Below are 72089 nucleotides of genomic sequence, written 5' to 3' on the forward strand. Positions count from 1 at the left end.
ATTGGGTGATCAATGGTGATTCTGAAACCAAAGATATTGCCTAATGTGTTGCAATAGCATGAACCCGACTTAGTTGTATGTTAGGTGGACACTAATAAATTGAACTGGATCATCTCGGATCATGGTTTATGTATGTTTGTTTGCATGAATCCCATCCATCACTGAGATAGTTAAAGCTCACACTATGTACATATTGGTTTTAGATGATGATGTAAGTACGGTTGTACCGATGGATGGCATTACATCCTCTTCCATGGCTGAGTACGGTGGGGAATAGTGGACACCAAAACCCGAGAAGCATAACAAGGATTGTGCCTGTGACAGTTATATTTACAGTGTACCGTGATTGAGGATCTTACTGTCGTCATTATTTTTATATATTTTTTTGGATGTTATTTATGTGGACATTATATATATATATATATATATGTCTTGATAGTACATTTTGTTGGAAATAAAATACAACTATTGTAATACAATTATCATTATAGATTCTCCCCAATAATTAAGATTGGTATCTTCTTACATTATTTCCACTACATCTAATTATAGATTTGGTTTTGATTATGAATTGTGATGGTTAAGGTACTACTTCAGAGATCCTAACAGTGATGTCAAACGGTGGTAAGCATCCTAGTTACATCACAAGCATCCAATTGGAAGTGGGGTGTGACATTCATGGCGGGAGACAGTGTGTTTCTCAAGATTGCATCGATAAAGGAAGTTGTAAGATATGGAAAAAAGGGGAAGCTCAACCCCAATTTTTATCATTCCATTCGAAATTTTGTAGAGGGTTGGACCAATGGCTTATCTACTTACAGTACCTCCAACGTTAGCCGGTGTTCATGATGTTTTTCATATCTCTTTTATTTTATTTATTTATTTTTGTTCAAAGCTTTTTATATCTCATTACTTTGGAAGTATGTCACGGACCCATCGCATATCCCGAGTTACGAACCACTGCAACTAAAAGAAGACCTCTCTTATGAAGAAAGCCCTATTCAAATTTTGGATAGTAAAGAGCATGTCCTATGGAGCGGCATCATTTCATTTGTGAAGGTTCTATGGAATAATCATGGTATTCAAGAAGCTTCATGGGAGAATAAGGATGACATGTGGTTTAAGTATTTGCAATTGTTTAGCAATCAAGGTATGTAAATTTTGAAGACGAAATTTTTATGAGGGAGGTTGTACCCAAAATGCAAGGGTAAATCAGAATTTTCACCTTATATGTAGATTCTGCACCAGTGAATAACTAAGGAATGAAAGTTCGGTGCTAGCATGTCCACATGAGATAAAATATAGCTATTTATTTTGATTAAGTTTACAAATCTAGGTGTTGTGGTTTTATATTTTAGGGTATATGTAAATAAAGGAGTGATCAAGTATCCCAATGGTTGCATGATAGCTTTGCAAACATATGGTCATGGGTTCATGTCTCCACACAAGTAACGGGAGGAATTTCTTGAGTTTTGATCCACAATCATGTGATGGGCCCCATATTGAAATACTTTGTTTATTGTAGGGGTAAATTGGGTAGTTTATAAATATTGACAAAGTAGGGGTTTCTAGTCAAAGAAAATGCATGAAAAATGATTGGGTGAGAAATGCAATGGTTAAGGGCGAGAAAGGAATTCCACCTCCACCCAGGGAAGAGGGAGAAATAAATGCAACGAAGACAACGTGGAGGAACCACTCTTTCCCCATCATTGCCTTTGCTTTTGAAGTACAGACAAAAGGAGAGGAAGAACAGAAGAAGAAAGAAAGAAAGAAGTGGACGAAGAGGAGGGGAGAAGAAGAATAGGTGAGCCTCCTTTTCTGCAAAACCCTTCAACCTTTGTTAAATCATTTAGGTTTTCCTTCTTCCCATTTAGACTATTGAGTATGTACTAATTTGTCCTCCTTTGGTAATATTTTGGTGTTTCTACCTTGGATTGGAAGAGTGTGTATTGTGTAGGAAAGTGTGGGTCTAAGAGCTTGAAGAAGAGAGTAGTAGTTGAGTTTTAGACTGGGGTAAGAGGTGTTTATTTTTATTTCTGTTCATATCTTTATAACAAGTATATTTTTTTTATGTGGTTGAAGTTGGGTGAAGAGCCACTCTCTCCACCCCATTCAATTCTAGGTTGGGTTAGTCTTAACCCAATTTAACTAAACATTGTTTGGATGCACAATGAAAATGTCATTAAAATGAACTGTACAAAATAGTACCCCAAACAAGCCCTTAAATGCCATTTTAAGTAAAGGGCCTAAGGCCTGTTTGGCAAGCCATGGCAAAGCCAGTGTAATCTAGACTCGAGGACGATCATTATCATTTTCAGACCAACACCTGATTTGGAACTTATATGTTAGATCTTTTTAGGGTTTGACATCAGACCTTAATTGATTATCATATAAACAATTAGAACACGATATCAAATTAAAACAAATGTTTGAATCAAAATATAGATGATTTGTATCTTTCACCTAGTATGCTGAAAATTATTGATGTTGGTCACTCTCACTTCCGCTCTCTTGGCTTGGCTATAGATCTTCTACAGTCCTTTAGACCTCCTTGGTTCTCTCACTTTAGTGGTAAAGTGGAGAAGAGTGAATAATGGATATAGGGCCTCAAAACCCAGTATTTATAATAATGTCCTACACCCAAAACCCTAATCCACAATGGGCTGGACCAACATATCCCTAACTGATTCATATAATTTGACTCTCACCCATTTAATCAACCTAAATAATTAATTTAGCTCATAAATCCGACAATTTTCCACTTGATCTACATTAATTATAAGGATATTTTTTAAACTGATGTGGTCAGAGAATCTCATTATACTAACCACTCTTACTATGATTCAGTTGAAAAATCACTCATATTAAACAACAGTAGAAGTTACATATCATTACACAAACCTAAGTGAATTTCTCAACACAAATCTATGTGGGATATTAACATGAAAATATTGACATATCCTCAAATAACACTATTGTCATTTCATATAGGTCCTTAACTGTAATATTAACATTTGCTGTGGCAAATCGCCTTTAATATGTGGTTTATAAATAACTGTGACTTTTTACCTATAAACTGTGGTTAACATTGCTTTTGAACTATGACAATTACTGCCTATAATTGTGGCGAACATTACCTTTGAACTATGGCAAGTACTGCCTTTTAAACCATGGTAAAAATATTACCTATAACTGAGGCAACTACTGCCTATAAAATATATTCAAATGAAATGATAAAGCAATTAATAAATAGAATAACTATGCATAATATAAATGTTAAAATATAATTATAATCGATCAAACTGTTCCCTAAAATATACTGGCTAAAGTTTCAAAACATAAACAAGTAATAAATAAGAAGCAAAGCTCCCACTAACCAAGCATTTCAAAACTCAATAATACTTATGTTAGAAACATAATCTTTGAACACTCCCACTGGAAAAGCCTTTGTAATAGACATGTCAACATCCTATCAATGACTAAGAGTTGTAACTGAAACTGTATCCATATCCTAACTGATCCTCTTATTTTTTGTATTAACTGTGAAAAATATGTCAACTTTTAAAAATTTAATCACCTTTGGATAAAAAAAACTCCTAAATCAATGTTCTTTTCAACATGTGGTGACATCACCTTTGGGAAAAATGCCATCTTTACTGTCAAGAAATACACAATTAAATTGAATGTACTCAAATTTTGATGACATCACCTTTGAAAAATGCTACCTTTATTGTTGAGAAAAACACAATCAAATTGAATGAACCACTTTGGTGGATTTACTCAATCCTATCATGTTTTTCTCATTGGAGATATATCTGTGTATATGAATATACATTTAAATGTATCACTAGGACATAAAAACCATACAAAAGTCACAACCGTAACTACATTCTTATCCTTTGGGCTAAGAATGCATTGGTTCTCTTGTAAATCTACATTTACTGTGAAAAAAACAATTACTTTCGAGATCCCTTTATCTTTGAGCTTGAAAACCTCTAGGTTACTATATTTTTCTTTAACTTGGGTGACACCACCATTGGGAAAATGTTACCAACTTTGCTGTCCTAAGAAAAAACATGAAAGAATAAGATATGCTACTTTGGTGGATTTCACCCCATCCTTTTATGATTTTCTAAAATTTACTATGCAGTTAAAAGCATGTGTGGAAGCTTACACCCAATTTAATTCTAACATCATCCATTCATCATAAGGTGTTCCAAATATAACATGCAAGCATAAAATATCATTAATTTTCTACTTGCATCATTCATAAATGATTTTTTAATATCATGGTAATGATAAACCAGTGCATACATAAACATAAATATATATATGGAAACACACACTTGAAGTGTTATTTATACAACCATTGACAGAAATATGATATAAAGTTGTTATAGAATAGAATATTAGAAGAAAAAATCTACCCAAAACTAAAACAAAAAATAACTGAATGTTGGGCTTGAGCCCAAAGGTTCATAATTTAAATCTTCAATGGCTTTAAAACCCATTAACCTTAATCGTTGGGTTTCAGCCCAAAACTTTATTACTTAAAAAGAAAAAAAGCCTTAACATTATAATAACCAAAGTAGGGGTAGGGAGGTAAAATCACTCCCAAGATAGCAAACCTATCTTACATCTTCTTCTTTTTCTTTTCCTCCTGCCGCCATTCTTACACCTAATTTGCAGGAATTTTTTTTTTTAAAACAAAAACCAAAACCGAATCCACGTAACCTACCCCTCTTCTCTGGTTTTCTTTAATAAGGTAAAAGAGCCGCCAACCTGCAAATCTATTTTCCAGATTTTTTTTTTTTTTAACAATTTAAGAATGGAATCTCATAATAAGGACTCGTAAGGACGTTGACGCCCTTTTTAAAAGCAATGACTCATTTTAAAAGCAAAGCAGAAACAGTAATATTTTTTATTGCTTTTATAAAACAACTATAGGATTCTTTCTCTCTTCAACCACTCTTCTTTGAGGAAAATAACAGGGATGCTATGCGGCTCTGCTACTTAACAGCCATAGTGAACCTGCACCTTGCCACGGGTGCAAGACGCACCTTCTACCATTCCCTTTTCTTCTACAAACCACATAGCAGCCGACTTTTAACAACTTTATAAGTTTTTCCTTTTCTTTTTTTTAACACTATATTGGTAAAAATTAAAGTATGAAAAAAAATAAATAAAGTTTTAAGGTCTTTTCAATAGAGAAATTCCATAAATCCACTGATTCTTAAAATCATAAATCAAGATATTCATACTCTACCAATCAATTCTAGCTTTGTATGGGTCACTCTGATACCACTTATTAGATCTTTTTTAGTGTTTCATATCAAACCCTAATTGATTCCCATATAAACAACTAGAACACGAAATCAAATTAAAACAAATGTTTGAATCAAAACATAGATGATTTATACCTTTCACCTAATATGCTGAAGACGATTGATGTTGGTCACTCTCACTTTCGCGCTCTTGGCTTAGCTATGGATCTTCTACAGTCCCTTAGACATCTTTGGTTCTCTCACTTCAATGGTAAAGTAGGAAAAAGTGAATAATGGATATAGGGACCTAAAACCCAGTATTTATAATACCGCACCCAAAACCCTAATCCACAATGGGTTGGGCTAGCATATCCCTAAACTTGAGAGTGAACTGAACAAGTTCATGCAATTTGACTCCTTCCCATTTAATCAACCCAAATAATTAATGTATCCCATAAATCCAACAGAGAAAAGACCTAATCTGCAAAATCAGAAATTCTGGACAAAGCTGATGAAAAGGGTAATAACTCGTAAACCGTATAATGGAATTGTGCCAAATTAGCCCCAAAATTTATTTATCAGGAAACACTTCTAAACTGTGTTTAGGTGAAAACCCAATTCCAGATAGGAAAAAAAAAAAACCTCAAAACTTACCTTCCAAGTAGAAACCTAGACAAAAATACAGATATTGGACAAAAGGAAAGTGTTAATCAATATAGGACCATGTTGGATAAAGAATTGAGATCTTTTATGTGTTTATTGTAATAGATAGCTGAGATTTTACTTAAATGGAAATGATAAATTTTCACTTTGAATCGACCTCACCTATGAGTGAGACAAACATAATATCTATGTATTATTTTATATAAATTAATCTTTTGTTTACTGTATTTATGAAATGACATGATCTGAAATAGCATGAATATTTTCACTTATAATTTGTTTTACATACTATGAATGAAATGCATAGATTTTAGTTCACAAAGGATTTAGTATGAACTGTGTTTCTATTAGACTGCAACCCTTACAACATGAGGTTATGTTGGGGTGGATTGTTGAGCATAGTTGTGAGGAAAGAGCGTGACATTTAAGGACTTGATCCGGTTCTATTAGCCAAGAGCTCGACACTCACAATTCCATTATGTTGGGTATGAGGACCGAGGGATGAGGCAAGAGTGTGACATTTAAGGAACATTGTTTTCTCTCCATAGGAAACCGATACTAGTTCTGTGAACTAAGAGCCTGAGTCTCATCCCAATGATTATACTTTGAGATATATTATGTTGACCTTTAGAAGTGCCACGACATGGACTTTATTGTGATAGTTGAATTGAACTTGATTTTATAAACTCTTGAATTTAAAGGCATGATTTAATTGGACTTTAGTTATTTTAATTATATAAATTCATTAAGTGTTCATAGCATGTGATATGATATTTGAGATATTATGAGATTTAAAAATGCATTGTTTATCAATAATTATGGGTTTTGTTTCCTCTCACTTACTAAGCTTTCCCCCATTTAATAACCTCACAGATGTAGTTGATCACGAACCTTCTTCATGTGATGAGTGCACTGGAGATATTAGAAGAGATGATTCACAGTTTGGGAATATTTGATGTTTCACTGGATGCTAGTTATTCAATTACTTGGAACAAATATATTTACTTTGGATTTGGATTCTGATAGTTGGGTTTATTTTAAGGTTTAATTGGATGACTGTAACAGAGATTTATTTTAACCATTACATGTGTTGTCACCATTACTTTACACATTTAGGAAATTTGAATTTATGGATTATGATGATGGTTATCATTTTAAATCAATTCTTCCACTGTATAAGTTATGATGATGGTAAGGATTATGTCAAGGTTTATTTGAAATATATAGATTATGGTTCAGTTTTAGTTCATTCCTCTAAAATCGAGCGATCCTATGATTGAGTGACGATCCTCACGCCTAGGGTGGGTATGGGGGCATTAAATCTTGGATTAAACTGAATGTGGATGGAAGCTCTTTTGGGGAATCTAGGCAAGACAGGTGCTAGCGGTGTTCTCAGAGACCATTTGCAAAAAGTAGTGGTGTCATTCCAGATGTTCTTGGTGTCAAAGCTATTTTTGAAATTGAATTTGATAGTCTTCTGGAGGGTCTAATGAAAGCTAGAGAGATAGGGGTCACTGGCCTATGGATAGAATCTGACTCCACCTCTGTGGTGTTATCAATGCAATTGACTAACATTCCATGGTTTGCATTATAGAGTTAGATCTACATCCAGCCATTTCTTTTTCTAATTCAATGGAAGAACGTGCATTGCTTTAAAGAGGCCAACCCGATTGCAGATTATCTGGCCAAGGATGCAGTGAAGAATGGTGTCTCAGCCACGGTAATGGATTTCCCATCACATATTAAAGAGGAGTTAGTGAAGTACATAATGTCCTGTGGTCCAAGCTCCCTGTTGATCGCAATGCCGAAGGTGGGGCTGCTCTCTCTGCAAGGATGTGTTGGTAATATTTTTTCCTCATTTTGGGGTTTCTGTTCTTCGTTTTTCCTTTCTTAATAACATGTTCTAAAAAAACAAATTCAACTGCAAGGAAACCCCAACCGTTGCTTCCCTCTCACACATCCTTTTTCTTCAAGATATAGATCTATATTAACTCTTTAACAGTTTTACCCTTAAAAAAAATATTAATAATAATAACAAAAAATAAAAAAATAAAAAAAAACTTTATAGACATAAAAATTGCAAAAAGACTTTCTGCTCCTTGGTAACAAGGTATACCCAAAACTCGATGGTCAATATTATTAACCAACATACCTCTTACCTTTTGATACCCATCCCAGTGCAATGATTGGTACGGGTGTAGAGATCCCTTCACCAACCTAGGTGCAAAGATTGGGTCCTATAAAGAAAGTGCAAGACAAAATGAATAAAATGAAATAATTGTTGGTAGATGGGCTTAAAAGAGTTTCAAAATTGCTAAAACTCAATATTGATAATGAATTGTCCTATGTATTTCATTGATAATATAGTATTTATACAAGAGGTAATAGCCCTAATCAGCTAAGATCTTTGGCTAAGAATAGCTCACATGCAATATAAAATTTCCAAGAATAATACATGCAATACAGACTTTCCAAAGGAGAGAAATTGGAATATTAAGTTACCCAGAATAGGAGAACTCAATATTCCCTAATACACCCCCTCAAGTTGGAGAGTCGGATGGATGAATCTTCAACTTGTCCCACATGAATTGAAAAAGGGTTGTAGGCAGCCCTTGGTGAAAATATCAGCCACTTGTTCATTTGTAGAGATGAACTGAACTGAGAGTAGATGATTTACAACCCGTTCTCGTACAAAGTGAAAATCAATTTCCACATGTTTGGTACATGCATAAAAGATAGGGTTCACAAAGAGATAGGTAGTTCCTATGTTTTCACACCATAGAAATGGCGGGCCACATAATGGGAAGCGAAGTTCCTTGAACAATGCTTCAAGACAAATAAGCTCCATAGAGGCATCAGCTAAGGTCTCATATTCAGCCTCAGTTGAAGATCGAGCCATGATCTTCTGCTTTTTGGAGTTCCGGGAAATCAAGTTGGGGCTTAGATAAATCGCATACTCACCAGTAGAGCATCTATCAGCACGGTTACTAGCCCAGTCTACATCAGAGCAAGCCTGTAGAGTCACATCAAAGGAGAGCTCCAGGAGGAGACCGTGCTTGCAAGTAAGTTTGAGATACCACAAGATGCGCTTAACAAGTGTCCAATTGTCCTCAATTGGTGAATGCATAGATTGACAAGCTTTGTTCCCAACAGATGACACATCTGGATGAGTCAATATGACATACTGAAGTGCACCAAGAAGAGAACAGTATGTAGTTGCATCAGTCATCGGAGAACCCCCTTGTGCAGATAGTTTGTATGTGGTGGAAATAGGTGTCTGAATTGTATTGCAATTAACCATGGCTGCTCAAGAAAGAAGATCAGAAATATAATGGGACTGGGAAAGAATCATTCACTTCGTATGAAGCTGAGCCTCAATTCCAAAGAAAAAGTGAAGAGATCCCAAATCCTTGATGGAGAATTCATTGGCAAGCCTACCCAATAGTTAAGAGATAAAAGATGCACTACTCCCTGGGACAAGGATATCATCAACATAAACCAGCATATAAGCAGTTAGTGTACCCATCTTATAAATAAATAGGGAGGGATCCGTTTGAGAAGTGGTGAACCCAATCCGTGTGAGGAATTGAGACATTCTATGAAACTATGCCCGTGGGGCTTGCTTGAGGCCATACAAGGAACGATGGAGCCTACAAACATGATTAGGATGTGTAAGATCTTTGAGACCAAGGGGCTGAACCATAAATACCTCCTCAGAGACAACAGGTGTAGGAATGCATTGTGCACATCCAATTGGCGGACAGGCCACCCTTGAGAGATGGAAATGGTGAGAACTAACCTCACTATGGTGGGTTTCACAACAGAGCTGAAGGCCTCTGTGACATCAATTCCTTGTTGCTGATGAAACCCCTTGGCAACCAAATGCGCTTTGTAGTGCTCAAGAGAACCATCTAATTTTCTCTTAATTCTATACACCCATTTGGAGCCAACTAAGTTCATATCAATGGTGCGTGGAACAAGTGACCAGGTCTAATTCCATATTAGTGCATTAAACTCTTCCGCCATGGTAGTACACCACTCAAGGAATTTCTTTGCCTGGGAGAAGCAAATAGGTTCTATAAGGGAGATGAGGTGAGGGTGTAAGGTAGATGTGGGCGAGGACACAGCTGCAGCCATGGAAGTGGGGTTATCGGTGTGGATGGTGAGGAGACTAGTTGAAGGCCCATTGGGGCAGGTGAGAGAAGTGAAGGTGGAGAGGGAGAGTTATATAGCTCATTCAAGGTTCTAGTGTGCAAAGGAGGTGATGTTACACCCCTACCCTAACCCGGCCTAATTTGAACTATTGTAATAGGTCTCAGACCGAAAATAAAAAGTACCATCAGGTTTTGGCTCGTAACTGCCCATTGTAAAAGGGGGAGAGATGACCCCACTTGGTCGTGTGTTGCTTACAAATCCTACTAGAGCAGATTCAAGCCTTTTGATCACAAACGGTAAGTGACTTGACACCCTACCCTCGAATCCCAACATGCACCAAAACTGTCGAAAGACCATGTGCATAGCCTAGGGTAATTATCCATGCAAGACTAACTTGTGGACAGCAAGCAGTCAAGGCAATAAACTATCTTGACCACCAGAAATAGACCACTGGTAGCACCTGGGCCTGATCCGATGACCACTTGTGCTGTTGAACTGGTTTCAATGCCTATGGGCCCCACCTCCTGCATTGGGAGCAGCCTCGAATAACCACACACACTCTCTCGCACCTTACCCATGAATTGTGTTTCATATGAGTCCAAGGAGACAAGTCCATATGTCCCGAATGCTAGATTAACCCATTTGGACAAGAAAGGACCTAACCAAACAACCCCTATTCAGATCTTACTATATAAGTGGAAATGAGGACTTATTTCCCCATTTCTCACTTGTATAAATGTGGGAGAGGGAAGGAAGAGAAGATAAAAGAAGAAGAAGAAGAGGAAGGAGGAGGAAGGAAGCTCACCTTGCTCCCAGCTATGCGCACCCTTGCCAGAATCCTTGCCGGAGGTAGGTTCTACATCTCCTACCGCTCTTTTCTCTTCATTTTGACTTAGAATAGTTGGACACAAGGTGAACTAGGAAATCTACACCTCCTGGAGCTCGAGAAACAATCATTTCACCCCCCAGTGTGATTGCCGAGCTCAAACCAAGTCCGGTGAAGTCCGACAACACTTATGACCAAATGACCATCTAAGGCTTCGATCATTCGATTAATGTATCTCCCAAATGGCTTAATGGAATCAGGATTTCTTTAGCTTAAAATGATGCTAGGAACACCCCCTACAAACTCCATGGAATAAACCCCGACGATCAAACCTGAGTCGAAAAGCCCCAAAGGGCACGGGCACTTTCTGTGTTTCCACTGAAAACAGCCACCGGAAACACCTGGGGCTGAATCCGGTGGGTTGTTTCCAGTGAATAGGAAGCTCTTATGAGCTCTCTATTTCCACTACTAGATTCACATCTGATGAATCCAGTGGGTTCCAACCATGTTTCCGGTGACTGAATCCGATGACCTAGACTATGCAAGTTAGACAGTGTCAGACTCCTTCGGGGGTAAACCCTATGGTTTCTCCCTAATATTCCCAACACGTAATAACTCCCATTTGCCTTTGTGTCTAGGACAGAGATGAGCACGTACCCCGAGGCCAAAATTGAATTGAACACTCGGTGGCTATACTTGAAACCCGATCCATTCAAACTTAATCAAGGTGAGGGATGGTTGACTTTTATTTTGGGATTGTTTAATTATTATAGAACTACTCACATGTGTAGGATTTCATATGATTATTTAATTGTTTAAATGATGATGATGTTTTATAACATGTTTTATTTTGATAAAATGATATCAAATGTATATTATGAGACAGAATCCGGTGTGGCCGAGGTGGTTCCGTTACCGTGATTTTTGTATGTTTATTGCATTTATGCATTGATTATGTACATTAGATTAGATATAGTTGCAGAATACACTTTGTGGCCAATGTTTTCTTGGTATCGTGTACTCTGGGACTGAATTTGGAAATGGATACGCTTCGTGGCTGATGGGAATGAAGGTGTTGCGTAGTCCATACTCAACTGCTTTGTATGTTAGAATAGGTATATAGTCGTGGGTTACACCTTGTGGCCAATGGTATTCCGATATCGTGTACCCTGGGACTATACTTGAAAATGGACTAGCTTCGTAGTCGATGGTGATCCCGGTGTCATGTGGTCCATACTAACTATATCATTATGAAAGGCATGCAAGATATTGTGGTTAGGTGACATTCCCCATACTATGTCCCCTTGCCAACAGGGGTAAGGTATTGGATAACCCAATGGTGGTATGTTCGATTAACCTTCTCGGAATGCCACACCGTGGTATGATGTGATTGTTACCGGAGGCGGGAACTAGTCTAGCATGGCTGATAGTGATCCTGGTGCCGTGAGTGCCAGGAGGGGGTTATCAAAGGTTTGTTGGGTGACCGATGATGCATCCTGGGACGGTAGGCTCCTAATCACAGCTAAAGCTTGTATTACCGTATAGTCAATGGCGGTTTCAAGACTAGGGATATATCCTAATGTGTCGTAGTAGCATTACCAGACTTAGTTGTATTCTTAAGTGGTTTAATAGTCAACCGGATTGCATCATTCGCATCATAGACTATGTGTTTAATTTCTATATTCATGTCATAATGGAATATTATATATATGAATACTTGTGCTTGGTTGTGCATGAACCCCACCTCTCACAGAGCAAGTTGGAAGCTCACCCTATGTATATGCCCCTTTTTAGATGATGATGTAGGTACAGTAGTGCCGCTTGGTGGTGACTCAACCTCGACGGGACCTGACTATGGCGTAAGGTGACTGGTGGATGCCAAAAGCTGAAGAGCATGATTAGGATTGTGCCTGTGCCTACTGTGCATATGCGGCACCATGAGATGCACAGCGTATTTTTGATATTCTGACACTGACCTGGTGATCTTATTTTTTGGGCTTATTATGTATAAGTCTTGAATTATGTAATGGAATAACTTGGTTATGTGTATATGATATCACTAGATGTTCTCCATTTTAATTATTCTGCTATTATACTCTGATTTTGCTGCAATTGGTTTGGTTCTTGTTGTGTGAGATTGTTTATGTTAAGGTACTGCTATCAGAGATCCTGGTAGGTTTGTAAGACAGGTATGCATCTTCTCACACCACCGGTATTCCTAATGATAAGTTAGGTTTACTGGAATTGGGGTGTGACAGCTTGGTATTAGAGAGCGATGCTCTGCCTTAACTCGTAATCTCAATCGAACCATGATTTGGGGATTTAGATTTAAATACAAATCTCAAAGACAACAATTAGTAGAAATTGTACAACTAGGAGATAAGTATAGGTGTCAAAGCCATTTCATTATAATAAAAGAACTGAGTACATAAGCTTACACCAAAATTTTCGTGAAATAAAAGACAGAAAGCAGAAAATCCTAACTAGCCTAAAAATCTAAGAATTCAAATAACAAAAGTAAATGATAGGAAATAAATTTCAACTAACAACTAGAACATAAGAATTGTAAAGAAAGCACAAAAAGGGAAATCCTAGACTACGTGGCAACATAAGCCATTACTATTGTTTGTCCTGCTGCTAATTCTGCCCACAGCCTTGTGCTTCTGGCTCTAGCACTGGTATGGCAAGGTGGAAGACCATTGCCTACATCTGTGCCTCAAGGGAGGCCACTTGGGTGTCCAAAAGGCAGTAGCTCCTGTCCACACTCTCTAGTCGAGTATGCATCCTCCTCAGTATATTGGTGGTGGTGTCTAGACGAGCCATCATGTCATTGAGTCTATAGGGCCTTGAACCCCTAGTACCACGAGAAGAGGAGGCAACTGAAGTCCCCATAGTCTGAGGGCTAGGTGGTGGAACCACCCAGCAGGAGGCACACGTGGAGGGACAATAGGATCAGCATCACTATCACCCTCCTGATCACCATCATGACCACCTCCGTTACCACCTCTCGGTTGGTTCTCTATATCCATTGGCTGTTCATCCTCAACCCCATCCTCAGTGACCTCATCCATGTTCAGTGTCATCTTTTTCAGAGAGTCTGGGTTGAAATCCAAGACACCAGTCCCCAGACTTTCCTCATCCTACAAGTCCACGCCAAAGCATTGGAAGACCTTAGTCAAGATCCATCCGTAGCAAATGTTTCCAGCCTTACATGTCCCTCCCTTAGCCCTTGTCACCATGGTCCACATCAACAGATAAGGAAGGATAACCTATAGCCCCATGTAAACACAGTAAGTGACATAGGCCTGTAGAATGGACACCTCATCAAAGTGGCCGATGGTAGGGAGGACATTTAGCTGAATGGCTCTGCATACGACCTTTGGCTTAGCCTGATAATTAGTAGTCAAGTGCCACCCAAAAGCCTCCTTTGTGAGCATGTTGTCCTTCTCCGCCTAAACATCAAAATTTTGAAACTCATAAGATGGAGTCCTAGGCAAGCAGTAGGCCAGCTCTCCCTCATTGGAGATCATCAGTATGTTGGCCAACCCAACCATGCCAAAAGAGATATCAACCCCCTCCACTCTCGAGGTGGTCCTCATCTCCTCAGTGCCATGATTCTCACATCACAAGTTACAGTAGAAGAGCCTCATGAGCCTTGGTAGTACTTCACGTTCGGCTTTTGGATGTGGTACCACCCTAGGGTTTCGAAGCATTGACGAAGGTGAAATTGATGGAAGTCCCTTGTCTTCACATACTTCCCAGGGTCGACATTCCTATACTCAAACTTCTCCTAACGATCTTGCTCCTTCACAGAGCGAAACAATTGGTGATCATACTATTCTTCCTTAGGAATAACCAGTTGTGTGGCACCACGGCGGGGATGAATACGGCGACCAGACATGGTTGCAATACAAAGTTCCTAATGTTTAAGAGGAATAAAACCTAAGTTAGGAAGAATGTCAAAAACCAAAGAGAAAATCTCAAAACCTAGGTCAGAGAAGAAGAACTCAACTTAAATACATGTACGGCATCAATATGGCACAAAATCATGAGAAAAAGGTAGGGAATGGATGGGGAGACCTTCCTTGGACGTTTCCTCTCCTTGTCCAGCTGATAGAATAGGGTTTTGTGAGAAGAGAATGAAACCCGAGCCTATTTGTAGCATTTTTTGGTCCACTGGAAACAGTGGACCTGAACCAACCCATATTTCCAGTGAAAAGCCCCTGTTTCTAGTGAACTATCTTGGGAATGAATTTTTATTTTATTTTATTTTATATTATAATATTTACTTCCTTAATTAGGGATTTCCCTCTAATAAGCATGTGATCGGATTTCTATACTTGGTGGACCCCACCTATGCATGCTCTAACCCAAAATTTCCCTTTGTGTAAGCATGCGGGACCCACTATGCATGTTGACCTTTACATGCTTGCTATCAATGTATGTGTGACTAATTAAGATTCCTCAATAGGAATCATGTCGTGCAGGAATACCCGATCCCGATCTAATGCATCACCTCCCGCTTGCCCTACACAGAACTGGGGTAGACCACGTAATGTGCCACCGGCCCCACCTGTCCTCATGGCACAGGATGTTGCCAACATAATGGGCAACATGATGCGTGAGCTGGAAGAGAGGCAAAGCCAGTTCATGGCCAGGATTGATACTTTCCAGGCTGCTATTGAAGCTCGGAATACACCTCCCGCACCCCCTACTCCATCGGCACTAGCCCAAGTGCCAGCTGGCTCAGCCACCCTTCAGTCATCTAATGGGACGCAAGGGCAAGTGCATGGACATGTACAAAGTCATGTGCAAGGGCAGTTTCAAGGATAAGTACTCGGGCAAGTGCAAGGGTAAGCCCAAGTACACGTAGAGGGTTGGACTGACCTAACTAAATTGATGGAGAAGTTCCAAAGGTTGAGGCCTCCATACTTTTTCATTATGAGCCATGATCAGCTGCTCCCCTCAAGATGGATTGAGGGTATAGAGAAAGTATTTAAGTTTATGGGCTACAATAATGAGCAGAAAATACTATGTGCTGACTACCAATTACAAAATGAAGCCGATGCTTGGTGGAGGGCTACTGAGCCCATTATGAGAGCAATCAAACCCACCCCCACTTGGGAAGACTTCAAAGAGACCTTTGGGAATTACTTCCCTAAGAGTTTTCTGGATATGAGAAAGAGTGAGTTCTCCAATTTGGTGCAAGGATCCCAATCAATGCTAGAGTAGCAACAGAGGTACGAGGAGTTGTACTACTTTGCTCCATAGCATATTCAAAATGATACGTCCAAGGCCAGGAAGTTTAAAAAGGGGTTGAGGCCAAGCATAAGTTTGAAAAGGGGTTGAGGACAAGAATCAATTCTACTATGGTTGGGTTGAAGCTGCAAACATATGCTGAAGTGCTCCAAGTGCCCAAGTCCGTTGAGGACCGATATAGGGATAATTTCTTGGCTCAACAAGGAATGGGGAAGAGGCCCATGGTGTCCTCTTATTCCAAGAGAGCTAGCAAGCACTCAAGAGGCCCTTATATCAACCCAACTCCAGTCCAGTCAAGAAGTCCAGAAGCAAGTCAAGCCTCCCAATCCTCCCGCTCCAGTGGTATGTCTTAATCCATGAGTTCAAACCCTAGGTGCTTCCATTGTGACCAGCCAGGTCACCTAGTCCGAACATGCCCCCACCGGAGGCCGGGTGATTCACCTTATATCCTGCCACCTAGGCCCTAATAGACTTATACATCCAACTGGCCAACTCAATCATCATAGGGCCAAAGACCACAAGGACGGGTATTTACTATAACCACAGAGGATGTAGAAGCAACACCAGGAGTGGTGATAGGTACATTATTAATATCATTTTTACCTGCACATGTGTTATTTGACTCATGAGCATCCCATTCATTTGTGTCAATGACATTTATGAAGAAGATGGAAATTCCACCCAAGAGCTTGACCTAATGTTTGGTAGTGAATACACCCACAGGGAGTGTGGTGGGTTTGAACTACATGTATGAACCGTGTCCGGTGACCATCAATGAACATGACTTGAATGCACACTTGATCGAGTTGGATATGATTGATTTTACGATGATTTTAGGAATAGACTAGTTGTTCGCTTACAGAGCCAGTGTGCTATGTGCAAAAAAGGTGATAACTTTCAGACTCTGTGATGAAGGAGAATTTACTTTTGTGGGGGATAAGCCAAAGAAATAGAAAAAGATTATTGTGTCGACACTTCAGATGAAGAAGCTATTAGATCAAGGGTGTCAAGGCTACTTGGCATCTGTGACAGATACTGAGATAGAGGTCAGACCATTGACTGAACTAGATGTGGTAAGGGAATTTCCCAATGTATTTTTAGATGACTTGACAAGATTGCCCCCGGACCGAGAGATAGAGTTTGTTATAAACCTACTACCCAGCTTGGCACCAGTGTCAAAAGCTCCCTATATCATGGCCTCACAAAACTGAAGGAATTATAGGTGCAGTTTTAGGACCTTCTGAAGAAGGGATTCATTAGACCTAGTGTGTCTCCTTGGGGAGCATTGGTACTGTTCATCAAGAAGAAGGACAGAAGTATGAGGTTATGTATTGATTATCGGGAGCTTAATAAACTAACAATCAAGAACCGGTATCTTTTGCCAAGGATTGATGATATGTTTAATCAATTACAAGGTGCTAAGGTATTCTCTAATATTGAACTTAGATTGGGCTACCACCACCTCAGAATCAAAGATAGTGATGTCAGCAAAACAGCTTTCAGATCTCGATATGGACATTACGAGTTTTTAGTGATGTCATTTGGACTAACCAATGCACCAACTGCTTTTATGGACCTGATGAATTGGGTATTCCAGGATGTCTTAGACAAGTTTGTGATTGTGGCCATTGATGACATCTTGGTGTACTTCAAGAGTGCAGAAGAACATGTTGTTTACCTGAGGTTAGTATTGCATTGTCTAAGAGAAATGCAACTCTACGTAAAATTCAGCAAGTGTGAGTTCTGGCTTTCATAAGTGACATTTCTAGGTCACATTGTCTTAGATAAGAGGATAGAGGTTAACCCAGGCAAGGTTACGGTAGGTCTAGAGTGGGATACCCCCAAGAATGTGGTAAACATTCGTAGTTTTCTAGGATTGGCCAAATAATATAGGAGGTTTATTGAGAACTTCTCCCGTATATCTGTATCAATGACCCGACTCACATGTAAGGGTGTGAAATTTGAGTGGTCCGATGCTTGTGAGAAGAGCTTCAAGGAGCTAAGGCAAAGGTTGGTATCAGCTACAGTTTTGACTATTCCAACTGGTACCAGTGGTATGGTTGTGTATAGTGATGCTTCCAAGCTAGGATTGGGTTGTATGTTGATACAGCATGGGAAGGTCATTACATCCCTCTAGTTGAAGGACTATGAGAAGAACTACCTCACACATGACTTGGAATTGGCAGTGGTAAGTTTTGCCTTGACAATCTAAAGGCATTACTTTTATAGTGAGAAGAGTGAGATATACAGTGACCACAAGAGTCTCAAGTACTTCTTCACCCAAAATGAGCTCAACATGAGGCAGAGATGTTGGCTGGAATTGATGAAAGATTATGACTGTACTATCCACTATCACCCAAGGAAGGCCAATATGGCAGCCGATGCACTTAGTCAAAAATCTCAATCACTAACTCTTGCATCCTTAACTACAACGAGCATCTCCTAGAAGAGGCTAGGAAACTAGATTTGGAGCTATTGATAGAATATGTCATTTGTCACTATTGGCATTGGTGGTACAACCTAGTCTATTGGACAGAATTGTTGTAACTCAGGGTACTGATGCAGAGGTCCAAAAAGTGATAGTTGATTTCAAAGAAAGGAATTAGAAGGACCTGGATTTCTCAATAACTGAAGGGGGGATTCTTAGATTCAAAGGAAGATTATGCATGCCTAGTGATGGTGACTTGAGAGATACTATTTTAAGAGAAGCACACAACTCTACATACTCCATTCACCCAGGCAGCACCAAGATGTACAAGGATCTGAAGGGTTCCTACTGGTGGAATGGAATGAAGAATGATGTGGCCATACATGTTGCAAGGTGCCTCACATGCCAGCAAGTCAAAGATGAAAGACAAAGGCCCCATGGTTTACTACAGTCATTACCTATTTCGGAGTGGAAATGGAAGAATGTCAGCAAGGACTTCGTCACGTGCTTACCACGCACCAGTAAGGGTATGGATGCTATTTGGGTAGTTGTGAACTACTTGACTAAGGTAGCTCATTTCATCCCAATTAAGTTCACGTTCTCCATGGACAAGTTGGCCAAGTTGTATATTGATAACATCATCCGACTACATGGTGTACCTCTTAGCATCATCTCCGATTGAGATCCCAGATTCACTTTCAAGTTTTGGACATGTGTGCAGGAGGCTATGGGCACACAATTGAATTTTAGCACGTCATTTCACTCATAGACAGATGAACAGTCGAAAAGGATTATCCAGACCTTGGAGGACCTATTGTGATCTTGTGCCTTGGATATGAGTTACAATTGGGATGAGCACATCTCTCTTAAATAGTTCTCCTACAACAACAATTACCAGGACACCATCAGTATGTCTCCGTTCGAGGCACAGTATGGTAGGAAATTCCAGACCCCTTTGTATTGGGACGAACTTAGTGAACGACATATTCTAGGCCCAAACTTAATACAGGCCACCAGTGAGAAGGTGAATGTGATCAGAGAAAGAATCAAGTTAGCTTAGTTCAGACAAAAGAGTTATGTAGATGTCAGGAGGAAGCATCTGGAGTTTGGGGTTGGAGAGAAGGTATTTTTGTGGATCTCCCCAATCAAAGAAGTGATGTTGTTCGTCAAGAAGGGAAAGCTAAGTCCTAGATTTATGGGACCGTTTGATGTACTAGAAATGATTGGACTGGTAGCTTATAGGATAGCTTTACCACCAGAGTTGGAGGCTACACATGATGTCTTCCATGTATCCATGCTAAGTACATTCCCGACCCCACTCACGTCTTGACTTACATACCACCTGAGTTGGACGAGGATTTTGCCTATGTGTAATATCCGGAGAAGATTGTTGACTGGAAAGACCACATCCTCTGCAATCACACCGTCTCTTTCGTCAAGGTGAAATGGATGAATCACCCAGAACAAGAAGATCCTGGGAGTGGGAGGATGAAATGAAGAAGCAGTACCCCAGGTTGTTTGACTTACCAGGTATGTTCAATTTTGAGGACGAAATTCTTATAAGGTGGGGGGGAATGTTACACTCGTGCCCTAACCCAGTCTAATTTGAACTGCTGTAATAGGTCTCGGATCAGAAATAGAAAGTACCACCGGGTTTTGGCTCCCAGTTACCCATTGCAAAAGGGAGAGAGATGACCCCACTTACTCGTGTGTTGCTTACAAATTCAACTGGAGGGGATTAAAGCCTTCCGATCACAAACGGTTAGTGACCCGACACCCTACCCTTGAATCCTGACACGCACCAAAACTGCAAGAAGGCCATGTGCATAGCCTAGGGTAACTACACATGCAAGACTAACTTGTGGACAGTAAGCAGTCAAGGCAACAAACTATCTTGACCACCGAAAATAGACCACTGGAAGCACCAGGGCCTGAATCCAGTGGCCACCTGTGCTGTTGAACTGGTTTCGATACCCATGGGCCCCACCTCTCACATCAGGAATAGCCCCGAATAACCACACACACTCTCCCACACCTTCCCCATGAATTATGTTTCATATGAGTCCAAGGAAACGGGCCCTCATGTCCCGAATGCCGGATTAACCCAACCCAGCCAAACAAGCCCTATTGAGAACTTACTATATAAGTGGAAATTTGGACTCATTTCCTCATTTCTCACTTGTACAAACATAGGAGAGGGATGGAAGAGAAGAGAAGGGAAGAAGAAGAAGAGGAAGAAGGAGGAAGGAAGCTCACCTTGCTCTCAGCAACGCACACCCTTGCCGAAGGTAGGTTCTACATCTCTTACCACTCTCTTCTCTTCATTTTGACATAGAATAGTTGGACACAAGGTGAACTAGGAACAAGGAACTTCTTGAAGCTCAGGGAACGATCATTTCACATCCCCGGTGTGATTGCCAAGCTCAAACCAAGTATGGTGAGCTCTGACAACACTTAAAACCAAATGAACATCTGGGGTTTCGATCATTCGATTGATGTATCTCTCAAATGGCCCAATGGAATCAGGATTTTTTTAGCTTAAAATGATGCAAGGAACACCTCTTACAAATTCCATGGAATAAACCCCAAAGATCGGACCCGAGCCTAAAAGCCCCAAATGGCACGGGAACTTTCTGTGTTTCCACCAAAAACATCTGGGGCTGAATCCAATGGGTTGTTTCTAGTGAACAGGAAGCTCTTATGAGCTCTCTGTTTCCACCATTGGATTCACATCTGATGAATCCAGTGGGTTCTAACCCTTTTTCTGGTGACTGAATGTGGTGACCTATACTATCCAAGTTGGACAATGTCTGACTCCTTCAGGGGTAAACCCTATGGTTTCTCCCTAGTTTTTTTGACATGTAATAACACCTGATTGCCTTTGTGTCTAGGACAAAGATGCACATGTACCTCAAGGTTGAAATTAAATTAAACACTCGACAGCCGTACTTGGAACCCAATCCATTCAAACTTAATCACGGTGAGGGATGGCTGACTTTTATTTTGGGATTGTTTAATTATTATAGAATTGCTCGCATGTGTAGGATTAACATGATTATTTAATTGCTTAAATGATGATGATGTTCTATAACATTTTATATTTTGATGGAAATGATATGAAATGTATGTTGTGAGACAGAATCCGGTGTGGCCGAGGTGGTTTTCATACCATGATTGCTTTATGTTTGTTGCATTTATGCATTGATTATGTGCATTAGATTAGATATAGTCACGAAATAGTTGCAGGCAACTTTTAGGTTCACCACGAACTGACATAGCTCAAAACTCAAATACGAATCAGCCTCAAGCAGGCATGCACCAGGGAAGACGAAAGAAAGGTCTACTAGCTTCCTCATCAAGGACAATGAATTCTCTCAACAACAGCTCCATGGCGACCATCTTAGTCACTCTTTCCGACCGGCTCAGCCACCTTTCTGACTTGATTAGTTCGTTATTCAAAGTAAGATTCCTATACTTCTATAATGCCATTCTTTGATGAGAATGAGGCATTCAAGCATCTCAACTCGTACAAATCAATGAAAATAGTAACTACTTGGTTGGTCCAAAGCCCAAATCTGAATAAGATCTCTGGCTTTAATGCTACTATGGCTCTAAGGAGCGTCTATGAGTGCAATTTGGTTGATGCTCTTTTTTACGTTGTTTCATCAGTTACGCTCTGGTGGTCGGTAATCAAGCGAGCATCATGGCTCTTGCTCTACCTGCTCCTAGGCAAAGGGACTGGTTGTGTCTTATTCGGACCCTGTGAACCTCAAGCTCAGCTATTTTATTTCATCAAGCTAGTGATGAAAATTGAAAAGGAACTACGGGACTGACCTTGGTACTATCAATAGCCAATTCCCATTCATTCGTCGGTCAGCGATATCAATCATCAGAATCGGAATTTGTCTCCATTGACAATGCAGGTCATGTTAAAGGTGTAGCCTAGGTATTCTATTAATAACTTGATCCAAATAGTAGGACGCTGGGAGGTGCTTGAAGCAGTAAGACACTCTCGCCTCACTGACACCAAAACGTTTGACTGACTAAAAGAAATAGGAGTTCGTCTCGTCCATCAGGTACTGGGGTACTTTTTTTGCATTTTTTCATTAAAAGGACCAGCAGATAGGCTTTGTGGTCACTAATATTAACTTACTTCCCGGTCTTAGTGGGTGGAATGCCCTAAATCTAGTCATGAATTGGGGCTAAACGGGCTCCTCAAGCAGGTCGTAGGTTCGACTCTTTTTAACAGGCGTACTCACAGGAGCTACTCCTTATTCATCAGTTGAAAGAAAAGGGAAGCTTTCTCTCGAGTGGACAAACAAGCATACTTGCAAGACTCAGTCCTACGGTAAGACATGAGATAGGATCGACCCAGTTACTATTTCTATAAAGGCTGGATTGATGGGAGAAAGGTCCCTATTCGAAGGCTCAGCATCTTCATTCACTACGAGGCCATTGTTAATACGTAGATAATAGAAGTGGTGGCAGCTTTCCCTCGATTCAATGGATAATCGCTAATCATGCTCTTCCCTTTTGGCTATCCACAACTCTATTCTCATTTGATAGGGTGGGGTTTCCACGTTAGCCTTGTCGCTTGAATCTGTTATGCTCTCATCCCAAACATAATTTTCCAACAGCCCGAAAGGTTGGTCCTCTCTATCGGAGGGGAATAACCTCTTTCAAGCTTTCTCAGGTTGCTTCTCTCAGGTTGGGGGAAGAGAGAGTGGTCGAGCTGATCGTAGAGCACTGTTATGCGTTAGCATTCTTTGATGCAGGAGCACGTAACCTAGAAATGGATACACTTTGTGGCCAATGGGAATCTCAGTGTTACGTAGTCCACACTCAACTGCTTTGTTTATTAGAATATGCATATAGTCATGGGTTACACCTTGTAGCCGATGGTATCCCAGTATCGTGTACCCCGGGACTATACATGGAAATGGACCCGCTTCGTGGCTGATGGTGATCCTGGTGTCATGTGGTCCATACTAACTATATCATTATGAAAGGCATGTAGGATATTACGGTCAAGTGACATTTCCTACGCTACGTCCCCTTGCCAACAGGGGTTAAGGTGTTGGATAACTCAATGGTGGTGTATTCGATGAACCTTCCTAGAATGCCACACCCGTGGTACGATGTGATTGTTACCGAATACGAAAACTAGTCCAGCATGGCCAATGGTGATCCTGGTGTCGTGACTACCAGGAGGGGGTTATTTTATGGGTTGGCTAGGTGATTGATGGATGCATCCCGAGACCGGTAGGCTCCTAATCATGACTAGAGTTTGTATCACTGTGTAGTCAATGGCGCTTTAGAGACCAGGGATATAGCTTAATGTGCCATAGTAGCATTACCAAACTTAGTTGTATTGTTAGGTGGTTTAATAATCAATCGGATTGCATAATTCGCATCATGGACTATATGTTTAATTTCTGTATTCATGTCATCATGGAATATTATATATGTGAATGTTTGTGCTTGGTTCTGTGATGAGCACATTTATCTGTGAAATCTAGGGTAGTAAAGCATGCATTTTACATATTTAGAATGGAGATACCTTGGGTTTTTACTCTCTTTTTATAGGTTTTGTATTTTAAGGGCTTTAAGCATTATCGGGCGTCATATTTCTCCAACAACAACTACCTAGTGTAATTGGTGAGCTATGGTGTGTAAAATTCCCTTACTCAACAGAAGGTCTCAAGTTCGAATCTCATGGTTGTCTTCTTTTGGAGAAATTTGTTGAAGATTTCCTGCTTTTCATCACTTAAAGAACTAAGGGCATGGAGGGGATTTTCACATCAAATTAGAAGCAAGGAAAACCGTGGGAGGGGGAAAAAAGGAAAGAAAAAAAATGAGACATAAATCTTGTCCAAATCTTCTATCTCCTCCACATCATCACCAGAAGATTGTCCAAACCATACAAAGTAAGAAAGAAAATCGACCAAGGGAAAGAAAAAAAATCGGCCAACAAAGGTTGTACACAAGATTTGAAGAGAGGGAGAAAAAGAAGAGAAAAATAAATAAATAAATAAAATAAGTAAAAAAATTATAGGAAATTTTTCCAAGTTTATTTCTCTCTTCTCTCTCCTCCACCTTAACACTTTTGGTCTCAAAAGATCTCACCTACCAATTGTGATTTTTTTCCTTTTGGGAAAGAGAAATTTGTTACCCTATCTCCCCATTCCCTATAAATACAACTCATATAAGAGGAGGAGAGACACTTCATTCTTCTTCTAGGATTTTTTTAGTTGTTCTTTCTCTCCCTCTATCACTCTCTTTAGTTTTAGTTCTTCTTTATTTTTTCTTTAGTCACTTTTGTAATAGTTTTTAATTTCAATTAATGCAAGCACTCTTTTATTTTTATTCAGCTTTTTATGTTTATGATTTATGCAATTGAGTTCTAATTTTTAAAGTTATAGTTCTAGGCTTAGATCTAGGTGACAAGATCACGAGCCATGGAGCATCTCTTTTTTTTCAAGTTCAGTTTTTTTTTTCAAAATTTGTTTTCTCCAGGCCTAGAAATTTCAGATTTGGTTCATTTTAGATCTCGTTTTAGGGTTGGTAGTATCTCAAATCACCCAAGCTTTCAAGTTCAAGCATTGATTCAGGTAGGTAGGCTTCTTTAATAGTCTTCTCTCCCCCCTCTCATTCCCTCTTCTGACTACCCTTTCTTTCTTAATTTAGGAATTTAATTTCAGTCATTACATTATTGCTTTTCCTTTCCCCCAAAGTTCATGGTTAGTGTATGTGTTGGCTTTGCCCCTCCTAACCATAGAATCATCATTTTATTTTTTTTATTTTAATTGCTTCCCTTTCCCTAAAGCTAAGTAGAGTAACCCTTGTAAGAGTGACTCTCTGGTCAAGTAGGGAAGCTCATATTATGAAGCATCCCTCGGGCTAAGTAGAGAAACCTACTTGTGAGCCTCTCTATAGCTTTATCCCCTTTTTTTACTTTATTTTTATTTTAGTATTTTTTTCCTTCATTATTTTTTTTAATTACATGGGTTGTTTATTTTCAGTTATTTATTTGTTTAATTTTAATTGCATGGCTTGCATATTTAAATTCTTAGATGATGAATGGTTATGATGTTATTTTAGATACATATGTTTAGAATGGTAGTTAGAATTAGATCACAACCATTATTAATCAGTTCACTTTCGTAATACTAAAAGAAGCAAAAAAATAAAGTGGCTAGTCTCCTTGTGTTCGACCTATAGCTACATTGATCTGTACGTTTGTGGTTACATTTTAAATCCTAACAAGTTTTTGGCACCGTTCCCGGGGAGACAGTTCCATGTAATTTTTTACTTTCTTTTGGTAAATCGGAGTGCTTTGTTTGCTCTGTTTTATTTTTCCTTTTCTTTTATTGAATTCCTGAGAAGAACAGCTTGTAATAATAGTTGTATCGATGGAGGTCACCATGCCTCACAGTATGATAAAGACAGGTTTCACCCTGTAGCAGTACCTCAGGAATTGACCTGAGCAACCCCGGATCCCTGCCAGTAAGCTCCCAAAAAGCAAAAATAAAATCAAAAAATCATTAAAAAAAATTTTTGCTATCCATTCTTTTGTGCTTGTCTTACTCTAGTTGTGGGTAGTTTTCTGTTGCATGAGTGTTAGGTGGGTACGTAATATTAAGAATCGGTTAGAAAGAAGAGATCCAACAAGTAGTGACCCTATATGTTTGCTCTCTTTAAAACCCTTCAATATGGGAGACCAACAGTAAAACCCTCCACCTAAATCTCTGAAAGATAAGTTCAACCTGCTAGAACAGCCTAATCTTCCTACATAGTTCTACCACAAGCTCAGGGCAATAATTTTGAGCTCAAATCTCAGTACATCACTATGTTGCCCCACTTTTATGGGTTGACCTTTGAGGATGCATACCTATTTATAAGGAAATTTGAAGAGGTATATGTTCTAATCAAGATCCAACAACTTTCTAATGATGCTGTTAAGCTTAGGTTTATCACTTTTGCATTGAAATACCAAGCTAAGAAGTAGTTTTATGGGTTACCCACAAATTCCATAACCTCATGGGAACAGTTCACAGTTGTCTTCCTTAAGAAGTTTTTCCTAACTCACAAGACCAATAAGCTTAGAAGTGATATCCTTCAGTTTAGGCAAAAGCCTAGTGAGTCCTTTTCCAAACTTATGGAGAGATTCAAGGATCTACTCCAAGAATACCCTCACCATGGCCTAGACTTATGGCATTTATATCAAATAATTTATGAGGGTATTGATTATCCAACTAAACAAATAATAGAGTCTATGTGCCCTGATGGATTTACATCCTTTACAGATAAAGGAAAGGCATAGAAATTCTTACTTGACTTAACTGACAAAACCCGTGAGTGGGAATTAACCCAAGAGGTGAAAGAATCATAGGAGGAAAAGGATATTTTGTGGATGAGATAGTAGCTAAGGAAGCCCATTTGGACAGCCTAATCAAGAGGATTGAGGCTATTGTTCCTAGAGAGCCATCATCAGTCAATTTAGTTAAGATTTGTGCTTGGTGTCAGTCCCCTAGACATGTCATAGAAGAATGCCCCAATATCTCTGGGGAAGCTTTTAATGATAGTGTTAATGCCTTATACCAGAATAATCCATCTAGTAACACCTACAATTCAGGATGGAGAAATCACCCAAATTTCTCCTGGAATTAGGGCAATCAAGCAGGACCTTCCAATTTTCATAATCAATGTCAACTTGGACCCCAAAGGCCTCCCTTTGCACAATAATATTTTTTCCAAAATACTTTTCTTAGGCCAAATGTAGGTCCTCAGGTTAGTTTTCCTATGGCCCCTCCCCTATCATCTTATCAGCAATCCCTTGGGTTTACCAATACTGGAGAGGTAAGTAGAATAAGTGACTTAAAAAAAAATATGGCCCTCCTCATGACAAGCCATCAAAATCTTACGAGAGAACTCACCCAAATTGTCTCAATTATGCGTGAGAGGGAGAAGGGAACTTTACCCAATCAACCAGAGCCTAACCCCAGGCATCATCAGGATATTAGCTCACAAGCACCAACTAATGCACTACTAAATGTAGTACAAGGTTAGACCCAACAAGGGCTCTCCAACCAATGTAATGTTATTTATGCTCTTAGGAGTGGTAGAGAGTACCAACAGTGTGATACCCTACTTTTAAAACCCGGTCTAATTACACGGTTAACCCGGTTTAACCATACAGGACCCAAACCAGAGAGGGCTAAGGCGGGTTCCTTATGGACTATGATGGCAAGGGTGACTTTGAACACGGGTTAGCCAGACAAGTCCGAGTCAGTGCCAGAGGAGACGGGTGTACCCAAGCCGTGCACGTGCACGTATCATAAGGCCATATACGGGTAATGCTGGTAAGTAGCCGTATCCTAAAGCACATACGTATAATATACCTTATGCCGAGAGTCAAATTCCATCAAAAGCCTACTTGTTGGCCCAATTTCGGCCCTCAGGTGGGCGGTCACAGGTGGGCGCATCCGCCCACCTGAGTGACCCACCCATGTAGTTACTAGTTGTTTTAGAAAATATAAATAGCATTATTGTGTTTTTAATTTTCTCATTTATTACATTAGGGAGTTTGGTGAGAAGAGTAAAGAGGAGAGAGAAAAGAAGGGAAAAAGAGAACAGAGAAGAGGAAAAGGGAAGGAAGAGGAAGAAGAAAGGGATTTGAGCGGCACCAAGGTTCGATCTTCCCATTCCGATGCCGGAAAAGTGATCCCCAGCACGAGATCTACAATTAGAGGTGAGCAAAGACTATGTTTCTTAAACTTTCACCAAACCCAAGTAAAATCCTTGATTTGGGTAGAGTTCCTTGAGATCTTGTAAATCCCCCTTGAAATGACGAATCTAAGGTTTGATAGATGGTCTATGTGTTGATTTGAACGATTTGAAGAAGTGTTTACTAGGTTAGAGAAGCATTGGTGATTTCTTGAGCTAAGAAGTGATTTTTGGGGTTTTGAAAGAGTTCTTGAGCAAAGAAGGTAAGATGGCTTTCCAATCGTTAAATCTAACTTAGATCTAGGTTAGAATCATCTTATGAGACCTTGAATGTGTGGAAAATGGATTTGGAAAAGCCCCATTTATTTTCCCAAAGACTGGAGAAAGTTTCAAGAAAAATGGCATTTTTCTACCCTCTCAGGTGGGCTAAGACTGGTGGGCCAAACGGCCCTCCTGAGAGGGCAGGCCCTCGGGGCCGACCGGTGGGCCCTGACCGGTAGGCCGATCGGAGGGCCGACCTACCCGCCAGTCATGATCGATGGGTCGATCAGTGGGCTAACCTGCCTGCCAGTCAGGACCAGTGGGTCAAGACTAGTGGGCCGACCGCCCACCTGTGAAGATCGGTGGGCCGTGACGGGTGGGCTGTCCGACCCACCCGAGAGGCCCCTAGTGTGATTTTTGTGTCCGAATGGACCCAAAACGGACGTACGACCTTCTTTTATGATTCTAAATATGATTTAACCATCAAATCTTGTTAGTTTTGACTCCAAAGTGGTGAAATGCTAATCTCATTCACTTATGATAGGTTCACCGAAATTTACGTTTCTCGCGGTGGATCTCACCCGTACCGGGCGTGAGTCTTTGTACACAACAAGTAAGTGGGGAGAGGACGTTTGGCTTTATTTTAAGGCTTGTTATGCATCATTTTATTGTATCTAGATTAGCCATGTCATCATGCAAACTATGTGTAGCTTAGTCATCCTCATATGATTATGACATGCGTGAGGTGTTTTACTTTCTCAATGCTAAATGATTGATGTGCTTATGTGATGGATGATAGAATCATTGTGCATGATGCATTATTAGACTAGATGTCGTAGTTGACTTGAAAACGAGTACATTGGTGGCCCGTGGAATGGGACGCGGTGGCACTATGCAATCGTACTATGTCATATAGGAGCATGTGGTTTAGGATTATCATCTTCCCGTGCTACAACCCTTCCCAACAGGGCTAGAGGTGCTGGGTTACCATTTGGGGGAAAGCAATGGTCGTGGTTGTCGGGTCACTGTGGCGGTTAGACGTACGTCCGGTTAGTCATTAGGACAGTCGGCAACCTCGGTGGTATATTCAAGAGGGCCAATTGTACTGCTTTTAAATTGCTGGAGTCAGCACCTTTACTTTCTGTCATTTACTTTTATGTTGAGAGCCGGTAGTCGGCATGCTTTACTTTTTTGAGTACTCACAGTGGGCCTTCTCCGATAGCCCTATGAGCGTATCGCGGGATGGAGTTCGCGGCTCATACCCAGAGTATACGCGCACTGTGATTATAGTAGCACTAAACTCAAGACTTAGTAATGTTGTTTAGGTGGATGTGATTTAAAATGAATTGCATAGCATATAGTGCATGTGGTTGTGATTGTTGTGTGGATTGTTGTGTGGTCCTTCTTTTCACTTACTGAGCTAGTGAGCTCATCCCACGTGTACACCTCTTTTAGATGATTCCGTAGGTTACCCACATGAAGGTCAATGGTCTGACCCCACAGTTGAGTTCCCCGACAAGGATTGGTGGGTCCCCAAGGAGTGTGGGCACGACACGGATTGCATGTGCGAGGACTGTGCTGCGGGACCGTAGTATTGACGTCGTGCAGGGTTATACTTTTTTATTCTTTTGTTGACCCCTTTTTGTGTACTTGATACGTGAATTATTATTCTTTTGTGTAAATATCATGCCTACGGGCCCACATGTAATTATCTATATACTACAATTTGGGTATCAAGTATATTGGGGGTATTTACAAGTAAATTAAGTCTTCCACTGAACTTTTGAACATATATCTTAGATGTGTGTATGTTGTGGTTGGGTACTGTATCAGATGATCCTGGCAGATTTGGGTTAACCGGAGTTAACCAAATCACCGGTCTGATTCTGTGTGAACGGGCTGTGACAAACAGAGTGTTCCTAACTCTTCCCCATCCTTTATTCCTGTTAACTCTGCTTCAGTTGAGAACACAAGTGTGCCTCTTGTTCCAGGTTCATCTGATGAGCCTAAAGATTCTTCTGAAACTAAAGATAATTTGATTGAGGAAATCAAAAATGATTCTTCTGAAAAAGGGCAAATCCCTAACAGTCCTTATGTTCCTCCTGTCCCATTTCCTAATCGCTTGGCAAACAAAAAAAAACTACTTCTATGGATAAAATTTTAGAAGTCTTCAAAAAGGTAGAAGTGAACATCCCTCTTTTGGATGCCATATCCCAGATCCCCACCTATGCAAAGGTACTGAAAGATTTGTGTACTCACAAACGTATCACTGGTTTGCCCAAAAAGGCATTCTTGGCAGGTGACATTAGTTCCATAATTACTAAGCCTATAGCAGCCAAGTACAAAGATCCAGGGAGCCCTACCATAGCTTGTGTCATAGGTAACACCTACATTGAGCATGTGTTAGAGCTTGGTGCAAGTGTGAATCTTTTACCTTACCATGTGTACAAGCAACTAGGATTGGGAGAATTGAAAGCCACTGGAACTACTCTTTAGTTGACAGATAGGTCTGTTAAGATTCCTAAAGGGATGGTTGAGGATGTCTTACTAAAGGTGAGGGAATTTATTTTCCCTGTTGATTTCATTGTGTTAGATACCAAGCCCTTCTCAATCAAGGATGAGATCCCAATAATTCTAGGAAGACCATTCTTGGCTACTATTAATGCATAAATCAATTGTCGGAATGGTTTCCTAAGGTTATCTTTTGGTAACCAAACTGTTGAGTTTAACATGTTTAGGATAGGCAAGCAACCACATATGGAAGAAGAGATCAATATGCTTTAGGATTTTCTGAATTTTTTTGATGATATAATTACCAACTTTGATATTAATTTTAATTTAGAATTCCAAGAGTATATGGATGAGTTGGATGATGATAGTAAAACTTTATTTTTTGAAGTCCTAAGTCTTCACACACCTGTGGATCCCTTAGGACCCATTTCCAATTCCATTCCTAAATCTTCCATAGTTGAGCCCCCTAAGCTAGATCTTAAGGAGTTGCCATTTAATTTGAGGTATACTTTCCTAGGGCTTGACTTGACTCTTCCTGTAATAATTTCTTCAAATTTAACTTCTAGCTAGGAAGAGGAGTTACTTAAAGTGTTAAAAGATAATAAGAAAGCCCTAGGTTGGACCATGGCTGATATCAAGGGTATAAGCCCTTCTATTATGAAACATCATATACATCTTATGGAGGATTCCAAATCATCCATGGAACCCCAAAGAAGAGCTAACCAAGTGATGATGAAAGCCATTAAGAAAGAGATCCTAAAGTGCTTGGATCATAGAATAATTTGTCCTATTTTTGACAACCAATGGGTAAGCCCAGTTCACATAGTGCCTAAGAAGTCTGGTGTGACTGTAGTTCCCAATGTCAATAATGAATTAATTTCAACCCGTGTCCAATCAGCGTGGAGGGTGTGTATAGACTACAGGAAACTTAATGTTGCAACCTGGAAGGACCACTTCCCATTGCCATTCATTGACCAGATGTTAGAGAGGTTAGCTGGACATGAATACTATTGTTTTCTTGATGGATATTCTGGCTATAACCAAATCCCAATTGCTTTAGAGGACCAAAATAAGACCACTTTTATATGCCCATATGGAACATTTGCTTACAGGCATATGCCTTTTGGGCTTTGTAATGCCCCTGCTACGTTCCAACAATGCATGATGAGCATATTTTATGACATGGGCGAAAAATTCTTAGAATTATTTATGGATGACTTTTCAATTCATGGGAATTCCTATTCTGAATGCCTTCATCATCTTTCTCTAGTTTTGAAAAGGTGCATATCTAAAAATTTGATTTTGAATTGGGAGAAATGTCATTTTATGGTTAAATCTGGTATTGTTTTAGGTCATGTAATATCTAAGGAGGGAATTAAAGTAGATAGAGCCAAAGTAGATTTAATTGATAATTTACCACCTCCTCAATCTGTTAAGGATGTCCAGTCTTTTTTAAGGGCATGCGAGCTTCTACAGAAGGTTTATTAAGAACTTTAGTCAGTTAGCCCAACCTCCCACTTCATTACTTGCCAAAGATCAAACTTTTGAGTTTTCTAAAGAGTGCTTAGAATCTTTCAAGCAATTTAAGAAGGAGTTGACCAATGCACCCATTGTTCAACCACCTGTTTGGACTGAACCTTTTGAATTGATGTGTGATGCTTTGGATTTTGCCATAGGAGCGGTTTTGGGTCAAAGGATTAATAACTTGCCCACTGCCATTTTGTCACACCCCACTCCTGACAGACCCAACTTACCATTAGGAATATTGGTGGTGTGAGTAAGACACGTACCTATCTTACAAACCTACTAGGATCTCTGATAACAGTACCTTAACATTTTCACAATCTCACATTACAAACCAATAGAAGCAGTGGAATCGGAGTATAGTAACGAAATTTATAAATAAATGGGGAAACATCTAATGGTAATATAATATCAATAACCGAGTTATTCTGTTACCTTCATCCATGACATATACTATAATATTAAGAAAATATACGATCCACAACTATATCCAAAAGTATCAAAAGAGGATGTACAATCTCACGGTGCGGCTTAAGCACAATGATCGCAAGCATAGTCCTAATCGTGTTCCTCCGCTTATGGCATCCACCAGTCACTCACACCATACTCTGACCTAGAAGATACTGGGTCACCTGCCATTGGCACCACAGTACCTGCATCATCATCTAAAAAGGGGTGTATACGTGGGGTGAGCTTTCCAACGTGCTCAGTGAGGGGTGGGGCAAGCACATCAAGCAAGATAATAGTATTAATAATTTATGATGCATGATTGTAGAAATTAAGCACATAGTCCATGATGCTCGTGATGCAGTTCATTTTTTTATTATCCACCTAACAATACAAACTAAGTCTGGCAAATGCTACTACGGCGCATTAGGCTATATCCCTTGTCTCGGAAACGACATCAACTACGCAGCGATACAACCCCTAGCTGTGATTAGAAGTCTGTCGGTCCCCGTATGCGTCCATGGGTTACCCAGCAAACCCCTAATATCCCCCTCCTGGCAGTCAAGACACCAGTAACACATCGGCCACGCCAAACAGGTTCCTACCTCCGGTAACAATCACATCGTACCGCAGGAGTGGCACTTTGGAAAGGCTCATCAAACATACCATAATGGGTTATCCAACACCTCAATCCCTGTTGGTAAGGGTGCATAGCATAGGGAGTGATACCTAACCACATATATACTACATACCTTTATAATGATACAGTTAGTATAGATTACACGATACCAGAGAGACCTCGGCCATAAAGTGTAATCCATCTCCAAATACAGTCTCGGGTACACGATACCAAAGAAACCTTAGCCACAAAGTGTAACCCGAGACCATCTACCTAATCTAGCATGCAAATAGCAGTTGAGTATGGACTACGCAACACCGGCAAGACCTCGGCCATGAAGTGTATCCATTTCCAAATGTAGTCCCGGGGTACACGATACCAACGAGACCTTGGCCACAAAGTGTAACCCATGACTATAACTAGCTCTAATACACATAATTAATGGATAAATGCATCATACATATGGCAATCACGACACCGGTACCACATCGGCCACACCGGATCCCGTCATACATTTCTATACACTTTATATTATGATCAAAAAATGACAATTTCAATTAAACATATAATTCTAAGAATGTGAACAATTAAATATTTAGTAAACATTTAAAAATAAACACATTCCATCCCTCACCTGTTTTACGATCAATCGTGTTCGGGTTCAAGTACTGCCACCAATCGATCAATTCAATTCCAGCTTTGGGACACGTATATGTCACTATCCTAGACACAAGGGAATCGTACATTAGAACACGTTGAAAACATTGGGAGGGACCCACATAGGTCACCCCCAAATTATACAAACACTATCTCCCAATGACAGTAATGTCACACGAACAACCACCAGAAACAGGGCATTTCCACCAGAAATATCGACCTATTTTCAGTGGAGCTGACAGAGAGCACATCAGGCTCCATGTCCACTGGAAATATGCCACTAAAAACAGACCCAATGGATCCGGTGGACTGTTTTAGGTGGAGGTACAAGGCAGTCCAACCAATTTGGGGCTTTTTGGCTCAGGCCCGATTGCCAGGATTTGTTTCATAGAGTTTGTAGGGGATGTCCCTAGAATCATTCTAAGCCAAGAAAATTCCATTTCCATCAAGCCATTTGGGAGATAAGTCAATCAAACGATCGAAACCCTAGTTTGTCTTTTGGCATTACGTGTTATCAGAGCTCACCGGGCTTGATTCGAGCTCGGTAACAACATCGGGGGGTAGAACACCCATCCTATAACCCTAACATGGTGTGTACACTAAGATTCCATCCATACCTAGCTTTATCTAACCCAGAATGAAGAGAGAGAGTGGCATGGGAGGCTGTACTTATCTCCGATAGCGATTCCAGCGACAAGGCGACAGTCGGCACCAAGGTAAGCCTTCTATCCCCTCCTTCTTCCTTTTCTTCTTCCTTCGTCTTCTCTTTCTCTCCTCTCCTACATTGGGCACAAGGGAAATGAGGAAATATTCATCTCCTCTTTCTCTCCTCTCCTACATTGGGCACAAGGGAAATGAGGAAATAAATCCTCATTTCCCAACTTATAACTTAAGTTGGGCCTTAGGGTCCATTTGGTTTCGGCCTCTTTTGAACCAATCGATTTAAAATGAATTTCAGTGCATGAGGACCCACACATTTAGGTCCATAAGGTGTTCATATCAAGAGGAAGGTGTGGAGGATGGTTTGGGATCATCCAAAACCATTTATGATGATGATACGAGTGGCAAGACCCATGGGCATCGAAACCTCGACATCAGCCTGTGGACCCACCAGAAATAGGCACCGGATTCATGCCCAGGCTTCTTTTGATGGTTTGTTTCTAGTGGTCAAGACTGCTTGCTATCTTGACAACTTACTGTCCCATGGTTGGTCTCGCACAGGTGGTTACCCTCAGACATGCCCAAGGCTTTTCGACAATTATGATGCATGCTGAAAATCAAGTGTGGGGAGTCGGGTCACTTACCATTTGGGATTAGAAGGTATGATTCCCCTCTAGTTAGATAGGCATGTAATGCACAAACATGTGGGGTCATCTCTACCCCTTCGACAATATGCAGTTGTGAGCCAAAACCTTATCGTACTTTCAATCTCCGATCCGAAGCCTGTCACTACAATTCAAATTAGACCAGATTAGGGCACGGGTGTAACACATTTACTATGCTAGTAGGACCTTAAATGATGCACAACTCAATTATATAACCACTGAAAAAGTATTTTTAGCTGTTGTTTTTGCATTAGAAAAGCTTTTGTCTTACTTAGTTGGTTTACATGGTGTATACTAATCATTCTTCTCTTAGATACTTAGTTCAAAAAAGGATGCCAAAGCCCGTCTCATTAGGTGGGTTTTACTTTTACAAGATTTTGATTTTAAAATTAGGGATAAGAAAGGAGTTGAAAACCTAGTTGCAGACCATTTATCCCGGCTTTCCAATTCCTTGACTATCGATTCTCCAGTCAACAAGAACTTTCCAGATGAATAGTTATATATAGTGTCCAGTGAACCATGGTTTGCTGATATTATCAACTTCTTAGTTTCAGGAGTGACTCCGGATCATTGGTCCACCCAAGATAAGTATAGGTTTCATTCCCAAGTTAAGTATTTTTTCTAGGATGATCCTTATTTGTTTAAGATATATCTGGATCAGATTATCTGACGATGTGTTCCTGATCATGAGCAACGTTCCACTCTCTTTTTGCCATGAACATTCATGTGGTCGACGCTTTGGACCTAAGAAGACAGTCGCAAAGGTTCTCCAATGCGGATTTTATTGGCCCATTCTTTTCAGAAATGCTTTTGATTTTTACAAGGCTTGTCCCACTTGCCAGTATTTTGACCATATCAATAAGAGGAACATGATGCCCCTCAACCCTATTTTGGTAGTTGAGATCTTTGATGTATGGGGCATTGATTTCATGGGACCATTCCCTATTTCCTTTGAGAATCTGTACATACTTTGGCTATTGATTATGTTTCTAAATGGATAGAAGCCATACCTTGTAAATCTAATGACCACAAAGTGGTGGTCCAGTTTCTCAAAGAGAACATTTTTTTTGGCATTGGTGCACTACGTGCAATAATTAGTGATAGGGGTACTCACTTTTGTAATCGACCTTTTGAAGCCTTAATGAAAAAGTATGAGATCACCCATAAGTTATCTATCCCTTATCACCCCCAAACTAGTGGCCAAGTGGAGGTGTCTAATAGGCAAATCAAACAAATCTTGGAGAAAATTGTTAATCCCAACCGTAAGGATTGATCCCTTAGGCTCATTGATGCCTTGTGGGCCCATCGGACTGCATTTAAGACCGACCTTGGTCAGTCTCCCTACCGTTCGGTATATGAGAAATCATGTCACTTACAAGTTGAGTTAGAGCAAAATGGCCATCAAGAAGCTCAACTTTGATTTGTCTGATGCAGAAATTCATCTTAGGCTCTAACTATCTGAGTTGGAGGAACTTAGGAATGATGCCTATGAAAGTTCTAGAATTTACAAGGAAAAGACAAAAACCTTCCATGATAAGCACATTTTGCGTAAATCTTTTACAATTGGTGATAAGGTCTTATTGTACAACTCTCAATTGCATCTTTTCCCTAGTAAGCTTAGATCCCGATGGGATGGCCCGTTTATTGTCCATAGTATATATCCCCATGAGGCTGTGGAGATTCTGAATCCAGGAACAGGGGTAATTTCAAAGGTTAATGGTCAGCACTTGAAACCGTTCCTTGAGTTTCCTACAACTGGTAGTGAAGAGGTCATGGATTTCTATGAACCCCTGTACATAGATGATTGACTTTACCTAGGTATGACCCCCTTGCATTGTCTTTGCTTTTAATTTTTTCCATGCATTGAGGACATTGCATGACTTAAGTGTGGGGGAGGGAAACCAATTTTTGTTCTTTCCACTTTGTTTTATTTGTTTTTCTTTTTGTTTTTAAGCTTGCTAAGAATGAAGTCCTACTTTGGCTTTTGGTTAATAATCATACCATTCAGTTGCTTGATGTATGAAAATAAAAGTTTTGATTAAGGTACCCATTTTGAACGTATAAAAACTCTGTTGAGAAGAAAGAAACAAGCCTGTGTCTTGAGATGGGACTTTCTTTTGAAAAATAAGAGACCCCTGTTTTATGGTGTTGGACCATATGTAACTTTATGAGTTCCTGTACTTTTGATTTGGAGTTGAGACCTTCTTTTTAATTTGGCATGAGTTGACAAATGCACAATTTTTAAATGAAGTGTAAAATGTGGTATAAAGAAGAATAAGAGTTGATTCCCTTGGAACTAGATAAGGAATTGCGTCTCAGGAAGCGTGGTGTCTTGATCGAAATTCCTAGGGAGAAAACTTTTGAAAGAACCCTAGCATCACTGTCTTTGTAGGCATATGCAAAAAAGCAAAGCTACATAGTAACTTTAGTGTCTGGTGTTTGCTCCACCATGTCATTCAGGCCAAAAGTAGTAAGGATGAGCACATGTCATTAATGCTTAGTAACATGTTTGGTCAAAAACACTCCAACGCCTTAGTCATTGGTTTCCTATTTCTTCACAAGTGGTTTTGCCTTAAGATAAGGATGTTTTGGAGGTGACAAGGTGAGTTCTAAATTAAAAAATATGCTAGTGCCTGGAATTGATATGGGGTAATAAAAGTTCAAGTGTGGGGGTCCCTTATAAGAGGAATTATCTTTGCTCCGGATCAGTATGGCCCTTACCTTTAGCCAAGGTTGGGATTTGTTTATTCTGAATTTTGGGTGTATATTCACTGCAAACACCCACGAGACACAACTCGTCCACTAGGGGTGACCTAGGGGTTTAATGGTTTGTTGCACATGCTAAGTGCGACCGTGATTCCTACGAAAGTGAGTTAAGTTTTTTTTGTTTTTATTCTTTTTCTTTTTGTTTTGCTCGAAGACTGGCAAAATCTAAGAGTGGGGGATTTCTGATGAGCACATTTATGTGTGAAATCTAGGGTAGTAAAACATGCATTTTACATATTTAGAATGGAGCTACCTTGGATTTTTACTCTCTTTTTATAGGATTTGTATTTTAAAGGCTTTAAGCATTATTGGGCATCATATCTCTCCAACAACAACTACCTAGTGTAATTGGTGAGCTATGGTGTACAAAATTCCCTTGCTCAACAGGAGGTCCCAAGTTCGAATCCCATGGTTGTCTTTTTTTTGAGAATTTTGTTGAAGATTTCCTGCTTTTCACTCACTTAAAGCACTAAGGGCATGGAGGGGATTTTCACATCAAATTAGAAGCAAGGAAAATCATGGGAAGGAAAAAAAAAAAAGGAGAAATAAATCTTATCCAAATCTTCTTTCTCCTCCACATCATCACCAGAAGATTGTCCAAACCACACAAAGCAAGAAAGAAAATCGTCCAAGGGAAAGAAAAAAAATCGGTAAACAAGGGTTGTGCACAAGATTTGAAGAGAGGGAGAAAAAGAATAGAAAAATAAATAAAAAAAGAAAAGAAAATAAGCAAAAAAATTATAGGAAATTTTTCCAAGTTTATTTCTCTCTTCTCTCTTGTCCACCTTAACGCTTTTGGTCTCAAAAGATCTCACCTACCAATTGTGGTTTTTTCCCTTTTGGGAAAGAGAAATTTGTTACCATACCTCCCCATTCTCTAAAAATACAACTCATGTAAGAGGAGGGGAGACACTTCATTCTTCTTCTAGGGTTTTCTTTAGTTGCTCTCTCTCTCCCTCTTTCACTCTCTTTAGTTTTAGTTCTTCTTTATTTTTTCTTTAATCACTTTTGTAATAGCTTTTTATTTCAAATAATGCAAGCACTCTTCTATTTTTATTCAGCCTTTTATGTTTATGATTTTTGTAATTGAGTTCTAATTTTTAAAGTTATAGTTCTAGGCTTAGATCTAGGTGACAAGATCACGAGCCATGGAGCATCTCTTTTTTTTCAAGTTAAATTTTTTTTTTCAAGATTTGTTTCCTCCAGGCCTAGAAATTTCAAATTTGGTTCATTCCAGATTTGATTTTTGGGGTTGGCAGTATCTCAAATCACCTAAGCTTTCAAGTTCAAGCATTGATTCAAGTAGGTAGGCTTCTTCAATAGTCTTCTCTCCCCCCTCTCACTCCCTCTTCTGACTACCCTTCTTTCTTAATTTAGGATTTTAATTTCAGTCATTACATTATTTTTTTTCCTTTCCCCTCAGGTTCATGGCTAGTGTATGTGTTGGCTTTGCCCCTCCTAGCCATAGAACCATCATTTTATTATTTTTATTTTAATTGCATCCTTTTTCCTAAAGCCAAGTAGAGTAACCCTTGTAAGAGTGACTCTCTGGTCAAGTAGGGAAGCTCATATTATGAAGCATCCCTCGATCTAATTAGAGAAAGCTACTTATGAGCCTCTCTCTAGATTTATCCCCTTTTTTTTACTTTATTTTTATTTCAACATTTTTTTCTTCATTATTTTTTTTAATTGCGTGGGGTGTTTATTTTCAGTTATTTATTTATTTAATTTTAATTGCGTGGCTTGCGTATTTAAATTCTTAGATGAAGAATGGTTAGGATGTTATTTTAGATACATATGTTTAGGATGGTAGTTAGAATTAGATCACAACCATTATTAATCGGTTCACTTTCGTATTATTAAAAGAAGTAAAAAAATAAAGTGGTTGCTCTCCCTATATTCGACCTGTAGCTACACTGGTCAGTACGATTGCGATTACATTTTAAATCCTAACATTGTGTATAAACCCTACCCCTCTTTGAGCAAGTTGGAAGCTCACCCCACATATATGCCCCTTTTTAGATGATGATGCAGATATAGTAGTGCCGCTTGGTGGTGACTCGACCTCGGCAGGACCTGACTATGGTGTAGGTTACTGGTTGATTCCAGAAGCCGAAGAGCATAATCAGGATTGTGCTTGTGACTACTATGCATACGCGGCACCATGAGATGTGCAGTGTATTTTTGATATTCTGATACCGACCTGGTGATTTTATATTTTGGGCTTATTATGTATAAGTCTTAAATTGTATAATGGAATTACTTGGTTATATTAATATGATATCACTAGATGTTCCTCATTTTAATTATGATTCTGCTATTATACTCTGATTCCATTACAATTCGTTTGGTTCGTGTTGTGAGATTGTTTATGTTAAGGTACTGCTATCAGAGATCCTAGTAGGTTTGTAATACGGGTACGTGTCTTACTCACACCACTGGTATTCTTAATGTTAAGTTGGGTTTTCTAGAATTGGGGTATGACAAGTGAGGGTTAGGAGGATAGACCTGGAGTTGTGGGAGATGGTGAGGGTAATGGAATATCAAATGGGGAGGAAGAAGGGGAAGGTATGGGCAGTTGAGGTAGAGGTGGAGGAGATGGTGGGGGAAGTATGGGAGTTGCTGGTATGGTTGGGACTTGAGTCATCGATGTAGGGGGAGGAGGCCGAATGGGGAGGGATGCCTATGGAGTGTATGGGAGAGAAGGCAAAGTGGGTGGGGGGCCAAGGATGGAGCATGTACGGAATGAAAACAAAGTCTCATCAAAGCGAACATGATGAGCAATATAGGTCCAATTAGTGGAGAGATCAAGACACCAATATCGAGTATGATGAGGATTGTAACCAAGAAAAACGTATGGTGCAGATCTAAAGTCCGTTTGTGATGATTATAAGGACACAAGAACGGAAAACAGGTGCATCCAAAGATACACAAGAACCTATAGTCAAGAGACTTATGGTGGACTAATTAAAAGGGAGAGGCATTCTGAGAAACCTTGGATGGCATCTTATTGATTAGAAAAATAGCAGACTCAAAGGCAAAGTGCCAAAATTTCATTGGAATAAACCCATCAGCAAGAAGGGAGAGTCATGTCTCAACAATGTGACGGTGTCTCATTTCAACCACCCCTTTCTCCTCATGGGTGTGAGGACATGCTACTCTATCTGAGATCCCCAATTTTGAAAATGTGGGAAGAGTGCAAAACTCCTGACCCCAGTCTGTTTGAACTGCTTTAATTTTTCCTGAAAAATGATGCTCAACCAAAGCTTGAAATTGCACAACGGTGGAGAAAACTTCAGATTTTTTAACTAGATGATAAAACCAAATAAATTTTATGTTATTATCCACAAAAATTACAAAATAACGGTGGCCATCCGGACCCCACACATCACTGTAAATTAAATCTAAGGGAGACAAGTTATGAGAGGCGGAGGGACATGAAGAAAGATGAGATACCTTGCCAAGCTAGCAGTACAAAGATGACTAAGCCGTGTAGACTAACACAGCAACTTATTGACCTTGAGCATATGATGCAAAATACATTCATGTGGATGATTCAAACGCTGATGCCACCTATCAATGGAAGAACGTTCAACAATGTGGACACTAGGAGGAGGAGAACTGGAAGTGAAAATGTAGAGACCTCCACTACTTTGACCGGAAAAAAGTGTTGCCTTGGTCACTTGATCCTTGACAAGAAAATGGGAGGGGTGAAATTCAAAAAATATGTGGTTATCCCAGGAAATTTTTTGAAATGGCCGGGACATAAAGAACATTAGATAAGTGAAAAGAGAGATTATAATTATTAGAGGGTAGAGAGGAGGTACCAACATGTTTAATATGCAAACCCTTATCATTTCCCACATTCAGTTGATCCTGACCAGTATAGGTGTAATAGGACGAGAGGGATTGAAGGTCTGGGGTGACATGGTGAAAGGCGGCGATGTCGGGATACCATATTAGGGCAGATGGTAGTTGGGGTGGGTAGGGAAGTAGGGGAGGGTTGGGATTAGTATTGTGGGTGGCTGGTTTATGGTAGGGATTAGGAGAGGAGGGATTATATGGTGGGCATTGACCTTGGTAGTAGTACGGGTAAGGAAGACCAAGGGGGCGATAGTAACAAGTTGCAATGGAGTGGTTTGTATGCTGACAGATAGAGCACCAGGAGCCACCTCCTTGAGAAGCACAGCGACCACCACGACCACGTCCAAATCGACCACCCCTACCCCCACGACCTCTAGATTTCCAAGGCTAGAAGAGGTGGGCCTAAGGTAGTGTTAGCTGAAGGGGAGGAGCCATCCTTTTAAGCAGTGTTGGAATACATAGAACCATTACTAGGAGCATTGTCAGAGAGTATCATCTTGTTGAAGGAACAAAGACATTCATGGTTGAGAAGGAGACCATACAGATCTGCGTATGAGATGGGCTCTGGCCACCCAAGAAAAGTAGGGACGATGTCCTGACGAACTTTACGCAGGCCACAAAAAATATGGATGTTGAAGTCCTTTGGTTAAAGATGTTTCCTTGCTGTAGCGAGTTCATCAGCGAGGGACTTTGCACGTTGAAGAGAGGCTATCACAGATTCATCATCCTTCTGGGTCATCTGCTAAATATTGATATGAAGTGAGAGCAAACGTGTTGCAGAGGCTGAACCGAAGGCTGTTTGAAGAGCGGTCCAGATTTCCTTGTTGGTTGCTTTGCTAATGATAAGACGTAGAATAGGTTCTGATAGTGAGGCAATAAGTAGACTCATTAAGGAAGCATCCTGACAATGCCAAGTAGCAGCACCAGCAACGTCAGTAGGGCATTGTTTAGTGCCATCAATATGACCAAGGAGGTCCTGGCTAGTAAGAAAGGGGACAACCTATGCCTTCTATAGGAGATAATTGGAAGAGGTGAGTAAAAGAGAAATAAAATGGTGGGTCAAACCATATGTATATGGAGGAGGAGAGGGGTTGGTGGTGATGCCAGATATGGCTGAGTGCTCATAGGGAAGAGGTGGGTTTGACATATTGCCTAGGATCGAGGAACAAGAGGGATAGATGGAGGGAGAGTTGAAGAAGAAGAAGAAGAAGCCAGTTAGGGCTTGAGGGCATTAGCCTTTGTGGCTCTTGATACCATGCTAACACTCAATATTGATTATGAATTGTCTTGTATATTCCATTGATAATAATAGTATTTATACAAGAGGTAGTAGCCATAATTAGCTAAGATCTATGGCTAAGAATAGCTCACATGCAATATAAACTTTCCAAGAATAATACATGCAATATAGACTTTCCAAAGGAGAGAAATTGGAATATTGAGTTACCCAGAATGGGAGAATTCAATACTCCTTGATAAAAATGATCTATACACATTGAGGGAGTCACCTCAGCAATATACAACACCATTTCCAATGTTAAATTTGAATCTCTAATAAGCTTAGCAGCTTCCACACCTCTAACTCAAGGTTTGGCCGATTCTTTCTGTTTATCTCATAGCACCTCAATGCCATTTGAGCCAGCTGCTTTGCCTGAACCAAAGGCCAATCACCTGCTAATGCATCTAACATGGCATTCAAAGTTCCCTCATCCATTGCTAATTGCACTTTCTTTGCTAACCACATGGCTGGTCTCCCAGTCAAAAGCTGTAAAACTACTACTCCAAATGAATACACATCCACCTTTGGTGTTAGCTCTCCAGTTGTTAAGAACTCGAGGTCTATATAGGCTAATGTTCCCTTTGGGTCAGCTGTGCAGCACATTGTGGTTGTGTTATTTGAGTCATCGTCACGAGAGATAAAGCTAGCAATACCAAAATCAACAAGTTTGCTTACAAAATTTACATCCAGAAGGATGTTGGATGGTTTGAGATCTCCGTGAACTATGGCGTCAGGTTTATTGGAGTGAAGGAAGATGAGGGCTGAACAGATATCCTGGGCTATACGAATTCGAGTTTTCCATGAGAGAGGGGGAGTGCCATCCTTACAGGTGAGTCGGTCCTCAAGGCTACCATTAGGGAGGTATTCAAAGATAAGTGAAGAGGCTTCAGGGCAGGCTCCAATGAGAGTCACAAGGTTTGGATGCCTTACCTTGCTCAATACATCCACCTGAAAAGCAACCAAAGGTTATTAATTAATAAGTCCAAATGCAACAAATATATATAATGATTTTTTTTTTAATTGGGAGGAGAAGTTGATAACAGCCAAGAGGCTCGAACTTAAGCACTCCTGTTGAGAGTGTTAGATCAAACACCAAGAACACACGAATAAAGAAAGACAATAGATCCGTACGACACAGAGATTTAACGAGGTTCACACACCAGGGTGGTGTGCTACGTCCTCGGGCGAAGAAGAAGATGATTCACTATGCAGAAGAAGGATTACACCCTAGCAACGGCGAGGAAGAACTCGCCCTGAAACCCTAGCTTCGTGAAAACCCTAGAATACAATGACTCTCAACAAGCAACAGTACATTATATATATACTCCAAATAGCGGTTCGACCCATCGGGTCGCGGTCGATCCGGTCGAACCCAAGCCCTCTGCTTCCATCACAGATCTCAGAAAAATTTTCCATGCGGGTCGCCACCAAAATATGTCGGATCGGGTCAATCTTCAAAACGGGTCAAGAATTCGAGACAAACTTAACAAATCTCCACCTTGGGTTGAATTCTCCTCCAACAGATAAACAAATAGCTAATATCTTCATCTTCTCCAATAACCCTCTGCTTCAGTAGTAGATAATGCAACTGTAGCCTGTAAAGTAGCTTTCCAACTAACCGTACTTCCTCCAAGAGTAAATACATAGCCTGTGAGTGACCTCCTCTTGTCAAGATCACCTGCATAATCTGAATCAACATAACCAGATAAATTATCACCATTCCTCCCAAACTCCAAACAAATACCAGAGGTCCCTTTCAAGTACCTAAGTATCCACTTCACTGCTTCCCAATGAGTTTTACCTGGACATAAAAAATATCTGCTCACCACACTGACAGCTTGTGAAATGTCAGGACGAGTGCAAACCATAGCATACATAACGGAGCCAACTGCACTAGAGTATGGAACACGTGACATGTACTCCACCTCTTCATCTGTCTTAGGTGATAGAGCAGTTGAAAGTCTAAAATGAGATGCAAGAGGAGTAGTTACAGGTTTGGCATCTTTCATGCCAAAACGATTCAATACCTTCTCAGTGTACTTTTGTTGAGATAGCCACAGCTTCCCTGCTTTTCTATCCCTCTTGATCTCCATACCAAGGATCTTCCTTGCTGCCTCCTTGCTGCCCCCAAATCTTTCATCTCAAATTCAGAACTTAATTGTTCCTTCAACCTATTGACCTCATTCCTATCTTTTGCTGCAATCAACATATCATCAACATAAAGCAACAAATATATGAATGACCCATCAGAGAGCTTTCTGAAATAAACACAACAGTCATATTGACACCTGGATTATCCAAAACTAGCCATAACTAAATCAAACCTTTTATACCACTGTCTAGGAGACTGTTTCAAACCATATAGGGACTTCTTCAACAAACATACATGGTCCTCCTTACCTTCAATAACAAACCCTTCAGGTTGATGCATATAAATCTGTTCTTCTAGTTCACCATGCAAGAATGCTGTTTTCACATCAAGTTGCTCCAACTCCAAATCATGCATAGCAACTAAAGCAAGTAGGACACGAATAGAACTATGCTTAACAACAGGTGAGAAAACATCATTAAAATCAATTCCTTGTACCTGACTGTAGCCCTTTGCAACTAAACGTGCCTTGTACCTAGCATCTTCAACACCTGAGGCAGATTCCTTCTTCTTGAAGACCCATTTGCAACCAACAATTTTCTTTCCTGTTCTCGGCTTCACAAGATCCCAAGTCTGATTTTTATGAAGAGATTCGATCTCCTCATTCATGGCAATCAACCATTTAGTTGAATCAATTGAAACAACAGCTTCAGAATATGTTGCAGGCTCACTATTTTCAATTGTATCTACAACAGACAATGCATAAGCAACAAATTCAGCATGCCCATACTTTTGTGGTTGTCTAATATTCCTCCTTGGTCTATCCTTGGCAATGTTGTACCGCTCTTCTTCTTGATTCTCTTGAGCATCATCTCCTTCAGTAAAAATAGGCAACTGGACTAAAGTAGATTGTGCTTTGTTTGAAGATGAACTACCAATTTCAAACTCCACCTTCTCTCTAGATTTTTCTTGACCTTCATCACAATGAATAGGAACTTCTTTCCTAGGATGCAACATAGCAGATTCATCAAAAGTAACATCTCTGCTAATAAGAAATTTTGGAGACTTTGGATCAGAACACCACAACCTGTATCCTTTCACTCCAGATCCATACCCAAGAAAAATGCATTTCTTAGCCCTAGGTTCCAACTTCCCTTCATTTACATGTGCATAAGCAGGACATCCAAATACTTTTAAATTTGAGTAGTCTGCAGGTTTACCTGACCAAACTTCTTCTGGAGTCTTGCACTCAATAGCTGTGCAAGGAGATCGATTCACCAACAAGGTTGCTGTATTAACTGCTTCTGCCCAGAACTCCTTGCCCAATCCTGCATTTGATAACATACACCTTGCCTTTTCTAACAAGGTTCTATTCATACGCTCTGCCACTCCATTCTGCTGGGGTGTTTTAACAACTGTATGGTGTCTTGCAATACCTTCATTTTTGCAGAATTCATTAAAGTCACCTTCACAAAACTCTAGGCCATTATCGGTTCTCAACCTTTTAATTTGTTTCCCGGTCTGCTTCTCAAGCAAATTCTTCCACTGTTTGAAAGTGACAAATACTTCATTTTTGTGCTTCAAGAAATAGACCCAAACCTTCCTAGAGAAATCGTCAATGAAAGTAAGCAAGTATCTTGCACCAGCCCCCTTTGAAGCAACCCTAGAGGGCCCCCATAGGTCTGAATGAATGTAGTCCAAAGTTCCCTTGGTCCTGTGAATAGCAGTACTGAAACTAACTCTTTTCTGCTTCCCAAACACACAATGCTCACAGAACTCCATTGCTCCTGTACTCTGACCACACAACAAGCCCCTTTTACTTAATGATGCCATCGCTCTTTCACTCATATGGCCTAACCTCATGTGCCATAAATTTGTGACATCTGATTCAGACATAGATGATGAAGCTGTTGCAACAGACTCAGTGACTGTAGTACCCTGCAACACATACAAACTGCCAACCTTGATTCCTTTCATCAATAAGAGAACTCCCTTGCTGACCTTCATGACTCCACCTTCAGCTGTATACTTGCACCCATTTGAATCAAGAGTGCCTAAACTGATGAGATTCTTCTTCAAATCAGGGACATGCCTGACATTGGACAAGGTTCTAACAATGCCATCATACATCTTGATATTGATCGTTCCCATTCCAATAGTCTTACAAGAAGCATTATTTCCCATCAACACAACTCCACCTCGAACTGATTCGTACGTGGAGAACCATTCACGATTGGGACACATATGGTAGGAACAACCAGAGTCAAGAATCCATTCATCCTGTGATCTAACTTTATCATCAGTCACCAAAAGCATATCAGACTCACTCTCATCTTCAGCAATACTGGCTTCTGCAGAATCATCTATTTTCTGTTGATTTTGAGCACCACCACCTGCCTTCTGCTTATTTAAAAGCTTATAGCATTCAGATTTAATATGCCCCTTTTTCTTACAGTAATTGCAGGTTAAATTCTTGTGCTTAGATTTTGATCTAGCCTTCTTTTTGTCACCATATGAACCCCTTTCATTCGTTCTCCCTCTAGCTACCAAACCAACACCATCAGATTTATTAGTAGTTGTCAACTCATCATCAATCTTCTGCTTGCTTTGCAGATTCGTTTTGACATCCTCAATTGAGATTGTCTCTCTACCATAAATCATGGTATCCCTAAAGTGCTTATAAGATGGAGGCAGAGAACATAACAATAATAGGGCCAAATCTTCATCGTCTATTTTAACATCTATCCTTTTCAAATCAGTAACAATAGAATTGAACTCAGATATATGGGATTTAATAGAAGTACCTTCGCCCATATGAAGGGTATACAGTTGTTGCTTCAATCTCAACCTATTGGTGAGGGATTTGGTGAGGTAGAGGTTCTCTAACTTCACCCATTACTCTGCAGCCGTTTTCTCTGAGAGAACTTCCTGTAGAACATCATTCGAAAGACACAACTGAATAGCTGAAAGGGCTTTATCATCCAAATCGCTCCAATCATCATCGGACATAGTTGCAGGTTTCTTCGCCTTCCCAAATAGGGTTTTCTTCAAACCCTGCTGCGTGAGAACAGCCATCATTCGAACCTGCCATAAACTAAAACTAATGTTGCCGTCAAACCTATCAATATTGTATTTCGTTGAAGCCATGGATCGAAGTAACCAAGAGCTCTGATACCAGTTTGTTAGATCAAACACCAAGAAACACAAATAAAGAGAGACAATAGATCCGTACGACACAGAGATTTAACGAGGTTCACACACCAGGGTGGTGTGCTACGTCCTCGGGCGAAGAAGAAGATGATTCACTATGCAGAAGAAGGATTACACCCTAGCAGCGGCGAGGAAGAACTCGCCCTGAAACCCTAGCTTCGTGAAAACCCTAGAATACAATGACTCTCAACAAGCAACAGTACATTATATATATACTCCAAATAGCGGTTCGACCCATCGGGTCGCGGTCGATCCGGTCGAACCCAAGCCCTCTTCTTCCATCACAGATCTCAGAAAAATTTTCCATTCGGGTCGCCACCAAAATATGTCGGATCGGGTCAATCTTCAAAACGGGTCAAGAATTCGAGACAAACTTAACAGAGAGTGGGATTTTTGCGCACCATAGCTCACCAACAGCATTGCTTATATATATATATATATATTGATTTACTTACCTCCTGCTGGAAATCTGAGCTGCTTTGCCCTTCCAAACTATGAAAGTGAAACCTCTTTATAGCCATAAGGGTTTTACGAAGGAGTCCTTTGTAGACATTCCCAAATGTCCCTTCTCCAATCTTCATTGATGGGCTGAAGCTCAGAGTGGCTGACTCAATATCTAAGGCAGAGAATACCGAGAAGAACTTAGGGGAAAACTCTTCCTCTCTTATTTTCCTTAGCTGTAATTCATCTACTTCTTTTTGGATAGCTACCAACTGTTGAGCAGCAGACAAGACCTTCATCTCAACCAACTCTGTCTCCATTCGATCTAAATTAGCAATTTGGCTCTCCACCTTTACCCTCTGGTCTTTGGCAATCCAGAGTTCTTCTATGACTTGGTCCCGCTGGAAAGTTGTTTCGCATTAAAGCTTTCTGATTCTTTTTCCTGTAAAAGGGTTTCTATATATCACTGTGATCATCTTAAAAACATTTTGCATATGGGTTTGTTTCTTGGTAACTGAAGCCATATATGTATTTATTTACAGTCCTTTTAGGTGTCACTATGCCTAGTGAAGTATAACGCTTCACTGTTTGCCACTTTGCAATGCATGGATTAGTCTATGTGAGAAACAAGCATCTAATTGATGCAATTTCAGTTTTAAATGACTAGAAAAAGTAGCTAAAAAATACAAATTAGAACGTATAGTAGTAGTACGTACCAGTAAAAGCTCCATCTCATCGATAGATTCACAACGTGAAGATGCCACTGTCTCGTCATCATTCATCTCATCCCTTAAAATTCCCCTTGAACTGTCAATTGAAAGTGGTGATGAACAGTCTGAACTCTGAGAACGGCTTAGAGTTTGTAATATTCCAGCAGCCCTTCCTCTTGGAGAAGAAGAAGAAGATGATGATGAGGAGGAGGAGGAGGAGGAGGATGGTGGTGGCTTTTCCCTTTCTCTTGGAGTTTCACGTTTGCGAGATAAAGCTCATCGGAATAGGTCCTAAACTGGATTAGTAAGTCTTACACTTTGGCTGCGCTGTGATTTTGTAAGAACTTTTGATGCCTGGGAAGATGGTTTGATTCCTTCAGTAGTAGTAATGTCACTTTTGGAAGATATAGCTCGTCGGAATGGGTTTTGAACAGGACTTCTAGGCCTCCCACCACCATGGCTGAATGATTTAGAAAGGTGTGTATCCAGGGATGATCGAGCCTGTATGGTAGAATTCTCTGAAACACCTTCCCTGTTGGATTTTGTTCAACTTTTAAGTATTAATGTAGTTAGATTTGAAAAATGAGAAGAAAAATGTGAAGATTACAAGTATGCAGGGTCATGAATGAAACAATCAGATTAAAGAAACTAAAAATATACGAGTTTAGTTGCAAGGGGAATTGAAGGGAAGGGAAGGAAAGGAAAGTGAAAATCTTCAAACCTCGAAAGGAAACTTTTATGATCATTACCCAATGTAATTCGATAAACTACTTAATTTTTTGCTATATTTGGTAATGATATTTAATAACTATGTGGGATAATGATTACAAAAGTTTTTTTATTTTGTTTGAAATTTTTACTTCCCTTCTCCTCCCTCTTTTGCCACCAAACGGAACCATAACTAATAAGTTTGATGGTATGAGAAAATATTTGCATAGTTCCTAGAACTGGACCATACGAAAAACTTAGAAAGGACATGGTTCTGGTTTTTATCAGTTTTAAGGAAAAACTTGGGTGCTCTATACAAACTAGTTGAGATCCCCTACACGTACACTTCAAGTGCCAACATCAAACCCTTTGTGCCATTTAAAAGGTGAAGAAGGTTACTTATGAAAACAAAAGAGACCAATGGTGGTACTTGAAGCATTCATTCAGGTGAATGTATGTGTAGAGGATTTGAACTCGTAAAAACCGCAAACTAAAAAAAAAAAATAGCTCAGTTCTGATTTTTCCGGATCATTACATGCTTTCAAACATTTTTTTTTTCTAACAATGGGTATGTAGGCCTTCAGTCTGACTAGTCCCGCGAGCCCATACTAACCCCACGACAGCATGGATCGGGTCATACTAGGGTTGAATTAATGCGAACCATTCAACTTTCACTGAAAGTAGTGAAGAGCACTAAACATCCCGTGTGAGTAGCCCTAAGGAAGTAAGAGGAGTTGAATTCAAAATCACATGCTTTCAAATATTAATGATGTTGGTGTACGATGTCTTGTATTCTGTCACAGTTTAATCCAGGGAGTACTGGTGGAGGCCCTCGACAAGTAGGATGGTAGTCCCGCTAGCCGGTTAGCAGGCCATGGGGGTTGCTATGCCCTCGACAGGCATAGCGAGGGTGTAAGGGGACACAACCCCCCGTTCGAATTTTTTATTTGAGAGCAGTTTTGTACTTTTCAGATTAGGGTTTTTCGCTATATATTTCTAACGAGGGTTTCCTTCTCTATAACGCAAGCAATACTGAGAGGTGTGAGGACGAGCATTGTAACCCTATTCTCCATTGATAGTAAAGCAGGATCTCATTTCACTAAGGATGTAGGCAATCTTGTCGAACCTCGTAAATCTATGTGCATTGCTTGTTCTTGTTTTTCTATTATTTCTACATCATTTTAGGGTTACGTTTCTACAAATTGGTGTTAGAGCTCTAGGTTTCTTTCTATGGTTTTACTATTATGATAGCAGGGAAGGGATCGAATGTCAAGTATGATATCAAGCGGTTCAATGGGAAGAACAATTTTACCCTTTGGCATCAATAGATGAAGGATCTTCTGATACAACAGGGTTTGGCAAAAACGTTGTTGGGAAAGTCAAAGAAATCTACAAAAATTACTAATGAAGATTGGGAAGATATGGAGGAAAAGGTGGTAAGTGCTATTCAATTGAATCTTTTTGATGATGCCCTACAATATGTTCTGGATATCGAATCTACAACGCAGTTATAGGTGAAACTTGAAAGCATCTACATGACGATGTCCTTAATAAACAAGTTGTTCGTGAAGAAACAATTGTATTCTCGTATGGATCTATTAGAGCATCTTAATACATTCAATCAGATCGTAAGTAAACTTGCAAACCTGGAGGTTAAGATCGAGAATGAAAACAAAGTATTACTATTGTTATCATCGCTCCCATAATCGTATGATCACCTGGTAATGTCTCTTCTTATATGGGAAAGCGACTCTTGAGATGGATGAAGTCACAGTTGCCCTCATGTCCAATGATACAAGGAAGAAGTCCAACAGCACAAAATCTCAAGGAGAATGTCTTTTCAGATGTGACAAAGAGCAGGAAAGAGGGAAATCAAATCAGAAGGGATCTGGGAAGAGTCGATAGAAATCAAAAGGGTCAAAGATAAAGTTATCTTGTTATTATTGCAAGAAGGAAGGTCATCTGAAGAGAGAATGCTTGAAGAGGAAGGCAGAGTTGAAGAAGAAAGTGTAGATAAGACATTTGAGGAAGCTAGTGTGGCTGATAGCTCAGATGGAGATGTACTCTCTATATCATCAGGTAAGAATCAACTTTCTGATTCTTGGATTTTAGATTCTGGATGTTCATATCACATGTATCCACATAAGGGTTGGTTTGATACATATCAATCATATAATGGTGGGTCTATCCTAATGGAGAATGATGTTATTTGCAAGACCATTGGGATAGGCACTATCAAAATCAAGATATTTAACGGGATGGTAAGAACTTTAGCATATGCGAGACATGTACCAGAATTAAGGAAAAACTTAGTATCTTTGGGGGCACTTGACTCAAATTACTACAAGTACATAGCAGAAGGTGGTGTTCTCAAAATTATTAAGGGTGTTATGGTTGTTATGAAGGGACAACTAATGAAAAGCCTATATAGACTCATAGGGAGCATAGTTACAAGTGAAGCATCTATGACTACAGATGCAGGATCTGATATAGATGATACTAATCTGTGGTATATGCAGCTAGGGCATGTGGGAGAAAGAAGATTGATGAAGCTTCATAAAAGGAAATTGTTGAAAGGAGTGAAAAATTATAAATTAAACTTCTGTGAGTATTGTGTGTTTGAGAAACAATACAAGGTTAGTTTCAAAATTATAAAATATAAGAGTAAAGGAGTGCTTGATTATGTACATAGTGATGTATGGGGTCCTTCAACAACCAAATCTAAAAGTGGGGCAGAATACTTCATGACCTTTGTTGATAATTTCTCAAGGAGAGTCTGGATCTACTTCATAAAGCATAAAAGTGAGGTGTTCACTAAATTTAAGGAATGGAAGGCTGAAATAGAAAGGAAAACAGGAAAGAAAATTAAGTACTTGAGAACAGATAATGGAAGAGAATACACATACAAGCCATTTCTAAAATTGTGCAAAGTTAAAGGGATTACACGTCACTTCACAGTTCCAAAGACACCACAGCAAAATGGTATAGCTGAAAGGCTGAACAGGACACTTCTAGAAAGAGCTCGGAGTATGAGGCTGAATACAGGGTTGAGCAAGAGATTTTAGGCAAAAACAATGAACATAGCATGTTTCCTCATCAACAGGTCTCCATAAAAAATGATTGATTATAAAATTCCCGTAGAGGTATGGACAGGAAAACCTGTAGATTATTCTATTCTAAAAATATTTGATTGTCTAGCCTATGCTCATGTGGAGAGTTAGCAGCGTTCCATGTTAGACCCAAAGTCTAAGCAGTATATCTTTCTTGGTTTTGAGAAAGGTGTAAAGGGATTCAAGTTGTGGGATCAAAGTTCACAGAAGGTTGTGGTTAGCAGGGACCCTGTGTTTGATGAGTCCCATATGGTGAAGTCAAATTACAGTTCACAAGCAATTGATGAAAATAAAAAAGGTTCTACTATGTAGGTGGAGTTCACAAACAACAAGAAAGAATGAGCTATACAGAGACTTACCAGGATAATAAGAAATAGTAGAAGTTACCTATACTGTGGCAAAGGGTAAAGGGAAGCGTACTCACAAAGTACCTATGAGATACGGGTTTAAGGACATGGTTTCCTATGCCCTCACTGTAGATACATGTGATCCATCTTCTTAACATGATGCTTTGAGTGATTGCACAGCATGATAAATAGATGGCAGCTATGATGGAGGAAATGGAGTCTCTGCAAAAGAACAAGACCTGAGAGATTGTGAAAAAACACAAGGGAAGAAAAACCATTAGATGTAAATAGGTCTTTCATAAAAAAGAGGCAGCATCTGAGAATGAGTGTGAAAGGTATAAAGCCAGACTTATAGCCAAGGGCTATGCACAAAAAGCGAGGATAGACCACAATGAAATATTCTCTCCAGTGGTGAAACACACTTCGATTCGGGTACTACTTGCTTTGGTGGCCATGTATGATTTGAAACTTGAACAACTTGATGTGAAGATTGCATTTCTTTATGGTGACTTAGAGGAATAGATTTACATGGAGCAGTTTGAAGGTTTCAAGGTGCAGGGAAAGGAAGATCATGTTTGTCTACTTAAGAGATCACTTTATGGTCTTAAGCAATCTCTTAGGTAGTGGTACAAGTGCTTTGATTCCCACATGATGATTGGCTACATAAAAAGTGAGTATGATAGTTGTGTTTATTATAAAGTGTCAAGTGATAATTTCATATTTTGTTGATGCTTTATATTGATAACATGTTGATTGCTGCAAAGAATAAACATGATATAGTCTCTTTGAAGTCTTTGTTGAGTGTTGAATTTGAGATGAAGGATCTTGATGTTGCTAGAAAGATCCTTGGCATGAAAATCCTTTGAGATAGAAATGCAGGTAAACTTTGGGTAGTTCAGAAGAGGTATATTGAAAAGGTGCTACAGCATTTCAACATGAAAAAGGCTAATCCGGTTAGCACTCCATTAGCTACCCACTTCAAGTTATCTGAAAGGGAATGTCCTACAACACATGAGGAGGTGAAGCAGATATCTCAGGTCCCTTATACTAGTGCAGTTGGGAGTCCCGTGTATACTATAGTTTGTAGCAGGTTGGATTTGTCTCATGCAGTCAGTGTTGTTACCAGATACATGAGTAATCCAGAAAATGAGCATTGAAATGCAATTAAGTGGATCTTTAGATATTTGAGCAAGATTAAAGATATAGGTGTTATGTTCAGTGGTAAGGAAAGTTCCATAGAGTTGGAAGGTTATGTTGATTCTGACTATGCTGGTGATTTAGACAGGAAGAGGTCTACTACAGGATATGTATTTACATTGGCTGGTGGACCTATATCATGGAGGGTGATGCTTCAGTCTATAGTTGCATTGTCCACTACAGAGACAGAGTACATGGTGGTAGTTGAGGCTACTAAGAAAGGAGTCGGGTTGGCTAGATTGGTTTATGAGTTGGGGTTGGAGCAAGGAGGTACAGTATTACATTGTGACAGTCATCTTGCAAAGGATCAGCTCATGTCAGAACGCAGTATTCACTTGAGAAAAATTCATATAGATCTCAATCCTACAGATATGTTTACCACGCCAGTTACCATAGAGAAGTTCGAGTCTTGTTTGGACTTGATTAATATTACTCATTGTTGAAGATGAGGGACACACCAACAAAGTGCGGGTTTGTACCTCAATGAGGTACGGGGATGAAGATGTCTACAGGTTATCTTTACAGGAGGCTCGACAGAATTCAAGTCAAGGTGAAAATTGTTGGTGTACGATATCTTGTATTTTGTCACAATTTAATCCAGGGAATACTGGTGTAGCGCCTCAACAGGCAGGACGTCGGTCCCACTAGCCGGTTAGCGGGCCGTGGGGGTTGCTCTGCCCTTGACAGGCATAGCGGGACGGTTCGAATTTTTTATTTTAGAGCATTTTTGTACTTTTCAGATTAAGGTTTTTCGCTATGACTCTGTTTGGTTGCAATGGGAATTTGAAGGGAAGGGAAGTGAAATTTTCATACTTTAAAAATAAATGTTTATAATCATTATCCCAAGTGAATGTATAAACTACTTAATTTCTTTAACCATATTTAGTAATGATATATTTTTCATGTAAATTTTATTTTACATATTATAACAAAGGGATTTGGGTGTAAAGTAAAGTGAAATTTTATACCCAAATATGGAATGATTTGAAGTTAATGTTAAAGTCACATGAGTAATAATTACATATATTTCTTTTTTAAGTATAAAAATTTCATTTCTCTTCCCTTCAATTCCCCTTACAACCAAACATAGCCTATATATTCATAGCGAGAGTTTCTTTCTCTGTAATGCAAGCAATACTGAGAGGTGTGAGGACGAGCGTTGTAACCCTATTATCCATTGATAGTGAAGCAGAATCTCATCTCACCGAGGACGTAGAAAATCTTGCCAAACATCGTAAATCTGTATGCATTGCTTATTTTTGTTTTTCCATTATCTTCTGCATCATTTTAGGATTGTATTTCTACAGATGGATGATATAGTTCCTATATTTTCAAGTTATATGGCCACTGATTTTGAATGTTTGGATTAATGATATGATTGCTAGTTTGAAAAAATTGGAAAAAGTCGTAAGAAAAATAAGGAATACCTTGTGACAATAAGACGCCCCTTGCAAACAAACCATATATGGCAGGAAATTGGGGCGTTATCGTGGACAAAGATTGCTTTCTCGGACTGAAGCTTTTCCATTCTCCTGAAATAACAATTTGATCCATAAATGCGTGAGGTTTATAAGAACACTTTCTCACCAAGGCTCTTTTAGTTAAAGCATGGGCTACCATGTTAAAATAGTTGGAGCATCACAACTAGCCTTACTAGGCTAAGCTATTGCTTTGATCACCATGATTTGGTACATGGTGATTAACATGCAATGGTTGTATATTGTTATATATTGAATGGTTCATACTTTGAATAATGCTTGTCTGATGCTGCACCCATGACTAGTTTTATAATCCCATGGTGAGCAATGAGCTTTACAATCCCTCTTTCAATATTTTCCATTTCAATGTTTACTGTCTCCGCACGTACCTGTAAAGATGAAGTATTAAAGGTCAATAATCATTAAGAACATGAACAATGGCCAACCATCTTCAACATGGAGGCCTATAATGCTGCATGCATCCCTATAGATATGTCAATTGTTTTTGGAACGTAAATCAACATTAAAGTAGTCCAAGGAGAAGACAAGAAGCATTACCCCAGCATAGAGACAAATGTCAAGGTAATCATTTAGAACAGCATCCATTTCTTTCTTTTCCTTTTCTCTGTGTGCCCTGACTTGATGCTCATCTAGTTCCCCTACTCTAACTTTTGCACCCACTGAGATCCAAGGGGAAAAATCAAAACAAACCATTAGAAATTGTCCTAATTAATTAGGAGTGAAAGTTATGAGGATGGAATGCAGAAGAAAGCAAAAAAATGCTGCATTTAGTAGTCATTCAGTTTCAAAAATGACGTTTCATGTTAAAAATAAAATTTTCAGTTTCTGAGTTAAAATGTCGTTTTTAATATATATATATATATATAGTTAGTTAGTTAGTTAGTTATTTATTTAGTTAGTGAAACTGTTTCAGGAATGATTACCCTAGTTGTTAACTTTTTTTTGTATTTGGAACAAAACCGAAATGAAGGAACAAGGTTTCGTCATCCCATCATTTTTCATTTCGAGCGTTTTTTTCCCCCATTTTCTTTCCAAAAAAAAAATTCGAAAAACACTAAGTTAACACCAAATGCTTTATTCCATTTTTTGTTCCCATAGAGCTAAAAAAACGTCAAAAACGTATTTCTGAATGACCACCAAACACAGCCTAATTAGAAGCCACTAAAGGAATATGTAAAAAATTTGGTAATATGGTCTCCATGTAATCAAGACAAAGTCCAGTTGAGAGAGACCATCTGATACAAATCTTAGAAGAACTCAACCCATAAACCAACTTACAAGGTGAGGGAACCCAAGATCATATCAACCCACATGAAATCTTTTCCAAAACCGATGTGGAATCAGCCCCCATATGATTTACATGGGATAGTAAAAATATTATATTGTAGCAACATTCATCAAAACTAGAAATGAACTCAACAGATTCTTACTTGGAGAAGATCATATAATGGCGAAAGAGGAATAAAATTATTCAGTCAAGATCATTCATGAGAGCCAGTGAGTCTTGACAAGAGGTTCAGATAAAACCTTGGGAAATTTGAAGTATGATACTTACAGACACGGATCTCTTGAGCTGGCTGGTGAACATGAAGAATGCACAAGTTCTTCCTCCGAAAGTGTTTCAGTGCCCAAAGCAAAGTAGATGTGTTTTCCTCCATAACATTCCCAAGTGCTACAAAGATCATATCTTTCCCATCATGTGGGGATCCCATTGTATTATCTTCACAAACACTCTCCATCAATCAAAGAGACTCCAAAATCATGAAACTTTTGATGCTTCCAGTCTGCTGCAGAAACCCAAGAAACAGAATTGATTCAAGATATATGACAAAGGCAAGATTACTTTTGCTTATCTTGTCCATAAGTCTCCCTCATCATTTTACCATAACTTGTGCTTCTGTATCTCTATCCTTTCTCTACTGAAATCCAATATGAGAAAGAGAGAAAGAAGGAGAGAAGGATCACCAAAATATACTCCTTAGTGAAATCTCACAAAGGAATGAACTCTATAATATCAAAGTAAAATACTTAAATATCTCCTAGCATCGCCACGTTTGATGTACCAACCACCTTTAGAATTGAAATAAGATAAATATAATAATTTTAAGAACATGAATAAGTCAATTATAATTTCAACCCAAAAAATAATAGTAATAATAATAATAATTCAGTTTTAACTTCAGATTCAGATAAGAAAGCAGCGCGATCCATGGGCTCCACCTCTTGTCTGATCTCTATCCTTTTTCTCTTGTTTTCATCGTCTCTCATTGGAAGCTGTTGGGTTTAACATTTAATCTAATTAGTACGAAAAATACAGACTCCGGAGGCCCATAAGTATATTCCTTCCTTACTTGAACAAATTCGGTATGGATTTCTTCCCTCTTGCTTGATGAAATTTCTCATCACCTTCTCACTGTTGACTTTAGTTTTTTTTATAGAAATTCTAGGTTGGGTTGTAGAATATATTATATGGGAAAAAGAAACCTAAAAGGCAGAGTGGCCCCTATGCTCAGACATAATGAGGAGCGAAATGACCATCTTGCTCCTCATGAAAGATGAAAATCTCACCCATGTTGGTGCTTCTACTAGCGATCCCATTGACCCTTGCATTGGGATAGGGGTCACGCTGCCTTTTAGGGAATCCTCTCCCTATATATATATATATATATATATATAGTCTTAAAGCAGTGCATGTTGGTATATTCTATGTCAAGTGGAAGATTTACAATATAATTTGTATTAAGCCAAGGAAACGGCATTGATTGAAAAAGTCTTGTATTAAAGCAAAGGAAACGGCATTGACAAAGTCTTGGAATAACTAACATCATTACTTTATGTACTTGAACAGTATTGATGGGAGGATTTCTCACTGTTATAGAGAGATCAATTCAATAATGGATTCTCTAGCAAAAAAGGTGCTTTGACTAGATTGTTGTATGTGTGGGATGTGCCCATTATCATTTTATTACCAAAAAAGGATGTGCCCCTAAATTTTATTCTACATGATATTTCCTAAGATCCTCAAACGTAAACTTAGATATAGATTTGGTTGAGCATTTTAGCTTTTTTTTTTGGTTGCTCTTTCTGTTAATGGTCATGCCAAATGTGAAAGAGTGATCTGAATTTTTGGTTTTTTTTTTTTTTTTAATATATATATGCCATCAAGGAATGCCTGGAAGTTAATCTTGTTTAATTTCTCTTATTTTCTTTAATTTCTATGTCTATACTTGCTGATCCTTAGAAAAAAAAAATTGAAACATGTTTAATGTAGAATAGCAATATGGAGGACGTACCCCACTCTGTTGGCTTTCAGCATCTACATCATGGTTGAAGAATTCATAAACACATATTTCAAACAAAATAAACTCACAATTGGGGACGCAATTGTTAGATTAACCAATGTTAAAAGGGAAAATCTTGTCATAACCAAAGTTGGTGAAAAAGAAGTTGTAGTCATAAATTTTTTTTTTTTTCAGCGAGGATAAATCCTTTCATTTCACATGTGCTTGAAAAACATGCAAGAAGATTATAACTCCTTAGTACAATCACTCTTGTCTTTACGTATGTTCTTGACTGTAATTCCTTCCCCTCTATAAATTCAAGCTACTAAAAGTAATTGTGGTTTTTGTGTGTGCACAAGGGCCAATAGGAACGCACCAAGAAGCATTCACAGAGATTTCATTTTTCCTTTAATAGGGGTATACCAATCATTTCATGCCCCCATGTGTCTAGGTCCAGGGACCACATTCCTCCACAGAAAAGTTTTTTCCTAACAATATATAATCCTATGTGGTCCATAGGTGGGTTCCACTTTCTGTCAAAGTTAATTTACAAGTACCTTTCTCAATTTGAGTCTAGACTTTCTCTGTTTAATAAAATAGAATCTCCATAGAATCTCCCTTATTTATAGATGTGGCAGTTGGGGTGGTGATTCTATTTCATTGGTCCTCCCCTATGTTCGAGCACCCCTTTTCTAGATTTTCTACCCAAGTGGGGTGCTCTCACATTGGGGAGGGACCACTGAAATAGAATCCCCATAGAATCTGCTTGCAGATGACTATCGTCACAATTGGCTCATTATGTACATTTTTCAATGCAATAAATGCTTTTACATTCAAAACATCTTGAGTTAAAATATCTTTTTTGTGTGACTAGGGGAAAACAATGAGCGGAGCAATAGGAGCACTAGGGTTTTCCAAGGGCAAACCCCGACTATTTGTGATGCTTTGGAATCGTAGCTTGTTGAGGCAACCGATGATGTGTTGGATTTTGGACTGCGGTGGTGGATCCTTTTCTTCTCAGTGAGTCACACTTCTCTACAGATTGGCTATCTTCCCATGATGTGATGATAGAATCCATGTGGCATTGGAAAGACTCTATGGTTACCAATGTTTATTATGATTTACCTGGGAATACAACCCAGTCATTGGAGGTTCAACAATCTGAGTCTGAGACAATTGTGCCTGTGGCCGCGCATGATGAATGACCTATCCCCTCAGATACTACCCAAAAAGGAGAGGGCTCAAGGCACTCTTTTGCTTCGCTTGTTGGTAGATCTTCTCTTCCCATTATAGATAGTTTACCTACAACCCTAAAGGATGGAGTACTGACTCGGATTAAGATACCTCAAAGGGTCTTATGATATACAGTTAGATAAACACGAATTCACTCTCCTTGGGCATGTAAGTTTTCGTTCAATATCAATGGAAAACTTGCAGAAGTATGTTAATGACAATTGGACGTTGGAAGAACTTGTTGATTTAAGGTCACTCGGGAAAGGATTCATTATATTTCATTTTAAGACTAAAGCAGACTTAGCGTTGATTTAGAAGAGAGGCCATATTCGTGTGGATGGTCAACTAATTTGATTCCAACGATGGAGACAAGACTTCTATACCTCACAACTAGACATTACACATAGACTTACGTGGATCCAATTCCCTGATTTGCATCAAGGGTAATAGGATGAGGAGATCTTCTCTCCATGGCAAAGGCGGTGGATAGACCAGTGGCTATCGATCAAAAAATGAGGGATTCTTTATTTGGCCACTTTGTATGGGTATATGTCGATATTGATGACTCTGTTCCAAGGGCGGAGGAATTGTTCATGGAGACGGAACAATATGGCTCTTAGGAATCTTTTGTATTCAAGCAACAGGTTATTTTTTAAGACCCTCTTGCTTGTTGCTCAAGACATCATCGGTATGGGCATAGAGTGGACACTTGCAATGATGTTGCTTGTGATAAAGGGTCGTCATCAGTGTAAAGGGAGGTGGGTGAGCCACGTCAAGTGAGGCGACGTCAACGAAGAATTTGGAGACCTGTTATTCGTGAAACTCCTCCATTGGATGGAAATCTCGTTGGTACTTTAGCTGGCACTAATGCGAAATTGACTCCACCAATAAATGCATTCTCAAATTCATTTAGTAGGGAGATTCCAAATTCTGTTGGGTTATCTCCTCAACGCTCCACTTGGGTAGCCCAACCAATGGATTGGAGACAAGTGTTGGAAGGTCTTCTGTACGAGCAGTCGAAAATACTGGGCATATTAGTGGAGTGCATACGGCTAGTCCTAGTGTATCTATGGGTACAGTTGCTTCAGAAGATAGAGACATTGAGATTCTGATTGGAAAAGATGACGATTGTGATAGTATTGTGGAAAAGGAGGGCAACCAGCTTCAGACTACCCCATCGTTGATTGCTTGTGTGGATAATGGGAGAACGGTGGTGGTTCATTATGATTTGCTTTCTCAGGTTCTTCAAGAAAATGAGGACGGTTTTCACGATGGTGAGGCATAGGCAGTCTTCTTCTCCGCAAAAAATCATAATGGCTGACATCGTAGTGCTAGAGTGCTAGAGTGCAAGAGCTCAGGGAGGTGGATGCATCATTGTAGGTTAGGGGTGGTTTCGTCTGAGTAGTTCCTCTTCTTCTCTATAATTTTATGAAGATAATCTTCTGGAATATCAGAGAATTGGGGAACAAGAGGGCTAGAATATCTCTTCGAAATCTTATCAAAGACTGTGGTCTTACTTTTATTTGTATTGTTGAGCCTATGGTGAACCCGGAAAGGTGCCAAATTTTTTTTTCTACTTTAGGATTCTCTTCCGACTTGGTGTGTAATTCTAGGGTGGACTCTACCCCTAATATTTGGTTTCTATGGAAGGACGAGGTTGGCAAACCAGCTATGATTCTACCGTCTTCGCAACATTTATCTCTCTTGATAGAGGTCAGTGATAACAGGTTTTTGTTATCTATTGTGCATTCAAGTAATTTGAAAGTGGAGACAAGACTGCTATGGTATAATTTAGTTTCAATTACAGGATCTGCCTTACCATGGATGGCCTTGGCGATTTCAATGCCACTCTTTACTCTCACAAGAACCAAGGGCTAGGGTCTTTCAATTCAGTCTCTGCAAATGAGTTTGCGGCCATGATGGATATGGCATCTCTAATGTTTATCATGTCAATGGGTGCTAAGTTTACGTTGCCTAACAACAGGAGGGTTGGGAATGTTAGGTTTGTGTTAATCTATGCAACGAAGACTAGTTTACTAGATTTCTGGCTTGTTCTCAGCGAGTCATTGAGTCTAGTTACTTTGATCACAACCCACTTATGGTATCCTGCGATGGTATTTTACGTCCAGTTAATGTTCCTTTTCTTATGATAAGGTTTTGGTTGATCACAACGAATTTATGGAGTATGCAACGAATTCTTAGATGGTTCCAGTTGTGGAAACTCTTATTTATATAGTAGCAGCTAAATTGGAGAGGCTGAAGTTCAATTAAAACCTTAGACAAAAGAAAATTCCCAAATGTTGATTTGAAGACGAATAGATTGAAGGTGAGTTTGGAGGATGCTCAAGCTTCTATTGAAGCTAGTGGAATCAACGATGAGTTCTTTGAGGTGGAGATGGCGGCTAAGCATGACTTTGATGCTACGCTTCAATTGTAGTATGGGCTAAAAAAGCTAGGCAAAGTGGCTTCATTGTGGAGATCGCAACACGAAGTTCTTTCAAACGTCAATCAAAATTAGGAGGGCAAAAAATCAATTCAAGGAGATCCATAATGAAGAGGGGGGGCTTCCTCTCCTCTCCTGATAGTATTGGTTAGTTTGTGTGTGCTCACTTTGAGCAGTTCGATAAGAAGGACCTACGGTTATATGAATCTAATTCTTTCATGCATCCCAGAGCTCATCACTGAAGAAGATAACACCCTTCTCACCTCCTCCCCCAAGGCTGATGAGGTAAGAGCGGCTATTTTTTATCTGGATCCTGATAGTGCGCCTAGTCCGAAAGGATTTCCTGGGTATTTCTGCCGTGTATGTTGTGATATTGTTGGTGTAGAGGTTTATCTAGCAGTGTAGAATTTTTTCTTAGAGGGGTGGTCACAAAAGGGGTCAACTCAAACTTTCTCACTCTAATCCCTAAGGTGGTTGGCTCTTCTAAAGTGGGGCAGTTTCACCCTATTTGTAAGGGGAATTTCTTCTTCAAGATCATCCCTAAAATTATTGCAATTTATCTCTCCACTATGCTCCCAATGCTGATCTCTGAAGAGCAAAGGGGCATTCCAGAAAGGTAGAATTGTTTCATCAAATATCTGTATGGCTTCTGAGCTGGCCAATGTGATGCACTCTAAATCCTTTAGAGGGTCTTTGGCAATGAAGCTGGACATTATGAAAGCGTAATATATGCTAGATTGGGTATTTCTCTTTAATATTATGACGAAATTCAGTTTCTCTCAGCTCCTGATTGATCGCCTGCACCAAATCTTGATCTCCACCAGATTGTTTGTGCTTATAAATTGTTTTTTTTTTTTTTTTTTGGAATGGAGCCTCAGTTAAGGAGATCCTCTCTCTCTCTTATTCTCTTTATTATTGCAGAGGAAGTTCTTTGTCGTGGGTTGCAAGTGCTAATGGTGGAAAAAATATTCGTGCTCTCCTTGGTCCCAGGAACGTTTCTACCCAAATCACCTTTTGTATACTAATGATATTTTTATTTTTATAAATGCAGATATTAGAGGGGTGAAGTGATTGATGAAGTTCCTTGATTCTTCCTAGCATTACTCTAGCCAAATGATTAGTATGGAAAAGAGTAAATTTTTCTTTGGGAAAATTATGACTATTAGAAAGAGGAGATTAAAACAAGTCATTGGAATTCCGGAATGCAAATTCTCCACTCAATACTTGGATGTAGAAATTTTCAAAGGCCTGTGAAGAAAGACCTTATTATGCCTCTGGTGGACATGTTTAAAGCTCGATAGATGGGATAGAAAGGTTGCATGCCTTCCATGGCTGGGTGGGTAGAGTTGATCAAGTCGGTAATGGGTAGCATTCCATGCTTTCTCTGCTGATGGTAATGCCGAAGGTGGAGATGGGGTTTAATTCATGTTAGACAATTCTCTGTGCCCGATGGGCTATTGTATTTCATTCATTCTTTATTAATATATTCCTTTGCTGACCTTAAGGGAAAAAAAATTCAAAACATGCCACTTTCTTTTCACTGCTTATTTGTCTTCACATGTGACTGACAAAATTTGGTTGTTGCAACCCTTGCGAGCAGCCAAAGAAATAGAATCTTAAACAGGCTTGAATAGATGTGGGAATCCTTAACAATCGAAGACCTTAAAAAAATAATGCATATCAATAACGGATTTCTGTGAAAGTACGTAGTAGCTTCTCTTTTTTTTTTTTTTTTTTGGGATGTGATAGCTTCTCCTCAACTTCAAATTTAAGCAAACAAAATTTATTTTTTTTCGGTAGAAAAATAATTTTTTCAAAATATTTTATTGTACAAATTAAATTGAGATCAATCTCGACCAATCCCATTTTATCCATATACATTATCAGTGGATCAGTACGAATTCGATTGGGATCGATCCCAATTTAATCTAGGCCATCCTGATCAATCCGAGATCGAAGAAGACCTAAAATTTTCTTCGCGGCTTAATTTCTTCTCATTTGCGAAGAAGTTTCCTCAGTTTCTTCCTCAACTTCCAGCTGTTAACTTTAGACCTAAATTATTGACCGATCATGACTTTCCATCCACTTGATTGCTTGAAGAAGTCTCCTCACTTTCTAACAGTTGACTTTTGTATTTATATTTTTCATGTGAACTCAATGATCGGTTGTAAAAGTTCCAGCATTTTATAAGATCCTTTTTTTTTTTCTTAGGCAAGAATGAGGTGGAGAGCCTAGGGTTCTCGAGAGAACTCATTCTATGAGTAAGCAGATCTCAGAAGATGATGATGATGTCGTTTGGATACGTGATTCATAAAAAGCGAGCCAAATTGATTGGGCTGCAAAGGATTAAACGGCTGCAAACCCAAGGTCCGATCGTGAGGCTTGCAATCCCATACTAATGCATTGGCCAAGGAGTTTTTTTTTTTTTTTTTTTTTCTTTTTTTCTTTTTTTTCAGTTGCCAAGGAGCTGAACAGTGCCAGTGAATGAACTCGCTCAGGCAATTGTGTCAGATATGTCAGAGTCGCATAAAGGAACCCAACGAAGTTAAGGTTGACTCCCTTGGCCAATTTAATGTCAAGGAGCCACCGTTACCAGTAGGTGTGATCCCTAATGCTCCTACGTTAAGAGAGTTTTAGCATAGACCAACTGGACAATAATCATGAGGTAACTGGCTCCCCCATAGCTTGGAAGGATTTGTATATTCCAGATACAGCTTTGCATGTCACATTATTGTAGTGGTATTTTTGGTCAATTTTTTATTTTTAACGGCAATTAATATCACTCGCCTACACTTAGACTATGTTTATTGAAACTCCTTTATCTTAAACTTTTTTTTATACGCTCTTAACATTTTTAATCTTTTACATTTCCTTCTCCCATATTCTTTGTAAATGTCCAGATTACTCATTTTCACTTGTTAATCGGTTCACCTGAGTTTATTTTCCCTTTTTATTATTTTTCTTACCATTTTCTCTCTCCTCCACCCCTTCTTCTCCGAGCACAACAGAAGGTAATCCGCGCACCACCCCATGCTCAGGATCAGTCTCTTCCCATCGAATATAATGTTCAAAGCTCCGGTTGATGTTGGGCATTTCCTATGCCATAAGTTGAAAGTAATTTTGTCCCAGCCCTAACAGTCAGTTGTTTTTGGACGAAAAAGTACACGTGTTCTTGACTCTAAGCCTACATGTAAAAGAAAAAAAGGTTCCATCAACCAAGGAGGAAAAGATTCCTCCAAGACAAACCACTAACAAACCGGAAAGTCAAAGCAAACTTAATGAGTCATTCAGTAGAAGGGCTACTTGGCTTGCATTTGTACAGCAATTCAAGCAATTCTTGTTGCAGTGAAGAGTTTTGAGATACCATTGAGATGTTCACCCTTTTTAAATGGATTATGTTATTACTTGCTATAAGCTAGCCCCACTATATAAAAGTTCCATGTATAAAGCAAGAATTCCAGGCATCAATCCACCCACTCTTGCTTAATTTTATCTCATTGCACATTGAGTTACTACATGGGCTCCTCCATTATTAGCAATTTTAGGTACCTGTCCAAGACTAACACAGTCACCATCAAAAATGATTTTTGAGAAAAAAAGGTAATTAGCAAGTGTCCATGCGGATTTCTCCTGGAGCCCGCCAAACATCTGCTTAGCAATTAATTGTGTCCAGCACCACCCCCTTTTAGCTTCGATTTCTCTGTAAACTTGGCAGCTTTGCATGGGAATAGTATCTCCACTTGCTGGTCATCCTTTTCCAAATTTGCATAGATGTAGTCTGTTACTATAAACAGGACTTCCATGATCCAGTTATCTATTTCCCCTTCCAATTGAATCTTAATCGAGGTTTCTATACCCAATCTAGTTTTATCTCCATCATTGCTTTAAATGCCCCCCTGTTGAGAATTTAAAAGAGTGCTCAGTTTTAAGGCTCAACAAAACTATTAATAAACCTCCTGATGGCACTATAGATGCTTTATATTGAAGGCCTCAAGGGACATAAAAGATCAAACTAATTCAATCTGAAGGGCAGGTGTGCATTACAGATCACTCAGTCTAACGGGTAGTAGACACTGATATAAATAAGATGAAGATGACTAGTTCTAGAAAACTTCTTTTTGTTTTAATCTTTCATCATTTTAAAATGAATAATGGTGGGAGTGCAAGATATTGTGCGACAGAGAAGAACTGAACACACATTCATCAGGTACGAAAATGAGATTAAATTCTCTCTCTCTCACACACACTTCATGCTATTCTAGGGTTCAAAGAAAGAATATGAGAAGACCCAAAAGTATGTACCACTGCTTCCCTCTCTCTTTTAATTGCTAGATCCCACTCTTCCCCTCTGTTTACAACACCGAATCCCAAAATTTTGTGATTTTTGTTACTATTTTGTGTGTTTGTGTGTTTTGTAAATGCTTAAGTAAACAGTTCGACCCTTTTCCAGTAGTACACGACACACAGGTATGATCTTTGAACCAAGATTTTTTTTTTCCTTTTTCTTTTTGTGTAACTTTAATCATGCTATGTCCTAGAATAAGATATTATCATAACTCTATGATCCAGTCTTTATCACTCTATTGTGGTTATTGATTGATACATGCCTGGGTTTGACATGTTTTCTGTTAGAATAAAAAATAAGTGTGCCGCAAGGGCACACTAAGGGCACACTGGGGCTTTCCCCCCTCCACCGACCCTGTTTAGAGTGGGGCGGCTGGATGGGGGGTATTCTTGTAATTATTTTTATTTCTGATTTGTACTCCTATCATGACTCTATCATGATTCTATATTATAAATTGAGGATTTGTGTGATCAGTTAAAGACACAAGCATTCTCCCATTCATCCTGTTAATAACCTCCATCACCTTTAGCCTCCATCTTCTCCCACCTTTGTCCCATTGACCTACCATAGGACAGCACTAATAAGGTGATTCCTACAAATCTAGTGGCTGTCCTATACCCTACCTCATGAACTAAAACACCAAAAACCCTTGCAAGAAAATTTGGGCTCTTCACTCTCTGCGATTTTTTATTCTTCCACTTTCAGGGAGTGGTTTCCTCTTTAAAGAACACACTTCTACTACAACACTTTTACACATCCCTTCACCAACCCTGGATCCAGAACCGACTGAGCCTCATACTCCAAGTATAATTTTTCCTTCTAATCAACCTATTGCCCTCAAAAAAGGCACTAGGACCCATACTCAACACCCTATATCGCATGTTCTTTCATATGATTCCCTATCTCCCTCCTATCGTGATTTTGTGTCTTCTCTTTCATCTACTTGTGTCCCCAAGAATTGGCAGGGAGCTCTTGTAGAAAAAAAAAAAAAAAAAAATGCAAGCCGAAATGGAGGAAGAAATGGATGCCTTAAAAAAGAATGCTACATGGGAACTTGAGACTCTTCCACCTGGGAAGAAACTTGTTGGCTATAAGTGGGTGCTTGTGGTAAAACAGAAGATCGATGGTTCTGTTGACAGATACAAGCCATGGCTTGTGGCTAAAGGGTTCTGATGCGGAACCGGATTCCAAGGAATGAAATCGAATCGCTTAGGGCCCACTAAATAACCAAATAATTCACTTTTGACAAGACCAGGGGCAATATTGTAATTTGTGGTACAATTTAAATCCCTTTTAGAGTGAAATAAGTGAATAGGGACTTAACAGGAATTAAATCTAAAGAGAAGGACCAATTTTGGAAATAAAGGAAGTAGTGGGGTTAAATTGAAATAACAATTGGAAGAGAAGGAGTATTCTGAAATTACCAAAGATAAAGGAAATATTAGAACACAAGTTTAAGAAAAGAAGGGGTCTGCTGTAAATATAATTAATTAGGGAACTTAAGAAAAAAAGGAGAAGGTCATCTTCTACCTTAGGTCACGTTAGGCAGCAAGAAAACCCAACGGTAAGGAGAGGTTTCAGATTGATGGAGCTCCTTCAACAAGTCTCAGTTTGGGTTGATCTTCCAAACGAAGGCTAACAACCCTGTGGCCTCTTGATTCCGGCGGGTAGATACCTCAAACAGAAAACTTCAATGAGGTAAAACAAGTTCTGCACTTCTCCAAGCGGCAAGTAAGAACCAGATCTGATTCCAGGTAAGAAATCACACCTGAAACGAGGATTTTTGGAGGTCGAGACTATGAATTTGGGTCGCCCTAGAGTGATAAACCAACCCTAGAAAGCCCAGATCAGATCAATGGAATTTCTTGGTTCAGCAACACTTCTCACAACCAGATGTCATCACCGGACCAGAATCCTAACAGCCAGCTTTCTTCGAACCAGCAACTATAGCCCAGAATAGGGATTCAGCCAGCAAGAGAAATTAATAACATGAGAGGGAAAATTAAGGAGGAAAGAAGAAGAAGATAAGGAAAAGAACAGAAGAAAGAGATGGAGGTCACGGAAACCACTGTTAAGCCAAATAAACATTCAATTTCCAAAAATCTAAAACTGAGTTCTTCTCCATTACAGGGCTATTTAAAGACAAAAATAATGACATAATTTTGGAAGCTAATTAAAAATGGAAACTAAACCTAGATAGCAACTAAAATAAAAATCAAATCTAAATAAAAGATTGTTAATCTAATTTCTAACCAATAAAGGAAGTAAATAAAAATCAAGTCAAAAGATAGCACTAATCCCTCACCGAGCTGCATCAGGTTCACTCAGACATATGGAATTGACTACCAAGAAATGTCTGCACCAATTGCCAAGTTGACCTATGTATGACTGTTACTCTCATGTGTTTTGAGCCTAGGATAGGAACTCCAACAACTGGATGTAAAGAATGATTTCCTCCATGGAGAACTCGATGAGGAAGTTTATATGGATATTCCACCAGGTTTCTCTAGCATAAGAACTCAAGGCAAAGTCTATAAGTTGAAGCGTGTTCACTACTCTCTATGGTTTGAAGCAATCACTCAGAGAGTGGTTGAGAAGATTTCACAAGGCCATGACATCTGTGAGATATAAGCAGAGTAATGTTGACCATACATTGTTCATAAAGAGGTTTGGCGAAAAAGTTACTATGCTTATTGTCTACGTAGATGACATTGTGGTAACAAGAAATGATAGTACTGAGATTGATCATCTCAAGGCTTTTCTGGGCAAAGAATTTAAGATAAAGGATCTTGGAAAGTTAAGGTACTTTCATGGTTGAAGTTACCAGTTACCAGGTCTTTGAAAGGCATCTTTCTCTCTTAAAGAAAGTACATCCTTGATCTGTTGTCCGAAATAGGTATGTTGGGTTGTCATCCTTCTGATATTCCTATAGAAGCTAGTACCCGGCTCAAGGAAAAAGAGGATGAACCAGTTGACAAGTGCTGCTACCAACGGTTGGTAGGGAGATTAATATATCTCTCTCATACACGATCTGATATTGTTGTGGTTGTGAGTTTGGTTAATCAGTTTATGCATGATCCCTATTCTTTTCATATAGAAGCAGTTATGCTTATCTTGTGATACTTGAAGTCAGCTCCAGGGAAAGGGATCCTCTTATCTCATCATGATCACCTCCAAGTTGAAGCTTAAACAGATGCTGATTGGGCTGGTTCACCCGACAGAAAGTCCATCTCTGGTTATTGTACCTTTGTAGAAGGGAATCTTGTCACTTAGAGTAGTAAGAAGCAGAATGTGGTGGCTAGATATAGTGCTGAAGCCGAATTTCATGCCATGGCTCAGGGGATTTGTGAGTTATTATGGTTGCGTACACTTATGGATGATATTGGTGTACCTGTTTGTCTTCCTATGATGCTCTACTGTGATAACAAGGCTGCTATCAGTATTGCTCATAATCCAGAACCAAACACGTGGAGATCGACAGACACTTCATCTAAGAGAAGTTGGATGTTGGTTTAATATGTTCCTTTTGTGAAGTCTAGTGATCAACTAGCTGATGTGTTCACTAAAGGGCTAGTTGGAAAGTTGTTTCATCCTAATTTAGTCAATTTGGGCATATATGACATCTATGCACCAACTTGAGAAGGAGTGTTAGAATAAAGAATAAGTGTGCCATATGGGCACATTGGGGCTTTCCCCCCTCCATCGACCTTGTTTAGAGTGGGGGGGCTAGATGAGGGGTTTCTTGATATTATTTTTATTTTCTGATTTGTACTCCTATCATGACTCTATCATGATTCTATATCATAAATAGAGGACTTGTGTGATCAGTTAAAGACGCACAAGCATTCCCCCCATTCATCCTGTTAACATGTTCAATGTGTGATATCAATAAATGTTGTGAG

The 72089-nt window shown here is 39.4% G+C and overlaps 1 protein-coding gene and 1 non-coding gene across 2 annotated transcripts; both read right to left on the reverse strand.

Moving 5' to 3' along the window:
* Positions 1 to 26693: 26693 nt before the first annotated feature.
* LOC122087750 lies at positions 26694 to 26800 on the reverse strand. The gene has a single exon (XR_006142827.1). It is a non-coding gene; the product is annotated as a small nucleolar RNA R71 (small nucleolar RNA).
* A 17032-nt stretch (positions 26801 to 43832) lies between these two features.
* Positions 43833 to 58778, reverse strand: LOC122086094 (U-box domain-containing protein 33-like). Its single transcript, XM_042654802.1, has 8 exons — positions 58441 to 58778; positions 57423 to 57544; positions 57132 to 57253; positions 56814 to 56918; positions 50340 to 50556; positions 50031 to 50156; positions 49329 to 49715; positions 43833 to 44522 (listed from the first exon to the last, which is right to left on the reverse strand). Exons 1-8 carry the CDS (start codon positions 58622 to 58624, stop codon positions 43833 to 43835), a joined length of 1953 nt encoding a protein of 650 aa, XP_042510736.1. The 5' UTR covers positions 58625 to 58778.
* Between the last annotated feature and the right edge of the window lie 13311 nt (positions 58779 to 72089).

This window comes from Macadamia integrifolia, chromosome 8 (assembly GCF_013358625.1).
Source record: "Macadamia integrifolia cultivar HAES 741 chromosome 8, SCU_Mint_v3, whole genome shotgun sequence".
Lineage (NCBI taxonomy): Eukaryota > Viridiplantae > Streptophyta > Magnoliopsida > Proteales > Proteaceae > Macadamia > Macadamia integrifolia.

What these genes read in the sequence shown, in the direction of transcription:
- LOC122086094 (XM_042654802.1), bottom strand. Translation starts at nt 58,624, where the DNA reads ATGGAGAGTGTTTGTGAAGATAATACAATGGGATCCCCACATGATGGG. An exon ending in ACATTTGTCTCTATGCTGGG is followed by an intron (nt 57,254 to 57,422) that starts GTAATGCTTCTT and finishes TCATCTTTACAG; the next exon opens with GTACGTGCGGAGACAGTAAA. An exon ending in AATCACAGCGCAGCCAAAGT is followed by an intron (nt 50,157 to 50,339) that starts GTAAGACTTACT and finishes AGCCGTTCTCAG; the next exon opens with AGTTCAGACTGTTCATCACC.